This window comes from Chionomys nivalis, chromosome 3 (genome assembly GCF_950005125.1).
Source record: "Chionomys nivalis chromosome 3, mChiNiv1.1, whole genome shotgun sequence".
NCBI classification, from domain to species: Eukaryota; Metazoa; Chordata; class Mammalia; order Rodentia; family Cricetidae; genus Chionomys; species Chionomys nivalis.
The window spans coordinates 83,548,324-83,619,892 of NC_080088.1; the positions used below are offsets into that span (position 1 = coordinate 83,548,324).

Consider the following 71,569-nt stretch of genomic DNA (forward strand, 5'->3'; position numbering starts at 1 on the left):
AACAATCTACTTTATTTAACAATATAGCCACAGAACTACTATTACAATAGATGAGGAATGCGAAAACATTATGTGACATCACACATATCTCCCATGTGGCTTCCCAAATCCAGTATGCATTTTTACACTTACATACCTCTGCTCCGAGAAACTAAGCTGGCACAGTACTGAAGCGAAGCTCTCATGAGATCCAGGGATCTTGCAGGCGTCCACACTGAGAAAACCCAAGACTCCTTATAAGAATGAGATTTGCCAGGGCTCTGTCCCCAACCTACCAGCTCCTGTCTCTGAGTGGCACTGGAGTGTGCATTTTTAAACAACTTAATATAGCCGGCCTTGTGCTTGCTGTATCTGAACCATCTGTTATTGTTTGAATGTGATGTGTCCCACAGGCTCGTGTGTCTGAACACTTCGTCCCCAGCCAGTGACAGTGTTCTTGAAGTTTGTGGGAAATGTGGGATGAACCAAACCAAATGGAAGTAGGGAAAGACAGAGCTTAAGGATCTACGGTGGGCCTGTGATCCCTCCCTCTCGCTACCTCTGCATAGCAAAAGCCGTGGATGTGGCCAGCTGTCTCAGATTCCTGCCACCATACTTTACTCCCGTGAAGATGTTCTCCTTTCTCAAAAGGTGATAGAAAAAAACAAACCCCAAAAAACCTTTTTGTTCTTTAATTTGACTTTGTCAGGTATCTTGTCACAAGAAGGGGAACTATTACCCCAACTATCAGGCTTCTTGTCCCAAATATTCTTCTAAGCCCCTTAGCCCTCATTCACTGTGGCAGTTTGAATAGGAATGGCCCCCCTAGACTCATGTGTTTGAATGCTTGGCCTATAGAGAGTGAAATTATTAGGAGGCGTGGCCTTGTTGGAGGAAGTGTGTTGCTGTGGGGACGGGCTTTGAGGTCTCACATGTGCTCAAGTCCAGTGTGGTACACAATCTCCCTCTGATGCCTGTAGATCCAGATGTAGAACTCTCAGCGCCTTCTACAGCACTGCGTCTGTCTGCACGCTGTCATGCTTCCTACTATGGCGATAAGGGACTGAACCTCTGAACTGTAAGCCAGCCCCATAAATGTTTTCCTTTATAAGAGTTACAGTGGTCATGGTGCCTCTCCACAGCCATAGAAACCCTTGACCAAGGCACTGACCATCAGTCACCACAGCCTCCATCATATGATCACAGAGGTGAGTATACACAGTCATGTGACCCGGCCCATTCTTTCAGGCATCATTATTCATTGAGTATTGATTATGTGCCAGTCTAACAACGTGGGGAGAATTCCTGCCCTTTCAAAGCTTACACACTAAGTAATGGGCATTGGGTAAACACATGGTCTGACTTCAAGTGAAAGGGAGTCCAGAGAAGAAAGGTGAGAGGCAGTTGGGGGATGGGGTGGGGTTCCCTTATCTGCTGTGTGGCACTGGGGAAGGCCACCTGAGGAGGGTCCTGCTGGCAGATGATGAATCTGTGAGAAGAGCCAGAATTAGGTGGACCAGAGCATCATGCTGGGGTTCTGTGGGAGGAGCAACATGAAGACCAGTGTGGCTGAAGCCGAAACTAAATTGAGAGCATCTGTGGTGAAGAGTAAGACTGAAAGTGTAAAAAGTCTCCCCACAAAGAGGCCGGGGACTGGTTAGAGTGGCTGCCGGATTCTCCCACGCCTTTAGAGAAGAGCTGCCGCAAATACCTCTTAAAAATATTCCATAAAATAGAAAGGGAGCACACACTGCTCAACAGATTCTAGGAAAGTAGTTGTTACTCTAATGCCAAAACCAAATAAGCAACAACAACAAACAAAAACAAGTTATAGACCTATTCTGTTGAAAAACAAAGACACAAAAATACTTAGGAAGCCCTTGTAAACTGAGTTCAGGAGCACACTTAGAAGATTATACATGATAGCCAAACTGGTTTCCTTCCAGGAGTGCAAGGATGGTTCGACATAAATAAATGTCACACAAAGACAAATAGACTTAAGGGCAGAAAACACATGATCTTCTCAAGAGATGTAGAACAAGCCCTTGATAAAATTCATCACCTTTTCATAATAAAATCTTTGAAGCTATGAGTAGAAGAAACATATCTCAACATAAAAAAGACTATATATGATAAACCTTATATAGTCTTATACAGTCTTTTTTATGTTGAGATATGTTTCTTCTACTCTAAGTAGCCAAAGTCATCCTGAACAGAAAATAATGCAATTGGCATCATGATGCTTGATCCCAAACTATATTACAGCCATAAGGATGAAAACACGGCACTACAGCACACACACAGACACACACACACAGAGAGACATATATACACAGACACACACAGACAGACACACACACGCATGCATGCACACACACGACCAACGAGACAAGGCAGAGGACCAGATAGGAAGGTACACAATTACAACTCCTTCAGCTTTGACAAAGCTGTAGTTTGCTTTAGAAGAAAGAGCCTCTTCGACAAATGGGGCTGAGAGATAAGCAAAATAATGACACTAAGACCCACTAAAATCAAAAGCAAACTCCAAATGAACCAGAGTGCTATGAAAAAAAATACAAAAACACTAAAGACTCAGACATGGGCAAGGACTTTCTGAAAAGAATTCTAATAGTGCAGGAACTAATCACAAGAACTGACCAACGGGACTCTCGCAATTCCAGAGCTTCTCGCAGGGCCTGCAAGACAGCTCAGTGAGAGCTTTGGGCTGCTGCCCAAGCCGGAGGCCCCGAGCTCAGTCTTCAGAAGCCACGTAAAGTAGAAAGAAGTCTGACTCCACAGGTGTGCCATAGCGCACCCACATGCATGCACACTCACTCACACACACTCATAGTAATAACAATTAGTTAAAAGATCCACAGCCCAGAGAACAGGAGAGAAAAATCTGCTAACATATATATCTAATAGGATATCAATATCTGGAGTTCATAATGAAATCAAAATTAAACACACACACAAAACAATCAATAACTGGGTTGCCTAACAGCAGAAAAGACTGTTCTCAGAGGACTAAGAAGAAATGGCCAGGAGATAACTGAAGTGATGTTCAATATCCTTGCTCATCAGGGAAATACAAATTAAAACTGCCCTGAAGTCGGGTGTGGTGACCCACACCTTTAAAAACAAACAACTGTGGAGAGGCACCTCTCACCCTCTGCAAAAGGTCCAGCACTGAGAAAGAAAGAAAAGAAAAGGACAATGCTGGCAAGGATTTAGAGAAGAGGGAACCCCAGCTTTGTCTGGTGAGTGTATAAACCAGAGAGTGCACTATGGGAACCAGTAGGGAGGTTTCCTAAAAGCTAAAAGTAAAACTAGCACATGATCGGCAACACCGCTCCTGGGTTCATCTGCGAAGGACCCTCGGTCACCCTCCCACAGAGTACCTGCACACCCATGTTTATGGATGTGCTATTCCTGGTAATGAAGACACAGCCAGCTGTCCATCTACAGATGAGCAGATTGAGAAGATGCAGTTCCTATACATGGTGGAATTTTATTAAGGTTTAAAAGATGAAACTGTCGTATTTGAAGGAACGTGGATTCAACTGGAGCAAAATAAGCCAACTCTTATATAGCATGTGTTATCTCTGATACATGGGATATAGAGTGTGTGTGTGTGTGTGTGTGTGTGTGTGTGTGTGTGTGTAGTCGGATTTTTCTTTGGACAGTCAGTTCACAAATTACCACACGGAGACATTATTGATTATGGAAGTTCAGTCAATAGCTTAGACTTATTTCTAACTAATTCTTATAACTTAAATTAACCTGTTTCTATTTATTTACTTTCTGCCTTGTGGTTTTATTACCTCACCTCTGTATTGACCATCTCCTGGCATCTCTGCCTTCTTCCCAGCATCCCCCAAAATCCTGCATAGCTATTGGTCGTTCAGCTTTGTATTAAACCAATCAGAATGACACATATTCACAGTAAACAAAAAGTTTATTCCACAAGTGTGTGTGTGTGTGTTTGTGTGTGTGTGTGTGTGTGTGTGTGTGTAAGACAGAGAGAGAGAGAAATGAAAATATATGTGAGATTATGAGGGGCGAAGAGATCTAAAGGAAGGGCAAACAGTAAACAAGAGGGGACAATAGGATATATGTGACATGAAATCAGAAAGGAGACTTTTTGGGAGGGAGGAAGTTAGCAAGGACAAAGAAATGGCAGAGGATGGAGGTATGGGATTAAAACCAAAGTATGATGATATATATTTATGAAAATTCCACAAAGAAACCCATTTCTATGTAAGCTAACTGGGATACCTAGTTTTGGTTGTCATTGACTTGACTGGATCTGGAATCAACCAAGACACTATACATTCCTGTGAGGGCTTTTCTTGATTGGACCATTTGAAGTGGGAAGACCCACCCTAGATCAGGGCCATACCTTCTGGTGGCAGCCCACAATGAGGACAGGGAGGAAGGAAGCCTTTGCCTTTTGCCTGCGTGCCCTCACTCTTGCTGGTAAACTCATCTATCCCATCGCTGTGGCATCCCTTTGCTGGTATTAGGATCGCCTCCTTCAGGATCCCAGTGTAGATGAAAACCAGCGGTTCTCCAGGGATCCTCCGGGTTCTCAGTACCAGATTGCAACTACAACGCTATCCGACCTTGTGGATGTACTAAGATTCTAATGTGAGACAGCCTCCCAGACTGAATCTTGTAAATCCATCCAATAAATCTCCTGTACATATATTCTATCAATGCTGACTCCCTTACAAGAATTCTGACTAATATACTGACGAAAAAAGTTAAGTTATTTAGGGAAAAAGCAGACTGAGTTTCCCTTGCATGGCTCCGAGAGATGCATTTCCTCTTATCTGTCTTGGAAATCTGACTACATCTGTGTCTCCCAAGATTTCCTCTTTGTCCCAAAGGCACCTGGGTGACAGCAGCAGCTGGCTCACTCCAAACATGTCCAGAATAAAGGCTGTATTTCATTCAACATAGCCAGCGAGTGACTCATGAGTCTGTCGTGAATTTATTTATTCATTTGTTCAACTGACATTCAGTGGCACTTATGACGGGCCTGACATCATTTTCAATTCTTACAGCGCATTCTAAACTGCACGACATAGTGAAATGTTGGGCATGATGCAAGTGACCTAAGATGCCAACCTAATCCAAATATGAGGTAGGGGAAGATGCTTGATCAATAAAAGACTCTTAAAGACATCAGTGTCCATAATATGGATATTTTGATTTTAATTATCATCATGTAGGCTGAAGAAATACTCGTAGCAAATACAGAAATACCACCCCCAAACTGAGCCATCGCCAAAATCGCATCTATGCCCTTTATTGTCACACAAGACACCTTCAGAGAGCAGGATAAGCCAGGAGTAGTGCAGGATGGAGTGAGACAATAAATCCTGGGCCACTGCCATGTTCAAGGGGCGGAGCTGACACAAAATAATTTTCTTCCCGGAAAAGCAAGGTTAACTGATGCTGAGGAGCCCAGAACAGCACTAGATTTACAGCATTGTACAGCCGAGGAGCAGAACCCTTCACGGGGCTGAGTTATGGTGCCTCACTATTGATCAGGTGATCGCCCCACTCCGTATCCAGCAATCAGGGGATGAGAAGCAGCGGGGAGATGGTCGTGGTTACAGTTCTTATGTAGCTCGCAAAGTCACTTCCGAAGAAGAAGATGAGGTAATGGTTGAGCACTCCGGCAAGGGACATGAGAAACAGGAACAAGATGATCCGCTTGCCGAATATGTAGCCAGGGGTGCTGCAGAAGAAGGCAAAAAAGTGGTAGACCCAACACAAATGACCCCTATTTCACCCCCCAAATACAGCCACGGGGTTTAAATTATAACTCATTGGCTCAGTAATGCTCCATTTACCCCCTTCCTTCATAGCAACAGTAGAAGCGCCTTTGCTATTAACCCTCGAGCAGGTTTCAAAGCCAGGCCTAGGAGGAGCCTGTCATTGTTAGGGCTCAGTGGCACGAGCTTCTCTGAGTTCTTTTAGTGTCCTCAACTCCAGATCCCTGATGACAGGATGCTGACAGGTCCTAACAGCGGACAGACCATCTGACTGAGGCTTGGGAGCACCATAATTCGTTAACCGCCTCTGCCGGGTGGTCCCTGTCAGGAGTGCCTACAAGGCTCATGCTAGAGGCGGCATGGCATGGAGATTGTGTTAGGGGAGATGCTTTAAATAAACCAATGAAGGTCCTTCAACTTACCCTCCTGAGGCTGCCTGTGGAGAAATGAGGTTTGCACTAATGAGAGCTAAGCACCCAGTGATGGAAAAACAGTTCTTACATTCCAGGGGAGTGAGAGAAAGAAACATTTTACTTTCCTCCCCCTCCTCTCCACTCCCCTCTTTCCCGATCCACTCCTTGCCTCTCTTCTCCTTCCTAAACATCTTTGGCAGAGAATCAGCTAGGGATAGGAGGCAATTCCTCATGAGAAGTAGCTGTCTAATGGTATGTCCTCTGGCCCTGTCCGAGACCCTGGCTTGCCGTCTGAGTGGGGATGGCATATCTGGAAGACCGGTGAAATGGTTTGTTAAGATTGTCAGGAAAGAACCAGCCAAGGGCCTGGGACAATCAGCACGCAAGGCAGAGCAGAGTCAACTAACTCAGCGGGACAGGTGTGTCCCCGCTGCCACCAAGGGAGTGCAGTTCCATACCAGAAACTTCAGCTGAAAGGAACCCCAGAGCCTCTCAACAAGTGTTTGAAAGTTGCTCAGCAGTTGGGTACCAGCCTTTGCCACCCTGGGATTAAGAGCATCGGCATCTGCAGGGAGCTTGTGGAAAGCTGAACCTCCCCGGTCCTTCTCAAACCAGGATGCAGACCCTGCATTCCAACAAACTCTCTGTGCGACCCACAGACAACGGAAGTGAGAAGCTCAACTTGCTGGCTCTTACTACTTGGGTAGAACATGTCACTAAAGGCCCACGTGTGAAAGGGTCTCCAGTTGGTGGCACTATTAACAAATAATTGGAGTATGAGGGCACCTGCCTCATCAGTTCACAGCTGGATGGGCTTTGGGGAAGTGGCTTGCAATCAGAGGATGTAGGTCACTAGATCCCTCTCTTAAATTCTTCAGCGTTGATTGATTGGTGCGCATGCCACAGTACCCACGCTGTTAAGACAACTTGCAGGAGTCCTTTCTGCCCATCATGTGAATTCCAGGGAGGAATTGGGCAGTCGGGGCTTGGGAGTGACATGGCCAAAGGAAGGGAAGTGCTGAGGAGGGCTGGGTGTGAACAGCGCAAGGGCTGATCTGGAGCCTCAGACTTGCCTATCCCTACATCTGTGGTCCCACGGGGCCCCAGGTCTATTACTCAAGAGAAGTTGTGGGAAGGTGCAAACTTTAGGTCTCGTTCCTCTTGACAAATGATGAGATGTTTAACTCAAAAGAGGTCTGGGAAGTCAGACTTTAAAAGTCATTGCTGCCCCAGATTCCACCACAGAAAACAGCTGGTGTGCGGTTGCAAGCAATGCACAGCCCAGCATGCTAAAACACCCCTGTGAGCCGAGGCTGTGCAAAGGGAAATTGAATGGGGAAACTCAACAACTCCCCAGCTGTGTTTTCAGAGCCCTTAGAGCTGAGACGGGGGCACGCGTTCCCTAGCCTGTCCTCCCTGCGTCCACGGAGAGCCTGTTGAGCTTTCAGAGGCAGAGTGCTCTTTGGCAGTAATAGCCTCCTACTGGAAAAGCCCAGGCCAAGTTCTTCGGCACCCTGAGACCTACCTCTGAGTTCTTTCTCCCAGGTAGCCGACAAAGTACTTTTGCCTCACAAGCAAATACATCAGTCCCGCGAAGGCAGCCGGAACTAAAGTAGAAAAATGACAACACACATGTCAGTTTCGGCCTCCCAAACCATTGTTCAGACAGCAGGAACGGCAGCCAAGCAATTAGCGTTTGATCACAAAATCCATCAGAGGCCCCGGGTTCTGAAAGTAGAGGCTAGCACACTGGCTCTGTTTGGGTTTCTGTGGCTGTGCTAAAACATTCTAACCAAAAGCAACTTGGAGAAGAAAGGGTTTATTTCAGCGTACAGCTCCACATCACCGTCCATCATCGACAGAAGTCGGGGCAGAAACTCAAGGCAGAAACCTGGAGGCAGGGGCTGGTACATGGGCCATGAAGGACCAGTACTTACCGGCTTGCTCCTCATGGCTTGTTCAACCTACACACCAGGAGCACCTGCCTGGCTGGTGGCACCACTGTGTGGGATGGAGCCTCCTCCATCAATGGTTAACCAAGTTACTACTCCACGGGCTTGCATCCAGGCCAATCTTATGGAGACATTTTCTCATTTAAGTTCCTTCTTCCCAGATAGGTCTAGGTTTGTGTCAAGCTGACACAAAGCAGTCAGCATACACTTCAAATGCAGCCCAAGGGCTGGGTGCATGTCAGGCTCTGAAACGATTGATTACCTTGCACCAGCTCTATGGCAGGCTATACAAAGTCCTTGCTTAAGAACCATCTGACGTGGACATGTTTATCCCTAGATATGGGAAGCTGGACTCAGGCAGCCAGGGGGGCTTGCATAAGGCCGTCAGCTGGGCAGGAAGGCAGGGAAGGGTCACAGCGGAAACCAAAGCCCCAGCTCTGAGACTGGGTCCCTGGTGAGAATACTCTGTGCCTCTGGGGTTTCTGGCGCACAAAGCAGGTTTCTCTGGCCTCTAGGGGAGATTTCTTTGCATTCCCACATCTGGGGAAACAGCTGCAGACAGCACTCCTGTCAACCCCGTAAAATTCTAAATTTAGGGTTGGGAGCAGAGAACACCAGTTCCCTATGAGGAGGATGATCTAGAACAGGGGCTTAACGGGTCCTAGGTGACAGCTGTCCTGCTATGTGAGGACAAGGACTGGCCACAGCTGTCCTGCTATGTGTGGACAAGGACTGGCCACAGCTGTCCTACTGTGAGAGGACAAGGACTGGCCACAGCTGTCCTGCTATGTGAGGACAAGGACTGGCCACAGCTGTCCTACTGTGAGAGGACAAGGACTGGCCACAGCTGTCCTACTGTGTGAGGACAAGGACTGGCCACAGCTGTCCTACTGTGTGAGGACAAGGACTGGCCACAGCTGTCCTACTGTGTGAGGACAAGGACTGGTCACAGCTCTCCTACTGTGTTAGGACAAGGACTAGCCACAGCTGTCCTACTGTGTGAGGACAAGGACTGGCCACAGCTGTCCTACTGTGTGAGGACAAGGACTGGTCACAGCTCTCCTACTGTGTTAGGACAAGGACTAGCCACAGCTGTCCTACTGTGAGAGGACAAGGACTGGCCACAGCTGTTCTACTGTATGAGGACAAGGACTGGCCACAGCTGTCCTACTGTGTGAGGACAAGGACTGGCCACAGCTGTCCTACTCTGTGAGGACAAGGACTGGCCACAGCTGTCCTACTGTGAGAGGACAAGGACTGGTCACAGCTGTCCTGCTATGTGTGGACAAGGACTGGCCACAGCTGTCCTACTATGTGAGGACAAGGACTGGCCACAGCTGTCCTACTGTGTGAGGACAAGGACTGGTCACAGCTGTCCTACTGTGTGAGGACAAGGACTGGCCACAACCTTTCCATCTTTTAAGAAGAGTGTGGGAGTAAATGAGACTGTGTGAGGACACACACCCTGAAAGTCCCCCGGCACTATGCAAACACCAAAGTAGCTCCATTAATGAGAACCTCACTCGAGTCAGTGCCTCTGGCCCCAAGACCATCTGCTGGGTGAGAGAGCAGCAGAAGAGACCTAAGCAAAGACCGAAAGTTTACAAGGACACTCATTGTTCCCAGATCACCTCTGTCCTTGGTGAAGTGCCTGGAACATATAGGCTTTCAATAATGTTTATCAAATGAATGTTATATTGAAGTCCAGCAAGTGTCATGAGGTGACTCTGATTTCCAGGTCTTTCTGATTACAAAACCCTATCACTGCCCAGCAGCAGCGATAACACTTATAGAGCTTCTACTGTTACTTTTAACCATACAGAAGAAACGTTTTTGAAAGTTTTTTTAATATTTATTTTTATTACAAGTGCATGTTTTGCCTTCATGTGTGTATATGCACCATGTGCATGCAGTACCCACAGAGGCCAGAAGAGGGAGACAGATCCCCTGGGACTGAAGTTACAGATCATTGTGAACTGCCATGTGGATGCTAGGAGTTGAACTTGAGTCATACACAGAATTTAAAATAAAATTAACCATTTTTAAATGATCTAAAAATAAAGTGGGGGTGAGAAAAACAAACTTTGAGGCCTGTTTCTAATTTCTAAGTCAGAAGACTGTCACAATTAATTATGTCACAATTAATGATTTGCTTTGTATAAAGTTTTCTCATTTGGACAACTCTATTCTGACTTTTGTTGACCCATTTCTCCTCCAGTTGGAATTCACCTGGACATAAACTAATAGCCCACAGGTATGGGAAGGGTTCATATCTCCTGCCTTATGCAGAGAATAGCAAAGACCTTCCAAGGGGAACGTGGGCCATGTGAACCACAAAACAGGTACAAATCTAGGCTCTAAAACTATAAAATTAAATAAATGACTTGTCCATCTGGCTCTTGGGAGAATCTTCAGGCTGAGAGGTCTGGAACACAATAATCTCTGAGTTTCCTCTCAGCTGAACAATTTACATAATCTCTGTGCTCATAAGAAAATGGCAATGGTCAACTAGAGTTGACTGACGCACTTGAGACTGGGCAAGGTGGACGCTCATCATGAAGAGATACTCCAGACTCCCTTTGTATTCGCCTTGCGAAAGAGGCAGCAACAGATTTATCTAACATCATTCAGACCCAACAAGACTCATCGCTCCTCACATGGGCTTTCTTTGGCTTGGTTTTTCAATGCCAGATACATTTTCGCAATCTCACTGAGGGCAGCAAATGGAAAATAAATGATGAGCTGCTGAGAGCCTTCAAGGTGCTGAAGGAGATCACATAACGTCGCTTCGGCCGTAGGGGTGAGTCTCGCTCTTGGCGATAACATATCCACCCACCTATTTACTTTTTTAATTTCTAAAATGATTCATTTTTATTGCTGTTTTAATTGTACGTAGGTGTGTGTGTGTCTATGTGTGGGTATGTGTATGCAGTACCCTTGGAGGTCAGAAGAGAGCATCAGATACCCCTAGAGTCACAGGCATTTGTGAGCTGCCTAGAGTAGGTGCTGGGAACTGACCTCTGGTCCTCTGCACGAGCAGTAAATGCTCCTAATCTCCGAGCCACCTCTCCAGACCCCATTTAACTGTCCTTTTGCATATTATTAACTTGCATATATCCAGGACAAAGTTATCATTAAATAAATGTTGAAGTGTGTTTACAATATGAATTAGTACAGTAAAAGAATGCTTAGAGAAACTCCAGACGTTAGAAATAAAAGACCCAGGCTCTAATCCTGCCCATGAGGCTCACCAGCTAAAGAACCCTGAACTTTGGTCCCTAAAGTGTCCTTAAGGGTCACAGGGAAACTAATATCCACTGGATGTGCTTTTTAGAGCAGCAGAAGATGATAATAATCCAATGATTCTTCAAATGATTGCTTCTGAACTTTCTCCATGGGTCCTGCTGGACCACCGAAGCGGCTCCAACCGCACTGGGCCAACCACCAGGCAAATGCCAGTCTCCGCCAAGACCTTCTAGTGTTCGGTCTTCAAGGAGAACCAAGAGCATATGATTCTGGTTTTCATTGCGTTGCAGAGCACCTCAGGAAGTCAATCCGTCCTTCAGATTCGTTGAAATCGAGACTGTGTGCAGCTGATCACCCAGGTTCGGCTGGGACCCAGCCCAAGCTCTGTAGATGCATGCCCAAGGAAGGGCCAGCGTGCTGGGAGCTTATTAACAGAAGAGCCAGCAGTGGCAGTCCCAAAATAGATCCCTCTGGTGCTCTCATTTACAATGCCCTTGTATCTGAGCTAACACTGCTTACGGATTCTGAGTCACATTTAGCCTTAAGCCACCCTTGTCGGCGCTCTGCTCTCAGCCAGCCACCAGGGAGCAAGCATTAGCAATGCATTACCACGCCACACTGCGCCTGCACTGAGCATGCCCGAACACAACCTCCCCGGGCTCTCATCTCTCCAGGGCATCCTGGATAAGAGCTGTAGGTCCAGTCAAGGCTATTCAACAAAGTGCTTGCTCTCTGAACCTCTGAGAGCTGCACATTATAGAAAGAGAATTCACAAAGGGAAGTCACGGTTACCTTGGCTGCAAAGCAGTCCCGCAGTCCAGAGTACCACGAGGAAAGTGGGGTATGCATCAACGCAGTTCTGGCTGTAGGGCAAACAGGGCAGAAAGAAATCAGAAAACACGTGACTACAATGTGGTCTGAAAATAACCCGAAGACCCCAGTTCAAAATCACCACTGTGCCAGGGTCACTGGCCCCTCTCTTGTCTCACCCTGAGAGGGCAGCCAGCAGCACCACATAGATAGTGGTAACAAGCGAGCATGCTCAGAATTCATTAACTGTGCTCTTAGGTGAAGCAGATTAGATGCTGCCGCGTTCCTTTGGCAGGGCTCTGTGGTGGGTGGTGTCCATACACTTCTTGGAATAACAAGTGAGCAGTGCAGACACGGTGTGGTCACTGTCTGAATAGGAAAGGCAGCGCTCAATGCCGAGCAAGGGGAACCGTGTCCTATAGAAAGCAGCAGGCCAGGTGGGAAAACAGATCCTCAAATGATTAAAGAAACCAAGGTCCATTCACAAATGCCCATGAGAGACTTCCGACAGCCCCGGGGGATGCTGCCACTGTGTGCCAGGCACTGTGCTGACGTTTTGCCGCCCATCCTCTCCCTTGTAAGTGTCGCACATTCCTTGCACTGCACTAGATGATTCTGTGGGTTTGCTTTAGCTAGTGTGACACTCTGCCACCAATTTGGTGGCTTCAAATACCACAGATTCCTTGTGTCACCATGGCAGCGGTCAGAGTCCAGATGAACGTCCCCGAGCCACACATCAAGGTGTGGACAGATTTGCTTTCTCTCGGAAGCGCAAGGGGGCGGGGAACTATTGCCTTGACTCTCCAGACTCTGGGGATCCCCAATATTCCTCGGCTCATGGCCCCTTCCAAAGCCAAGGATGACCAATGAGCCTTTCTAATGGAAAGGGTGTCTCCTCATTTAAAAGATTCCATTTGTGGGGCTGGAGAGAAGATTCGGGAGCTAACAGTTCCTGATGCTCTTCTGAGCCCAACTCTAGGTCCTAGCATTTATCTGCACTGGCTCACAACCACTTGTAACTCCAGCTCCAAGGGATGAAACACATTCTTCTGGCATCTTTGCGCACCTGAACACACACACACGCACACACACACACACACATGCACAAACAAATCAAATAAGCCTGACTCACATAAGCCAGGAAAGTTTGTTTTTTTTTTTTTTTTTCAAAACTAACCTGCATTTCTCCACATAATGAAAAGTCAGCCTCGTAGGAATAGGATGCGTTAGGGGCCCGTTATCCTGCCTCCCACAACTACAGTCCAACTCAGAGGAGAAATTAAGGTCCAGAGCAGCTGACTAACTGGGGTTTCCCAGCCCAGGAGTGGGGGCTGAAGAACGCCATATCTCACACCTGGCCAGCTTGTCTCCAAACCCTGGAACTCTTTCACTATGTAAAGAGTAAGTATTCCTGGGTGCAGCTTGCAGTTTCTAAAATAGAGTTTAAAAAAAAAAAAATTTGCAGCTGGGTCGTGGTGGAGCACACCTTTAATCCCAGCACTTGGGAGGCAGAGACAGGTGGATCTCTGCAAGTTTGAGGCCAGCCTGGTCTAAAGAGTGAGTTCCAAGACAGGCTCCAAAGCTACACAGAAAAACCCTGTCTCGAAAAACAAGCAACAACAGCAACAAAATGCAATAAATATGGAAAAACAACATCACAAAGGTAGGAGAGGTATTCAGGGGGCAACACGGGTCGGCGGAAAGAAAAGCTAACCGGGACTCGGGCCTTGGAGGGACCCTAACCAGCTTCAGCATTGGCTATCTCTCTGGGTTCTGTTTCCTCACCCACAAAACAAAGAGTACGGCAGTAGCTCTGCCCTCTGAAGCTCTAAGTCAGAGGTGAGATGCAGAGGTTCTCGTGTGTGCCCCATCCAGAAACATCTGAGACACCTGAACATTTATTAGACCCACAAGTGTTTGCGCCACCTCAGACGTGTGGCACCGGAACTTGGGCGAGGTGCTCAGCAACCCATGCCTTAGCAGGCTTTCCAGGTTCTATACAATTCAAGAACAGCAGTCTGGCAGGGTTCAAGCAATACAAGTAAAAGCCGAAATGCAATGTTCAGACTTGTTTTATGTCTCAGAACCACCAAGAAGTCTGCTGGTCTCATCTGAGTATGGGTACAGTCTACCTACATATTACACAAATTACGTATTGCACGCTGGTCCCCACAATGCAGTGCTAAAGCTCTGCAGGAGATGGGCCTATGGGTGGTCACTGGAGATGCGCCCTGAAAGGGTTGGCTGTACTCTGTCTCCTCTCTCCCGCTCCTCCTCCATCCCTCTCCCGCTCCCCTCTTTTTCTGACTTAAACTATAAACCTGCAGACTAACACATTTCACTGTGGTCCTCACCATTGACCCGACCCTATGGGGTCACCTGATCTTGTACTCGAACCTCTAGAACCACAATCACTATAAACCCCTGACCTTCAGCTAGCCTGTGACAGCTTCTTTGTTATACGGTGCAAAGCTTGGTTTGCTTTCGCTTTCTATGACTGTGATGTAACATAACCAAAATCAGCTTGAGGATGAAAAGGGTTTTATTTCTTCACCTTACATAGAGTCCTTCATGAAGGGAAGTCAGGGTGAGAAGCTGGAGGCAGGAACTGAAGCAAAGGCCCTGGAGGAGGGCTGCTTACAGGCTTGTTTGACCTGCTTTCTTTCCTTTTTTCTTTCTTTTAGATAATTTATTCATCTATTCCATGTGCATTGCTGTTTTGCTTTCCCTGGTCCTCTGGTAGAGCAGTCCATGCTCTTAACCACCGAGCCATCTCTCCAGCCCCCTCAACCTGCCTTCTTATACTACCCAAGATTGCCTGCCTAAGAGTGGAACAGGTCCGTGGGCTGGGCCCTCCCACATCAATCATGAATTTAAAAACCGCCCCACAGGCTTGCCTAGGGATCAGTGTGATAGAGGCATTTTCTTATTTGAAGTTTCCCTTCCCAGATGACTACAGCTTGTGTCAAGGTGACAAAAAGTTAACCAGCACAGCTGGATAATACATCTGGATTAGTCACCCTTCATCTCTATGGTAGAGAGAGCCTAGTGATGTTGCGCTGTCCTTTCCCCACCGCAAGGACCTTCGCGTCCCTCTGCGGTCAAAAGAGCCTTTCACTAGGGAAGTTAACGAACGTCATAGGTGATGGGCCCACGTCTCCTCTCCTAGAGACACCCTCAAACCAGGCACAGCACACAGAGCAGAACCTGGACGGCCTCAATGGGGTGGGGTGATCTGGATCTGCACAAGTTCCACGGGTCTAACGGGCACAGAGCCCCAAAGGGCAGGAAGTCCGTGCGCATGCTCTGTTTGCAGGTTCTCGTTTACTACACAGCGAGGCCCACGGTTGAACTGCAACAGCCCCAGGGTGGCCACAGTCTTCCCATGCCCATTTATTAGTAGAGCCACAACCCTGCAGCCTCAGGATTGAAAACACGTGATCCATCTCCCAGCTCAAGAAAGGCAGAGAAAACCTCTTCCAGCTGGCTTACAGCGTACAGCGTCAAGCCGGCTGCACCGATTAGCAACAAGGATCGCTCCCTGCTTTGGCCTGATGCGCATACTTTGTTTCGAAAGAGTGGTTTGGGAGGCGATGCGCATGTAGGTGTGCGTGTGTGTGCACACGTGCATGTGAGCACCTGTGTGGGGGGAGGGCAGAGGTTGGCATCCTGGGTCTCTCATTGAATTTGGAGCTTGTGAGTTAGGCTGACCAGTGAGGTTCAGAAATCTCCGTCTCTGCCTCCCAGCATTGGGTTCCAAGCTTGTGCCACTACACCCAATCCTCTCTCTTTTCCTTCACACAGTTGCTGAGGCTCAAAACCCGGTCCTCAGGCTTGAGTCCTTTCCACAGCCCCTGAAGTAGTCATCTTGGCTAGGGAATAAAAGGAGCAGGCTCCCTAATGGCCAGGATTCTGTACCCTGGAGAAAACTCTGGATGACTGGAGCAGGTTTTCAACCGCTCCTGCCTGTGCTTCAGTTACCTTCTCCCTACTGAAACACGCCCTGTGTGGAATTGGTACCTGTGAGTGAAACTTTCCCCCCAATATTACTGTTACACTTCTTTTCTTTTGGAGGAGCTTTGTATCTTTGCTTTTTTTTTTTCAAAACAGAACTGGTAACCCCATCTTGACTCTCACCCTGAAGGCTGAACAGGGTCTGCTCAGCTGGTCTTGCAATTAATCACCAGGCTATAAAGTTGAAGCCCCACCCACAACCTGTTTCGTGGAGAGGCCCCGGGCTCTCTTTTCTTTCCTTCCCACCCCCACTTCTCTCGGAAGATAATAAACACTTTAAAATGCTGATGATTTGCTTGAATTACATTAAAATAAGGAAGTACCATGAATAAGAACTAATTGTACTATCTATGCCAGTCAGGCTCCTTGTAGATACAGTAGCTTTAAATTACTATCTGCTGCTTGAAAAATGAGCCCGCAGCAGACACCAAGGGATGCTGGGGTATGGTGACATTGGGGTGACATTTCTCAGAAGGTGTTCTGACAGAAAGTGAATGGAAAGGGGAATCTCTGTGGGTAATTACGACACCCCGTTGGTGAACTAGACTGTCTTTCGCTGCTTCTCCAACGTCACCATGGAGCACTTGTTCTTTGTGGTAACATTTGCTAATGATTCATGAACTTGGAATCATAGAACATGGTCCAGGAAATGACACATCTCTGGACACCAGCTCATCCCCCAGCTACGCTTACCTGCACTCCCAAGGAAGAACCCACAGCCAGATAACTAGGATTTCCACCCCCCCCAAAAAGGCAGACTTGGACACAGACTCTAACTGTGCTTATGCTCCAAGACCAGCGTCCTGTGCCCTGTGCGTGTGGAAGAGTCAAGTCTGGCCCCTTTTATCTAGAAAACTCTGGCTCAGCACTGCCCTAGTGGTCAGATGAGCTGTTAATCATGGGGTCTGACCTGATGGGCTCTACGATGCTGCCTGGGTCATCTGTTAACCCCCTGTCCCAGACTCTCCATCTGTCTATATCCCTCAGCAGTCATAGCTCATGCTAAAATAACATGTCTATCTATAAACATCATTTGTCTTTCAGTTTAGTTTTCTTTGTAGCCAAGCTCTTGAAATATTCATGATCCTACACTCATCGACAAAAATCCGGGTCTTATCAGGAGCATGGTGGTATATGCCAGGGGAGGCAGAGGCAGGCAGATCTTGTGAGTTTGAGACCATCCTGGTCTGCAGAGCGAGTTCCAGGACAGCCAAGGGCTACACAGAGAAACCCTGTCTCAAAAAGAAAAAAAAAAAAAATGGGTCTTACAGCTTATGACAGATATGTTTGTGTATAAGTTGTATACAGCTTATAGTATAATATACTGTATATAGAGATATATGTGTGTATGTGTGTATGCATATATGTATAGTGTACTGCTGTCATTCTGTGTATTAACAACAGGAACAGTTTCACATCCTAAATTTTAAATAGCAAGATTAAATGCATGTTCTTGGGAGAGAGAGATGGCTTAGGGGTTAAGAGCACTGGCTGTTATTGCAAAGGACCTAGGTTTGGTTCCCAGCACGCACAAGAAGCTTACAACCATCTGTATTTCCATTTCCAGTGATCTAACGCCCTCTCCTGGTCCCCATGGGCATTGCACACACATGGTGTACATACATACATGCAGGCAAAGCACTCACACACATAAAAATTACTGACTCTTTAAATACATCCTCTTTTGTTCTTCTACCTATTCTCAGTGCTTCTGGAGGGCCCTGGAGAAGAGGCTGCTGCTTGTGTGGCTGTTTATGTATCATCCTCTCCTTCCTGGCGGTCTCCTGGCACAGCCAAACAGCCAGGGTACCCCTATGCTTTGCAGGGTCCTGCTGAACAGACCTCCAGTCCCTTATGCAACCTACGCATGCCTGCACAAATACTTGTTGGCCAAGTGAGGAAGTGGCCTTTGTAACAGAACCACAACAGTGCCTGAGCAACCCCTACCTTCTAGAAAGTTCTCCTCCCCGATCTTTACTTCCTACCACTCCACACAACTTCCCTGTCTGGTTATTCTCCTCCACCTCTCAAGAAGGCTGAGTGGCAAAGCCCTGGATTTTGAAAACTAGGCTGCAGGGTCTTCATGGTTGGGTCCTCAAACAGCTATCACTCGATACTCCCCTTGCACATATTCTTATCTTTGGAGCCTCCATGCACCCACAGAACTTCTAAGCCACTCTCCCTTCACCATGCAGCTCAACTACCTGGGTACTTGTGCAACCTGGAAGCCAGCAGCTAGAGGCTCTGGGTGTGAGCCCACTGGACTCATAGAAAACAAAGCTATTTCTCTACCGGGGGAAGCGGCAGAAACGAGATGGCTAAAGCCCGGCATGATGGTACATGCCTGGAATCCCAGTACTGGGCAGGGCACAGGCAGGACGACCACGGATTACACATTCGAAGCTAGCCTTGGTTAGACAGCGAGATGTCTGTCAAAAATAAACAAACAGATAAAGAAAAGAATCAAGATTGCCCAGGATGCTCCATTCCTTGTGCATCGCCAGCATGGTGAGAACTTAACTTCCGAGGACGTGCAGGGCCACTCCACTGTGGCTTCTCACAGGAGGATTGAGGAGTCTGTAAAAACTCGGTGTCACTGTGAGACAGTAATTATCAGTGCAGAAAGAGACACAGCTCATCGCCACTGCTGGAGGCTGTGGTTTCCTTTGAGCAATTTTGCCTCCACCCCTGATGAGAGATACCTTTACATCACCTGTACGTTACATTTCTGGGGCCCTTTGGTGTTACCCCCACAGAAAATGGTGCAGAAACATTGATTCCAAGCTACATGTTCTCTCGGCTCTCCTTCAAGTGGGTCTGTAAAGCCTTTTAACCCGCGTCTTTTAATGCCTTAAAGTGACACTGAGGATTAACGAAGCCGAGGTCTAAATGGTAACAAAGAAATCTCCCTGTGGCTACTTGAGCAAAGGATTTCCTTGGGCTGGCAAGAATGTCTGCTGTGGAGGGATGGGAAGCAAGCATCTAAAAGAGCCTGATGGGGACTCCTGAAGTAAATATGAGCGCTCACAAGGCATGCACCAAGTCAGACACTTAAGGGCAAAGGGAGTCAGGACTGGGAAATAACAATGGAGACCCCCCCCACCCCGTTATTACACACACCCACCTATACCTCACAGAAAGACTGGATGATATCTACATGAGAGAAGATGCATTCGTTCCTGAGGTCTGTCTCATCCTCACCCCCGAAATCAGTTTAGCTCACAAGAAGCCAATGCTAGCTGAGTGGGAGCCCCCACCAAGCTGCTCACACAGGTCCAGCAGGGGCCCCTTATATAACCTCCTGACCTTCCTACAGAGTCCCTGGCTTTGACCCTACTGTTGGATGCTGTGAATTTCCCTTGAAAGTACCTTTGGAAGAATCAATGTCACCCCTAGGGTTGGAGCTGACACCACCCCAAAGTAGCCCAACATGAAAGCAGGGAGCCTGCCCTTCTGGCGCTAGCATGCCTGGCTGACCCTATTTAAATAGATTTTGCATAAAGGAAGATCATGTTTAAGTAATGTCTTCTCAAGTTTGTGAGCCAAATAGAACTCCACAAACATTTTGCCAGGGCCATTCAGGAGTCTCCCAACGGCTTTTCTAGTCAAAAAGCAAGGCAAGAGGGCAGGGGAAATGTATTACTCAGGACCTCCATCTTTCTGTCCTCATGGTGATTGCTCAAGGGGATCCCATGTTATGAAACTCACTGATGTCACCTCCAGACCGGCTCTGGACAAGGCCAGGGAGGTGCAAGGGAGGCACTTCTGGAGCTGTTGTGAGTTACAGCTGGTTTGATCTGAAGAATTTCAACACCCACAGGAAACTGGTCCCTGGGTGTTTCTGGATCATCGAGCTCATAGCTCCCCACCCCCTGCCCCACTTCCTTCCTCTAAGGCTGGTGCTCAGCAAGACAAGGAAGGGCACCTAGAAGTCTTCCAGGGGAAGGTCAGCCTTCCCAGAAGCCTGCCTCCTGGACACTCTGAAGGTTGACAGAGGCAGATGCGCCCGGAGGACAGTCTCATTCCTTCATGCCCATGTCCCCATTATTAGTCAGCACCATCAGAGTTTGAACTCACTTGGCAGTGTAGACCCGCTCAAAGGCCAGAGTCCCCGTCCTCTGGAAACTCCTCCCGTTCTGCGTCTTGCTTTCATGCTCCACCTTGTGGGCGAAGAATGCTGCCAGGGGAAAGATTGAGATTTGGTTCATAATCGGGCACATTCAGGAGTCTGTTCTTTAATTGTTGCCCAAAAACACAAAACGCTTCCTGGATTTGGTGTCCCAACAGGCCCCCATGTCCTCCCCACCACAAATGTCACTTAGCGAGAATGTCTTCCGCATTGGTCCCCACATCAAAGCATTGGTGCTGGGACAAGGCAGTAAGCAAGGCACAGCCTTATCTTAAACTCCCATCCGAAAGATATTAACAACCAAGAAACTCAAAAATGACTCTACAGAATGACTCGGAAGGGTCAAGTCCACTAGCTTAATTCATTGGCCAGGTCACAGAATGTCTAGAGAGAATGATACCTAAGATAAAATCTGAAGAACGGGCAGGAATTTGTCAAGAGGCTGCAGGGCACAGGGGATAGAAGAGGAATCAATCTTTTGCTCACGTGAAGATGCCTATGCAAAGGCTGGAGGCAAGAACCGTGTTTCTGTGGTTCAGTAGGTCCAGCTCAGGTTAGGGGATGGGGATCGGGACCCAGGAGAACTACAAATGAGCCTACAGAATGATTATTTTACAAAGGACCATTTCCCAATTATATAGGTTACTCTAATCGTTTATGTGTAGGATTTTCCCCTGCATGTTTGTATGTGCACCACATATGTGCCACATCCATGGAGCCAGAAGAGGGCATCTGATCCCCTGAAACTGAAGTTAGAGATGGTTGTGAGCCACTATGTAGGTCCTGGGAATTGAGCTGGGAGCCTCTACAATAGCAGCCAGTGCTCTTAAAACCACTGAGCCATCTCTCCAGCCCCAAAGAGTGATTATTTTAATGACTTATCTGGTGTCTGCTACCATGAACCAGATGGTTAGCTGAAACAAAACAGACTGAGATCCTTAGCCCAAGGAGCTCATGTTTTATAGACAATAGCAGAAGGGGAGCCAGAGAGCCAGTAACAAAACCTCTAGGCTACAAGTGTATGGTGTATAAAACTATGAACAAAAGAGATAGAAGTAGCTTGGGTGGGTACAGCCCAGTGGAAGAGCACTTGCCTACACCTGACAGTCTCTGGGTTCTACTCCAGCATGGGGATAAAAAAGGAGGCACTGAAGTTTAAGTTTGGTCAGTAGAGAGTTTGTCAAAGACCTGGGTTTCATCCCCGGCATCACATAAAACCAAGCATGGTGGCAGGCACCTCTAATCGTAGCACTCGGGAGGTAAAAGAAGGAACATTCGGGGTCTGGGGTCATCCTCAGTTATACAGTAAGTTTGAGGTCAGCCTGAGATACTGAGATACATGAGAAGGGTGGGGGGAGAGACTAGTAAAAGGCCACAGACATGCATAGCATAGGATGCCCAAAGTGAGGCTCAAGCTAAAAAGGCAGCTCTGGAGCCGAGACTCAGAGGAGTGAAGTATCTAAAAATGTCCATTGAGTTTGGAGAAACTGCTGGGTCCTGGTGTGTGAACGGAGGCTGCTTTTTCATTCCTGGCCGCCCAGGTCCGAATAATCATACAGAAACTATATTCATTACAACACTGCTTGGCCAATGACTCAGGCATATTTATAGCTAGCTCTTACATCCTACATCTTCAATTTCTATTAATTTCTGTTTCTATTAATCTGTGTATCACCACAAGGCTGTGGCCTATCGGGAAAGGTTCTGGGCATCTGTCTCCTTCAGCAGTTACATGGCGTGTCTCTGACTCCACCTACTTTCTCTTATATATCTCTTCCAGCCTGGCTATAGTCTGCCCTGCTATAGGCTGAAGCAGCTTCTCTATTAACCAATGGTAATAAAACATATTCAAAGCATACAGAGGAGAATCCCACATCACTGGTGAGAACTGTGTGATGAGAACAAGGAGTGACTTATGTGAGTTCGAGACCACCCTGGTCTACAAGAGCTAGTTCCAGGACAGGCTCCAAAGCTACAGAGAGATCAGCCCTCAGGAAGGCTTGGGTTGAGGCTGCTGAACTCCAGCTCAGCTGAGCCTCTCCTCCTTCTATTATTTAAGTATAAGTCTCTCTGCTCTGAGAGTCTCCACTGACAGAAAGCATAATAGAAAATTAGGTGTCTCCTTTCCAGGACCCAAGATGGCCTCTCTTGCCTCTGAACGGAGAAATGAGCCTGGTATCATGGAACACAAAGGCTCGTTCCTCAGTCAGCAGCAGAACTTGGCTTTGTATCTCTGTCTGCCTCGTCCGCTGAAAAGCAAAGCCTTCCTTTCCCCCAAGAAGAAACCTTTCCTCTGCTGTCAGGCCCACCCTTCCACCCCCTCACGCCTGTTTCTTCACCATGGTCCTTACTCCTTTACCTCTCAAGATGGACCTTTCACATCACCAAAGACACCCGCAAATGCGTCCAGACTTGAACAAGTTTTCTCAGTCCGCTGTCTGTGGATGTCAACTTCTCCATCCTCCTCCTCATTCTCCCTGAGCCCTTGTAACCCTCTGGTAAATTCCAGAAGCCACGCAGACAAAGACTATTAGTACCCCTTTTCCTGGCTTGTTGTTAATATTAAACCAATATTTGTGGGTGAGAAGTGCACACCCACAAATGGCCGCAAACAGTTCCTCAGCATTCACCAGAAGGGGGTACTGACAACCCCTAACGATCAGCTAAATACCCTCAACAACCACCCAGGCGGTTATCACCTACCGTACTTCTCAAGTGAGGAATGGATGGGCGGGGGATGGGGGGCACAGCAGGAAACTCAAATAAACTTCTTAGTGTCACACATAAAAGATCCTGAGATTTCAGCTCATCACCAAGAAAATGGGAGACGGCAAAGTAACAGCCGCAGGTCCGCAGAAAAAGAGCATGTATGAGGTTGTTTTAATGGAACTGACACCGGGGTTACCGGGAGCTGTTTTCTAAGGCAGTGGTTCTCAGCCTTCCCAATGCTGCAGCCCTTTCATGCAGTTCTTCCTGCTGTGGTGATCTCCCCCACCCCATCGCTGTATTTTTGCTACTGTTATAAGTTGTAATGTAAATACCCGATATGTAGGGTAGCTGATATCCACTTCCTTCAACTGGATAAAACTGATATCTCTGCATTCCTGGGGAAGAACCCCAGGGAGGGAGGAGGTGGCTCCGTGGTGGAGGGGACAGGAGGATGCGAACTCCTCCCACTTTTTCTCATCACTCTGTGGGCTGTGGGAACAACATTCCTGCCAAAAGGAGTCCTTTGTTTGCTGTCCCCAAGTCCGGGACAGCCCTCCTTCCCCCACCTGCTTCCCCCAATCTCCTGTATCATTTTTCCCAAATAGATTCTCCCCTACTTTGATGCACATGCTTTCCCAATCCACCCCAAGTTAGAAATTTTTTAAGTGAAAAATATATTTAATACACCCAACTGGCTCAATGTCACAGCTCAGTCTGGACCCCTTACATGCGCTCCAATATTTCCAGTTGTCTGGGGCTGGGCAGCGTCGTCAAATCCAAGCTCATCCTGCCATACTGTCACATAAGTCATTGTGACTCCTACTAAAAGTGAGAGGCGGAATGGTTCTGTAGACACTCTTCCTACAACTGGATAAAGCTGAAAAGTCAATAGCGAAAACATAGTAAATATCCTAATTTGGATTTCTGTTGCTGCAATGAAACACCATGACCAAAAAGCAAACTGGGGAGAAAAGGGCTTATCTGCCTTACTCTTCTATTTCACTGTTCATCATCAAAGGAAGTCAGGACGGGAGCTCAGACAGGGCAGGAACCCAGAGACAAGAACTGAGGCAAAGGCCGTGGAGGAGAATGCTGCTTACTGGTTACTCTATGTATGGCTTGCTCAGCCTGCTTCCTTATAGAACCCGGGACCGCCAGTCCAGGGGCGGCCCCACCCATCAATCTCTAACTAAGGAAATGCCCTACAGGGTTGCCCGCAGCCTGACCTTATGGAAGCATTTTCTCATTTCCCTCCTATCTGATGACCCCAGCTTGTGTTGAGTTGACATAAAACTAGCCAGCACAGTAAGTTAGAGGCAATATGCATTTGTTTTTTGTTTTGTTTTGTTTTTTTAGGTTTGCCTTGTGGCAAAACTGCTGGCCCCTTGGCAGGAGAGAGCCAAGGCATCTTGACAGCTTTGCTGGGAAAGCAACTGGACCTAGGTGATTCAGAACTAGGTTTCTCAGCTTGGCCTATCCTCCCAGTCGGCATTCTGCTGGCTCAAACTGGAAGCCAGCCTTAAGTTCAAACATTTTGATGACTAAAGAGTTTGCAGGCCGAGAGGGAAGTCTCTCCAGGCAGGCAGGCTGGGCACTGCCCATCCTCAGATAACCAGAGAATGCGAAATCAGCCTCTGCACCTCCTGCACCTAGTTATGGGGGGGAGGGGGGCAAGAATAGAGCGTTCAACACTTGGTCGCAAAGGTGGAAATTTTTTTTTGACTAACAGGAAGGCTTCCAAATGGTGTTTTGGCAAGGAGGATGAAAAGAGGAGGGTTTTTTTTTTTGCATATCTTTTTAGCTCTCTCTTGCGGTTTATAGATAAAGCCCAGTGTTCATTAGAATTGCAAAGAGAGGCTGAACTTAGGACTCAGTGTTGACCTAAGCTCACAGTTACTGGTCAACACCAGTGCTGTGTCTCAGCTTGTTTAAATAATTCTTGTCCCAAATGGGCATCTCCAGAGGTAACAGAAAGTCCTGGAAGATGACTTCAGTCTCACCTGGTCGCCCAGGCTCCTACCGCACAGAACACAGTTAATCCAAAGCCACTGTGTGGTAGTATCGTCCAGGGCAACAGCATTGCCCTTCCCTGAGCACAAGCAGGGTAGCTTGGTGCCAGCATTGGCACCATGATGCTCGGCTCCACCTTGTTCTGCTGGACTCCTGGGGGACGGGGGAAGGAGGAGCAGTGGTGTGGGGGCTGTGACAGCACCACCTGCTCATTTGCTTGCCTGACACGAAGGGTCTCCAGTCTAACCAGGAGTCTCTCGCAGCTTCCCCGATTCATTTCTGAACCAAGAGGACAATGGTGGAAATGAACTTGAACTTCCTGTTGAGCTCAGTTCCTATTGCATTGACAGGAGAGAGGACACGGTCGCCTGTGCACCAATCCCTATAAGGCACAGTGTGGGGTACAGAGAGAGATAGAGGGCTGAGCAAACACTGTCCCTGCCTCACTTAGCTGTCCTCATGACACTAGAGGAGCCTTGCTGTCACTGCTCCTGGAAGGCAGCCTTGTTTCCTGTCCTGCAGTCATACCCCCTGGACACGCCTAGCGCCATGCGTGGTTTCTGTAGGTGTCTGAGGTTGGCTGCTTATTCCTCCTGTCAATATACAGAGCCAAAAGCTCCCTGCATGACACAGCAGTGGTTTGAGGAAGTAGTGGCCTAAATAAGCCACTTGTTCCCTCTCCGAGTTGCAAGTTGATCAAGTTTGATGTCGCATGAAGACCATTGTGTCCGACCGCTCCACGCTGTTGCTGCATACAGAAAGCATGCTTATGGTGTGCCAAGCTGTGTCAGCCTCTCCACATTCAAGATGGGGACAGATATGACAACATCCCAAGGAGGATAGTCCTCGGTACTCCAAATCTCAGAGGGTGACAGGATGTGCTCACGAACAGTTACCATGAAGACTTGGCGGCTGCCAATAGTAACAACACTTTGATTTTCTCTTAAGAGACTATAAAACACAAAGCCCCTGGTATCCTGACCTTAAAAAATGAGCCTGAAGCCGGGCGGTGGTGGCGCAAAGCCGGGCGGTGGTGGCGCACACCTTTAATCCCAGCACTCGGGAGGCAGAGACAGGCGGATCTCTGTGAGTTTGAGACCAGCCTGGTCTACAAGAGCTAGTTCCAGGACAGACTTCAAAACCACAGAGAAACCCTGTCTCGAAACCCCCCCCCAAAAAAAAGAGCCTGAAACAGACTCAAAGCAGAACTTTGAGGCAACAGCTCTACATAGCTCTGCCCTACGCAGATCTGTGCCCTGTTAGGTCTTTAACTCTTAATGGGGTTAATGGCAATGCTAAGAAAAGGGACTGTTTCCCCAGACAGACAAATAAGAGGTGATAGACAGAAAGACATAATAGAAAGATTAGATAGATGATAGATAGATAGATAGATAGATAGATAGATAGATAGATAGATAGAGTGTGTGTGTGTGTGTGTGTGTGTGTGTGTGTGTGTGTGTGTGAGTGAAAAGCTGTACACTAAAGAGCTGGGAAGTAGATGAGGAATAGAGTAAATACCTACTTAGAATATAGAAGGCCCTGAGTTCTATCCCCTAGTGTCACACACACATACACACACACACACACACACACACACACAGAGTGTGTTTTTGGATATTTCTCCCAAAGAACTTTTCTAAGAACAGAAGTAAAATAATGACAAAGTGCTTTCCGGTCTATAGCTCTTAAATCAACCCCCATCCCCACCCACCCCCCGACATACACACAGATGACCTTCATTGCCCTGCAGATTAACTAGCTCAGCCTAGCATCCAAGTGAGCACACACCGCCTGCTTTCTCCCCAGGCCCCTTGCCCTCCACCCTTCTGCACCCGTACACTAACTGCAGACACTTGGGTCAAGTTTGTCACCAGCCCTTCAGGTTGCTATCTTTCCTCTGTAAACATGGCCTGTCATCAGCACTCAAGCAAAAGAAGGTCCAGGAGGAGGAAAGCCCAAACTCACACAGAAAGGCCTCCACCCCTGCACACACAGGTCCAGAGAAGCAAGGAGAGATAGATGCATAGTATGTGTGCACACAGCTGTGTGTGCCTGGCTCGCAGCACCCCTGTTGTCCCTTACCGTTCTGGACCACGCTGATGAGGGTGACAATGACCAAGAGCACAATGTTGCCCACAGTCTCTTGATCCATCCTTGCTTCAGGCTCTCTAGAGACAACTAGTCTGTCCCCAGCGCCTCAGCCCCACTGTGCAGAAAGGGGAAGTGCCAGCCTGGCTCTGCCTTTCACCAGCAGAGTTTCCAAAGGTCCCAGCACAGTCACTCACTGCCGCTGCTCCTCCCCTCCTCCTGTCTCCCCCTCTCCTTGCTCCTTCTCCTCTTCTTGCTCCTCCCTCTTCTCCTCTTGCTCCTCCCCTTCTCCTCTTTCTCCTCCTCCCCCTCCTCTTTTTCCTCTAGCTCTCCCTCCTTCCTTTTGCTCTTCTGCCTCCTCTTGCTCCTTCTCTTCCTCATTTTCCTCCCCCTCCTCCTTTTTTCTCTTGCTCTCCCTCCTCCCCTTGCTCCTCCTCCATCCTCTCTTTTTTCACTCTTTCTTTTCTAATTATTAGTCAACAAAGTGGCTGGACTAAGGATCAGTGTTATCTTGAAAGAATAGCAGAAGCAGAGGGAGGGTTGGGGGGGAGCAAGTGTGTGGCACTTTATCCAATATTGCTTATCATGAGCAGCCTCCCTGGGAGCCATTCAGCATGAGTTCTGGACCCTGACCAGCAGGAGGTCCCAGGAGCCACCATCATTTCTTGCGTTGGCAAAAAGAAAGAAAAAGGGAAGTGAGATTTTAAAAAATAAAATAAAATGAGTACAGCGCCAAAAAAAAACCTGTGTCCTGAGTATGTCCTTTCTTCTTGGAACTCCTAGTGGGAAATGCGATTTAACACATTGTTGGATGCAGAATGGCAGCCGCCTAGGCTGGGGTGAATGGATGGGTGGGTGGATGGATGGATGAGTAAATGAATGATAACGAAAGAGCTGGCGTCTCATTCCCTGCAATAAAAGGAAAATATGAGGCTCAGCAGCCAGCTCTGCTGGTAAAGTGATCACCATGCAAACAGGAGGGCCTGAGTCTCTCCTCAGCAGCACACAGGTCCAGTGTGGTAGAGCACTCACGACCCAACACTGGGAGAAGAGGGGCAGAAGACTCCGTGGGGCTCACTGGGCTGCTCTCTCAGCTCAGTGCTGAGTTCCAGGCAGGGAAAGGTCACGTCTCAAAAAATAAAATGAATGGCACTTGAGGAGCTATGGCCAGGGTTTCCCTCTGCACTCTACAGGCACGTATGTGTGAGTACACACACACAGACACACACACAGAGGAAGAAATGGATGATAGGAATTTATAAATTCAGCTAGAGATTAAAACTAAACCAAGGGACACATCAAGAGCCAGAAACAGGGTTACCAGACAGCCCCCAAGGAGGATGTCTGGACAGGACTGGCAAACACCTGGATTGGCTTTCCCTGAACTTATTTCCAGGCTAAGGGGGAGAGTGCAGTTCCCACTGTGACAGGAAGGGTGTGGGGGATTGTGTCCTCCATGACAGAGAAGCCGTACCCGTGGCACTAGCTGGCATGTCAACCTGCCTGGGAGAAATCTCACAAGACCCCACCTAGAGATGAATGCAGGCAATTAGTGAGCATGGGGGGAATTAAATCTTCCCTGGGGATGAGCCCCTAATTGGTCATCCAATACCAAGTGGTCAACCTTAATACATATACATACAAGCAACATTGAACGAACTCGGTAGGTTTGTGTATTTATATGCATGTGTGTTTATGTGTGTTATATGCATGTGTGTTTATGTGTGTTGGCATGTAACAGTCATAAATTACAGAAAGAGGCTATGGATTTGAGAAGTGGGTACCCAGGGGGAGTTATGGGGAGGGGGTAGGGAATGATGTAAAGACAGGCACTCGCATGTAAGTTCTATATGGATGGGTAGACCAGCTGGTGAATGATACGTAATGTCTTGCCACTCAACAGCACAGCTTTCAAGAATTAGACCCAAAAAGCAAGCTGCCGGCAACTTTTGTCCCAGACCCAAATGTTCAAGAGGTGTTTTGATGAAAAGCCCCCACCGGACAAGGCCACTGGTCACTGTCTCTGTCTGCAGCAGAGAGATACATCTGGGAGTGGGAGGGGTCAGCGTGGAGCTGAGACCACTGCCCTACACCTGCAACAGCAGCTCGTGTGTCCTCAGTTAACTCTGAGATGTGTTCACAGGGGTGCTGTGCAGGCTTGGGCACACAGGGGCCAGCGGTGAGTAGTTACAGTTACATGAGAGAAGATTAAATGTGGGGATCAGTTGGCACAGCAATCAAGGAACCCCCTGATCTGCCGTATGCCAGCTGCAGATCCAGGAAAGAAGAAGGCTTGCAACAGTCACAGCCCAAAGGCCTGACACCTGGGGATGCCAGTGGTACAAAGCCATGATTGAGTCTCAGAGCCAGAGAACCAGATTTCCCGTCCCCAGGGCAGAAGATGGATGTCCCAGCTCAGGAAAAGGATTCATTCTTTATACTATTTGTTCCATTTGGGCCTCAATAGATTGGATATTGCTCCCTTAAATACTGAAGGAAGATCTTCACCTAATCCAGTGATTCAGTGGGCTCTTCTAGAAACATACTCACCAGAAAACACTGTTTTTATCAGCTAGCTGGGCATTCCAAAGCCCAGAGAGCTGAAACACAAATTAGCAATTACAGAGCTGTGACACACTTGGTTATGGGTCAACACTAGCAAGATCTGTGTGCGCACCAGGGTGAGCTCTCAGAGGACAAATCTGAGCATCTGTAAAGATAAGGTGTCAGCCAAAGGCGGGAGAGGTGGCTCAGTGAATAGAGCACTTGCTGCTCTTCCTGAGGATCCAGGTTCAGTTCTCAGTACCCACGTGTCTCACTACTGTGACTCCAGTTCTGGGGAATCTGATGCCCTTTTCTGGCCTCCAGGGGTACTGCACACAAGTGGTGCACATGCACACACACAGACAAACACTCATACACATAAAAGAAAAATAAATAAGTCTTTTAAAAAAAGTTCTTCTAGCTGGCACAGCGACACATGCCTGAAAGCCTAGCACTTGGGAGGCTGAGGCAGGAGGACTTAGACTCTGAGGTCAGCCTGGGCTATAAAAATTGGGAAGGAAATTGAACTGTCTTAGTGATGACATATCAGATGTGAAAATCAGTTCTCCTCAAAGAATCTCCAGACACACAGGAGAGAAATAGCTCAAATTGACTGGTGGGAATGGGAAAATTTTAGCTCAAAGACTCTGATTAACTGAAAAACTGAAAGTCATAAAGAAGGGAAGTGGGGTTGGACCTCGGAGCTAGGGGATTCTCTCTCTCTCTCTCTCTCTCTCTCTCTCTCTCTCTCTCTCTCTCTCTCTCTCTGTGTGTGTGTGTCTGTCTGTCTGTCTGTCTCTCTCTCTCTCTCTACACACCACACACGCACACACACATACACACACTCAAATATTGCCTTCTCAAGTGAGCACGGCCCTCTCCACCAATCATTGACCCTTCAGCTTCCCTTGCATGTTGGGCTTTCTCCACACAGTGGAAGATGTTTTCGCCTACTACTGGGCTTGTTTGGTTGGTGGTTACGTGGCCGGTGAGACAAGGCTCACTATATAGCTCTGGCTGTCCTGGAACTCGCTATGTAAACTAGACTCAAATTCACAGAGATCCATCTGCCTCTGGGTCTCTAAGGCAGGGATCAAAGGTGTGCAGTATGGGTAATGCCTGGTCCAACTCGGGGCTTTTACCATCTTATAGGATCTGTCATCTGTCAAGTTTAGACTCTACTAATCTAAGCTCTGAGGACAATCTCAAGTTTTCAGGGTTTCTATTCCCAGGAGGTTAAACAAAGGTCAGGAAAAGGAAAGAGCCTGGTGGAGGGGAATGTTCCCTGGAAAATAAGACAATTGGAAGTCCTGATGGACTCACGTTGGGTTACAACTTCCCACCACTTACAAAAATTAAAGTTTCCAAACTTGGAGATTGGGGAAGGGGAAATCTGTTGGGGACATTGATCACTAGGGAGCCAGGATTGTTAAACACACAGGAGCCTCTTCTCAGCAGAGGAAATAAAATGCCTGCTTTCCTGCCCAGGAGGCTGGAAGTAGTTGTTGTTAATGACCTGGTGACCTTCCTGCTCTCATCCACCTTTTGTTATAGAGGTGGGCCTCTCCCAAATTCCCCAGAAAGTGTATCCCAGACTCTCCCTCCCTAGACCTTTATCTATAGCTCCCAGTCAATAGAGCCCATCCATAGGGAGGCCGGATGTCACACGTCCTTTATGGCCTGCTGACTCTATGCTATGAAAATCACCCTCATGGTCACCTGTACTATGTAAAGGAGTCTCTTAGTAATCACACCATAAGCTTTACTGGGCACCTGGAATTGGACTGATTGTTGGCTGGGAACCTTTTCCCCAATTGTACTGTGTTAGACGCTCTCAGGTCTGATCCAGGTTGATGGTGTCAGTCTCTTCCCTGCCTGGATACCTGAGGGACCCCCTCAGAAATGCACCTGCAGAAGCCAGAAGAGAACCTCAGGTGTTATTCCTCAGGCACTGTCAACCTTGAATTTTTTGGTTTGGTTTGGTTTTCTAAGATTTGTTTTGTTTTGTTTTTTCTGGCCTTGTCTCTAGTGGCCTCAGGCTGCTCTACTGAGGTCTGCTTTACCCCTCCATTCTGGCTTCCCTGAGCTCTGGATAGGCAAAGTTTGAGGGGACGATTTATTTCACTTTTAATCTTGTGTAAACCTGTATGTCTGTAAGTGTATGCCACATAGATGAGGTGCCTACTGAGACCAGAGGTGTGGGATCCCGATCGCAAACTGCCTGACATGCAGGCTAAGAATTGAACCTGGGTCCTCTTAGAAACCTCTGAGCCATCTCTCCAGTCCTGCCCACAAGTCTTACCTTTTATTTTGTAGCATAATCTCCCACCTAGAACTCAGCAGCTAGAGTAAACACACACAGGACATTTTCTGTTATGAGAATCAAACTCAGGTCGTGGGGGTTATGTGGCAAGGACATTACCCACTGAACTCTCCAGTCCCCAAATTGCCAGGATTTTTAAATTATATGTATGGTGTTTTGACCACATGTGTGTCTGTGAACTGCCTGCATGCCCGGTGCCCACAAGAACAGAAGAAAATATCAGATGCCCTGGAACTGGAGCTAAAGATGGGTGGGAGCTGGCATGTGAGTGTTGGGAATAGAACCCAGGTCCTGACAAGAGCATCCAGTGCTCTTGACCACTGAACTATCTATACCTCCCTTCCAGGTCTTTTGGGTCTTTTAATTCTCTCTTTGTCTCAGTCTTTGTCTCTCTGCTTTTCTCTGTCTCTGTCTGTCTCTTTCTCTATGTGCTTGTGTATGTGTGTGTGTTGTGTTTACCCATCGATCGATCCCCTTAGAGCTGGAGTTCAGGCAGTTGTGAGCCACAAGATGTGGGCTCTGCCCACCCAACCTCCATCCTCTCTGACTGCTAAGCAATCTCCCCAGCTCACCAATTTTCACTTTTTAAATGTGTCTGTACCCTACACTTGTCTTAAAGCTCACCTCCATCTCTTTCCGGCTCTAGTGATTGTGTTCGTGATGTTTATAGGAGTACTCAGGGTGCCTGCATGAGGAATAGTATTCCCTGGGACTCTTCCTGGCTTCGTAGGAGACAGGACGGGGGAGACCCTTGCTCGCTTCCTAAACCTTCCAGACCCCCACTCAGGGAACAGAGTGTGCAGCCAGTTGCAATGTAGCATCTAAGAAGACCTTTGATAAGTGGTTCAGGGACGCTCCCCCGCCTCCCCGCCCCAGTGGAGAGCCTGTGGTGGAGACGCAAGTCCACTCCACCCAAGAAGAGTGTGTTAATAGCCAGCCTACATGGCCATTAAATCACCACAGAGCACACATTAAGATTCTGGCTGAGGCAGCAGAGGAGCACTTATCGGAGGTGAAGCTTCTGGAAATGCCATTTATCTCAATGGAGAGCTGCTGAGACAGAACAAAAAGGCAGGGATGTGGCACGAGGAGGGGAGGCTGGGTGGGGTGGGATTCCTGGCAGGGCCACCTGCAGCACGCCACACCCCCACAGTCACATCGCTGCTGCACCTGCGCTGTCGGAACTGAACCACCTGCATCCCAAGGCACTGAATAGCTGTGTCCTGGGACTTGGTTTGGGCCAGGCTCTGTGCCAAAAGTCTCCACTGCCATCCTTCCGTGCAGCCCTCCAGGGGACAAATTATCCCTACCAGGGTCTGGAAAGATGACTTTTGCAGACGACCTGAGTTTGACTCCCAGCATCCATGTCTGATGCTTGAACTTCTGCATGCACGCACACACACACACACACACAGAGAGAGAGAGAGAGAGAGAGAGAGAGAGAGAGAGAGAGAGAGAGAGAGAGAGAGAGATCACACAATTAAAAATAAAATAAACCTGTAAAAAAGTTGTCCCTACCATTACCAGAAACATGGCCGATAGTCAAGGGGAGACACAGAAGAGACAGAGAGAAACAGCGACAGCTCACTGCAGAGCTGGAGTCCAACCAATCTGAGTTCTGCTGTGGAATCATTTGAGGATCTTGGGAATTCCTAGTCTTTCTGTACCTACCCTTTAGCAAACCTCCCAGGGGCTAACCCATCCAGCCATGCCTCTCTGCTTCTGAAGAGAGATTCTTTTAAAAGAAAAACATACGTTTGTTCCTGGAAATAATGTGTCCCCAAGACACCTGTCTTTTGGTCCAGGCGGTTTCACCAGAAGTACCCCACAGCTCCAAGGTTATGAAGTCACTGCCTCATGCCCAGACCTTGCCCCAAGACCTTCAGGACTCAATACTCGCTGCGTCACTGTGTGTGACAGGTCACTTAGACGAACGTCCTGGGAGTTATGAAGGATAATTAGCGCATCCATTCATTAGCATGCTATTAGTGGTTTGCCTGTGAAGGACAGCCATTTGTCAACAGAGAGCAAGACAGCTGGGGCCAAGCAGTGACTTGAGAGAGAGCAATCCAGGCGCGGCAGTGGCACTGACCAGCTGCTATTTAAAAATGTGGGGGTCGCTCAGACATTTAGCATCAATGCTCTTCCGTCACCATGGCAACGTGGGACCACTATGCCTAGCTGCCAGGGAGCAGCATTCACGTGTCCTCCACATGTACCTCGGAGTTCAAGCTGCCATCTCATGGCATCTCTCCCCTTCACTTCTCTTGCCAGGCTGTCCCGTGTTCATTAAAGGAGAGTTAACTGGTACGTGATGGTGAGGGGCAGGGCACAGGAGACAGGGCCAGTCCTAGGAAGTTATGAAGGTACAGGCTTGCTCTACAGGTACAAATTAGATATCCTTACAAAATAACTTGGTTTTGCTTCAGCTGCTCAAAAGAATATTCAGAGCAATGTTGATCTGGAGGATAAACGAGACAAACAAAGAAACCAGACATATCTTACTCTGAATGTCACATATCAGTAGTTAAAAGACAAAAAAAATGCCATTTCACATCTCAACTGTAGTTACCTGCATAAGACTACACAAGATTGCTGGGCATTGGTGGCATGCGCCTTCAATCCCAGCACTCGGGAGGCGAGGCGGGTGGATCTCTGTGAGTTCAAGGCTAGCATGGTCTACTTAGCTAGTTCTAGGGCAGCCAGAGCTGTTACACAGAGAAGCCTTGTCTTGGGGGGAAAAAAGACTACACAAGATCAAGACATACTCCTGGGTAGATGGCCTTCAAGCCAACCTTGTACAGAGGACCTATTGGCTGTGACAGTCCCTTGAGAAGAAGAAGATTCATTCTTTGTTGAGGATGTGCCACTGCCTGGCTTCCCACGCTCATGTACATGTGGTCAGCACTGTCTGGATTTAGTGGGTTAGAAAGACAAAAAGGACATGACGCAGGGAGAGGGCGTGTCGGTGAGTCTATGGGGGAGGTGGAAGAGGGCAGTGTGGGTAGATATGGTCATATTTCCTAGTATTTGTCTACAAAATTGCCAGAAATGCTGCTGTATGGACTGTGTGAACCCAAGCTTCCGTCCTGTGTCAGATGACACTGAGTAACAGAAACTCGGGTTCAGAAGCCGACACAATGAACGGCCATGGTGATGTGATGAATGCTTATTATTGGCAGTCACCAGTAGACCAACTTTCTCCAGAGACCTCCAGTCATCACCAGAGCGTGGCATGGCTTTGGTTTCAAGTCCTCAGGGGCCAGACTGATGTTCTCTGCAGTTGTCTTCCCAACACTCCAAGAAGATCCCTTGTCTTTGCCTGGCATTTCAAGTTGCTCTTGAAGGCCCAAATAGTGCAGCAATGCACATGGCAGCCTGACCTTGTGTTACGGTTTAATAAAAATGCTGTACTGTCCCTGAGTGGGCAGCAGGCCATGAGGCCATGCTGTAGGTCCCAGAGCGGTGGGCACCCGGTCTTGAGACCATGGCAGGCCATGGAAGGCAGCCAGTCTCGGGCAGGGAGCCACATGGTGGGTGAGAGACTGAGATAGATAGACCATGCTGCAGGTCTCTGAGACGTGGTGAGAGACCACACCTCAGGTGAGAAACAGAGACCTATCAGGCATGCCATGCAGAGAAAGTGGGTATTTATTTAGTGGGTTATGGAGGGGAAACAGGGAAAGGGGAGAAGGGAAAAGAGCAGAGAGAGAGACAGAGAGAATGGGGGGGCGGGAAGAAGTGGGGAGAAGGGAGAGAGGCAGAAGCTGCCACTTAGGAAAAGAGACAGAAAGGAAAGAGCTCAGACTGGAACCTGAGCAAGATCCCCCTGCCTCGGTGGTGGACTAGGAGAGGGGAGTGGGTGGGACTTGTCTCTTAAAGGGACATGTCAACCATGACGCCTTGTGCATGGTACCCTGGCCTTACACGTGGCAGTGTGACTTTATATGTAGAGACCTTATTGCTCTGGGGTGTCACTCAAATCCTGGCCACTTTTTAGATTACCTGCTAATTGAATTGTCATGCCATGGCCAAATAAGTTATGTACTGCTCCTCAAACCTAGGAATTACGTCTTTTCCTCTGCAGTAAGAGGAACTAGATATAAAGCCTGTTTTTTACCTCAGGAGGAACAGGCCTAGGACTACTGGATTCCTGAAAATTTTCATAATACAAGCACACCTAAGAAATTTTATGTAATATAAATCCATCCTGTGTCCACACACGGACCCATACTGTGTTCGCAGTGGCTTTCAAAATAGCTCAAACTGGAAATAGCTCCAACATCTGTGAGTAAATGAATAAGTAAATTGTGGTGTATTCTTACTGTGGGATCATTCAGTAATAAAACAGAGCAAGCCAACCACTCTCCCAGCATAGATGAAATGAACCACAAAACCATTACGCTGATCCAAAGAAGACAGACACAGAACACAGGGCTGTGTGGTTCCTTGTGCTGGCTGCTCTTCAGAAGAGAAAAATAGTCTGCAGAGATAGAAAGTACTTCTCAGCTTCAGGATAGGGACAGGGGAGACAGAAAGCGTGCTGTGGGACTCTGGAGCCGGGCCCATCTCGGTGAGACTCTGTGGTGACTGGGAGCAGGAGCTGGGCTCACACACATTTGTTAAAATACAGCATATTGCGTACCTGAAATTGGGTTTCTTGTGTTCCCGCCCTAACTTCCCTCAGTGACGGACTCTCATCTAGAAGCTTAAGTAGAAATAAACCCTTTCCTCTGAAAACTGGAATTAGAGGCACCGGTCCATGTGATTGACTGGTAAAAACCCCTGCAACTAAGAACAGCATGGGACCAGCTGATCTAATAGGCTAAACGCTATTCCTTGCCCTCCTCTGTATCAGATTTAATATCAAAATAAACATTAAAAACAAACTTTGGAATATATTAACTTAACAAAACCCTCTTTTCCACCAGGGGCTAAGAATGCTGTCAGCTACATCTGCGGCCAGTAGCTGAGATCCACCTGTCTGCTTTAACTGCCACTTAAGGTTTCCGTAAATGTATTTTAAAGAATAATTTGATCTATAACTTCCTTTGTTCTTTTTCTATAAGAACTCCACGAAGCTGCTTACACATTCAAATGTTGTATTTGGACAGCTAGATCCCCAAATTTGGCCCCAGAATAAACTGTCTCTTATTCCATTTGAGGTAACGTGTGTGTACTTCTTCTCAAGGCTTTTGGTCAAGGTTCTTCTCATAGCAACAGAAAAAGCAGACGGGAACACAGGCTCAAGCCCTCGAGTGGAGACTTCTCCCAGACACTTGCTGGACATCTCACTCACAGGACTATGAGCACTGCTTAGACGGGTGCGCCTTACTTTCTGTGTTTCTGTCATCTGGTTTCACCTTGCCAGCTGCAATCCAGTCGGGTTCCCCTGAAGACACCACCTTGGTTAATTAAATTCCTTATCAACCCTCTGAAATAAAGACTTCAATAAAACTTAAATAAGAACACACTGGGTTGTGTAGTACCTGTCAAGATGCTAAAGTCCAAGTCTGTCCTAGAGAAGCCCGGCCCCTGTCTCAGGTACGGCTTTCTGTCTTCACTTGACCAACCCTTCTCCTAACACGTATGCTTAAAAATCTATATTTAAAATGACTTTTAGCAAACTCTAACTTTGTTTTCATACTGGCTCATCCTGAAATTCTTTCCTGGGGTGAATCCAAGGATTGAGTTTTCTATCCGAATGGAGGTCCCCAAAGGAACTCCCTGGGCTGCTGCTATAGACAATATGATTCTGTGTCTCTGCCTGTGCCAACAGTCCAGCCATCCCAAGGTCAGCTCAGGGGCTTTCTCTCTCCCGTTCTTCCATCATAGACTGTCGCTTCCACATTCCCTGCACCCTGATGACTTAGATGATTGCTGGAACATTCACCCTCCATTACATCTTTAGGGAATAGGAACGACAGAAGAGGGACTTACTTGCCCTTTGAAAGAGCTCCACTGGAAGCCCTGCCCACCCGCAGGCTTTCTCACTGCGCCTCCTGCCTTAGTGGCCAGAATGTTGGGGTAGAGGATAGCTGCTGCAGCTGCAGAGAAGACTAGAACCCTATAAGCCTCTCCACCAGGCGCAGTACAGTCCCCAGTAAGGTTCGCAGTGCATGGCGACAGGATAACAGGTAAGCGATTGTCCCAGTAAGGTTTGCAGTGCACAGCGTCTAGATAATAACAGGTAAGCGATTGTCCCAGTAAGGTTTGCAGTGCACAGCGACTAGATAATAACAGGTAAGCGATTGTCCCGGCCTCTTCTACAGAGGCTATAAAGGCAAATGTACCAGGGAGTTGGGAGAGGGTGGGGTGTCAGAAAAGAGAAAATGACATATTCAAACATCCTCAGTAAAAGAACATCATGATAATGCTGTGGAACTGGAAAGAATTTCCACATAGCTGGAAACCAAACTGCAAGCACATGGTGGGAGGGTAGTAGGGAACGATAGCAGGGGTTTCTCAATGTCCTTGGTGGCAAGGAGAGGACGCATGGGGACAGAGAAGGTGCCTATTATCTGACGACAGTGTGGAGTGTGTATAAGGGCACGGGATGGAAACTGGGTGGTGTTGATGGGAGGATGAGTCACTGGAGTGAGTTCTATCAACTATGTCTTGGCGAGTCCATGGCTTTGCGGATTGTTTGCTAATGGAACCTTCAGAGCTTAGTGGGGGATGGGAAATAAGGGAGAATTGCTAGGTAGCTGCACAGGCATCGGGAGCCTCGGCAGTCACTGAGGAGGGGCTCCCACGCCAACAAGCGAACCACGAGGATCAGCTTCGGATTACAGGAAAATCGGAATATCACTACTGCTTAATACCCGAATACAGTCCATTTTCTTGAGAAGCCCACACTCAACGCTTTTTTTTTTTTTCGGTGTTTTGAGACAGGGTTTCTCTGTAGCTTTGGAGCCTGTCCTGGAACTCCCTTTGTAGACCAGGCTGGCCTCGAACTCACAGAGATCCGCCTACCTCTGCCTCCCGAGTATTGGGATTAAAGGCGTGCGCCACCACCGCCCGGCTCAGAAATATTTCTTAAAGTCTATATTATACTTAATCTTTATTAAAACTGTTAGGTTCAAAGTCCCCCAAAATGGCAGTGTTGATGATAATGTCCTTAACAGAAAGCCTTTGACCAGGTAAACAAAAGACCATATGTGACTGGCTGCTTTGGAGGCTCCTTCCTCTGCTTACTGGCCCGTTTCCACTTTGGGGAGTGCTTTGTTCAGTTTTTATTTGAGGCAGGGTTTCTCTATGTAGCCCTGGCTGTCCTGGAACTCACTTTGCAGATCAGGCTGGCCTTGAACCCACAGAGATCCACCTGCTTCTGCCTCCCGAGTACTGGGATTAAAAGCGTACACCACTGCCTGGCATTTTGTCCATTCTTAACAGTCTGTTTCTATTCCACGCCTGATTTAAGAAGCATGCTTCTGTCCATCTCCTCCAGGCAGACACAGGATTTCCATTCAACCTGTACTTTGCTTTTCTCTTAGCCGCTAATAAAACTATCCTGGAACCTCCTTTTGAGACCATTTATAAATCCTTCTTGTATTGAGAGTAAGAACCCCAAAAGGGCCCTTCAGTTTCCCCAGTGACAATACCAGGAGTTGAACCCAGAGCTTGGCACACGGTAAACAAACATTGTGCCACTGAACTATCCCTAGGCCTCCTTTTACCCTTAGATTTAAGATACTACCTCACTAAATTGTTCTGGCTCACCTTGAACTTGTGACTCTCCTGCCTCCGCTTACTGAGCAGCTAGACTTATGGGTTTGAGCCAGTAGGCTCTGGTTAGATAGATGTATATTAAAAACGGCTGTCTGCTGGGGTAGGGTGTTCAGACCTGTAACCCCAGCACTCAGAAGCTCAGGCAGGCGGATGGCAAGTTTGAGACCAACTTGGATCACAGTGAATGGGAGACTGGTCTGCCCTACAAAGCAAGACCTTATCTCAAAAAGCAAAAGAACTCCTGTCTCTGAGGCCTTTTTAGAGGGAAGGATGAGAGGGGCTGCTGGCAAGCAGGAAGAAAAAAAAAGATGCAGGGAGTGGAATCCGGAGCTGGTGCAGAGCTCTCAGCTACAAATTAGAGACGCAGCGCACTTGGCTCATCTCGGGACCAAGCTATATCTCTTGTGTGCCCATAGAAGAGGGAGGAGGGACGCTAGCAATGTACGTGTGCTTTCAGGGGACAGACTATACCACGATGTAGTCTTTGGATGAGACCAAAGGGCACAAAGGCTCTTCCATTTGTAGTTAGGTCTTTCTCTCATTAACAGACTGACACAATGTTCAAGGGGAGAGAATACTTAGATCAAACGACTAGGCATTTAAATATTCAAAAGTTAAGTTTCTTTCCTCAACAAATTAACTGGACCAGGCTGCAGAGATGGCTCAGCTCTTAAGGGCACTGGCTCTTCTTCCGGAGGACCCGGGTTTAATTCCCAGCACCCATATGGTAGCTCACAATACCATGTAACATCCATGGCGGGGGAGATTACACCTTCTTCTGGCTTCCTCAGCTACTGCACAAACATGGTGTACATGCGTGCCTGCTTGTAAAACACTCAGCCACAGAAAACAAAAATAAATTAATCGTTAAAAACAGCCTGACCACATGAATAGAATACATATAACATTCAAACATTTCTTGTTCCTGTTTTCTTTCTGAATAGACTAGCTGAAGACATCACTGTTTGTGGTGGCAAATGGATTTCATAACTAATTCAGGATGTGGCTAAATTCATAGCACTGAAATCATTTATTTGAACTTCCTGGTTCCTACATGCTTAATTGTCAATTTTTAACACTGCATTAAACATGAGGTCTCTGTGTTTTTAATGGGAAACATTTACATTCTTTTGTGCCTGTGATTATATTTTGTTGATTATTCCTCGATGTTGGGTTAAGTCTATTTAAAGTGTATCTCATGAGACCGTTACGTGTTCACTGCATTAGAAGGGGGGAAAAAAATCAGATACTCTCACATATCTGTAGCGCGCCACGGCGCTCTGCGCACCACGGCGCTGTCAGCTGTCAGCTGTCAGCTGTCAGCTGTCAGCTGTCATGTTCCGATGTAGCGCGCCACGGCGCTCTGTGCGCCAGGCGCTTTGCGCACCTCGGAGCTGTCAGCTGTCATGTTCACAGGGTCTGGCACTAAGCCCGTTACCGCCATTTGCTAGTGTCCCTAGTAGTAAACAACTTCTGCGCACGCTCGCTACCGGCCCAAGAGTGGTTTGAATCCACCTATCAATTGCTCACACGTCTTGCTCACGCAATTGCATCAGTGTGGGCCGAGCCAATCAAGCAATGACACATCATAGGCGGACCAGGCACTGTATATATTCCCCGCGCGGTCGGGCTCGGGGTCTTTTCGCCTCCATCTTAACTTCAGTCTTCTGCGCTCCAATAAAGTACGTTCCAAGAAGAATCCTGTTGTGGTCGTCTTCTCTGCTGGCAGAGTTGCGCGCCGCACATATCTTGAGAGATGGTGCAGTTTTATTGTATCTGAAGCTTGTTAGGTACTACGTAAGCACAGACGAGGTACTGGGGAGGGCAGGGTGTCAGTGAACTGCAACCCCCTGCAGTACATAACATTGCAGAATTGAACGAAAATGCCGGGCACGACTCCAAATGCAAGCACATACACCAAAGTGTTTTTCAAATGCCAGGAGAGGTGGTGTGTGTTTGTAATTCCAGCACTCAGGAAGCAGGGGCAGGAGGATTGCTGCAAGTTTGTAGCCAGTCTGGCCTACGTCATGAATGGCCGCCAGAACGTTGCACCAAGACCCTGTCTACACTAGGGACCCTTGGCAGTCATCTCAACTGCTTCAAATTTACCCATCCCATCTTTGCTCTAGAGCAGTGTTCCCAACCTTCCTGAGGCCGTGAGCCTCCAATACAGCTCTTCATGCTGGTGACGACCCCTTCAACCATAAAAGTATTTTCATTGCTCCTTCATAGCTGTGACTTTGCTACTGTTAGGAGTTGTAATGTAACTATCCAATGTGTAGGATATGTGATATGCAGCCCCTGTGAAAGGGTTGTTTAACCCCCAAAGGGGATGCAACCCACAGATTGAGAACCACTAATCTACAAGGCAACGAGCTATGTCCTAGCAAAAGACAACCATGCGCTTGCCTGCTTTCTTGTTTGCTTTAATTATGTTTATTCATTTTATTTTGTGTGTGAGTGTTCTCCCCGCATGGATATCTGTGTGCCACATTCATGCTTGATGCCTGCAAGGTCAGAAGAAGGCATTCGATCCCCTGGAATGAGAGTTATGGAGGGTTATGAGCCAACATTTAAGTGCTGGGAATTGAACCCTGAGTTCCAAAGTCCATTTAAAAGATAGTAGTCAATAAGCAATATTTGGCTCTTGGTACTGCCCTGAAGAACCCCATCGTTGTATAAAAGACTAGAAAATTCGAGATCCATACCTGTAGCAGAAGACAAGGCAGAAAGCAGGAAAAATAAAAACAAGCAGAAGGGAGGCTGGAGAGATGGCTTTGCAGTTCAGAGCACATCTTGCTCTCGTAGAGGACCTGAGCTCGGTTTCCAGCACCCACATCAATGCTTCACAGACCCCTAACTCCAAGGACATCAGACGCCTCTAGCTTCCACATGCACCGGCACTCATGTGCACAGAACACACATGTGCCTACGTAATTAAAACTAAGATGCAAATGGACTGGAAAACTAAGGTATTTACATAAAGATAAAGAGTGAGTGAAGAACATTGACTCTAAAATAAATTAAAGTGAAAAGAAAAGCTCAAAGCATAAACACATGGGAACATCCATGGAATACAGCTAAATGCAGTCGATTTCACACATGTTGCTTCAATATTGGCAACAACCTCGTGGGAGGCTATTAGTGGCCCTACATTATAGATGAGGATGCTGACATCCTAGAGGGACGTCATCACTGCTATCCATAGAATATTTCTGCGTGTACCACACACTGAGCAGTTGATATTCATTTTACTTTTTATAATGTGACTTTATTCTTCAGGTCCCATTACTGTCACCGCACTGTAGACGAGTACCCAGGCGCTGGGAACTTGCGGTATCTAACTGCAGAAACGGAACTCGGACCCTGTTCGCTGCAGACTGTGGGTTGCTTATGAGATTACACTGCACAGGAGGTGGGGGTCAGGGTTGGTTGTTTCTGGGTTCTTTGCATTTTATTCAAGAATGAAATAAAAACCACCCAAATTTGCAAGAGTAGCAAGGAAACTGGATTCAAAACAAAGCAGTAGGAAAGATCAGAATCCACTGCCAGAAGCAACAGGTTACAAAACTGGATATCCGGGAATCCCAACTACAGTTTGGGACTTTCTGCTATGGGATGTAAGAGAAGGAGGAGGTGGCACTAAGCGGCACGGAGAAGATAGCTCTTGTTGCAGATGTTAGATTGGGCTATATATATATGTTTGTTTTTCTGTCACTCATGTTCCTTCCCTAACACATCTGGTTTCATGCATAGACAAGTGATGGTAGAGAGGAGATTCTCCTTCAAGATCAGCTTGAAGACACAATTTTACCTTACTGTGCACACACCCCAAATCAGTTCCTCTTGGTTCAGCCTTTCCTGTTCTTTGTACCCAAATGCATGGGTGAGATGTTTGAGCGGAAAGTCCCTAAGGTTGATTGTCGTCGGGGTGGGAGGTGTGGGGTTACTCGGGCTTTATTCTGCCCGCGTACAATGTAGCATCCTACAGGGAGCAGGCTCTTACTCAGGAGGTCGTATGAGGCCATGACCTGACTTTTTGATTACTTTCTGTTACTGCTCTACAGGGGCTGTGTGCTGGGAATGGCTCTTCTCACACATCAGGAGACATTAAAATCACCCAGAGGGCTTAAAAAAAAAACCCTCCTGCCCAGTTACATGTCATATGTATCCAATAAGTCTAAGGGTGGGAGATGGGCATCTTTCTTCTTTAACATTGCTCAGGAGACTCTGCTGTGCAGATGTGCAGGTAACTTCAAGAACCACTATCTATGGACGCCTGAGCCTAACAGATCCAAGACAAAAGGTCTGCCATTCATGTCACGGGGCTGTGTTCCTTTAACAGGTTAGTAAACCGAAGTCTGGGTGTGGGCAGTGGCTATATCTGGGGAGCACATTGACCAACATAAATCCATGTTCTTGATTAAAAACCCAAGCAAGAAACAGGTTGCCTTGACGGGTTCAAGGCTGTCTGAAAAGACTGGGAAAACAAATCAATTTCTCTGATTTGCGTGGTGGGCTTGGTAGGCAGACGTCACCCCAAACCCAGCGCTGTGGTGACGTCCTATCAGGCACTCAAGAACACATGCCCTCACTTTTCTATAAATATATTTCTTTTCTTTTCACTGTGAAAGCTGGATTTGGAGGTCAAGGAGGGGTCACTCTGGGTTTCCAAGGGACACTGCTTGAATGTAAACCCTTGAAAAAGACCCTAAGGTCTCAAGAGGATTGTGGAAGGAAATTAAATGGAGAGCTTTCCCGGAGGTTCTAGACATCTGAACGCATCACAATGGGAGGACCCTTCCTAACCTTCATACGGTGGCCTCCACAGTGGTTCGGTGTTAATGGAACCACAGCCTCCAGCCCACCTGTAGGTCTCAGGTTTCTACCGCCCTTCCTGCACTTAGTGGTGCTTACAGAGAATCATCCATGCTCAGGAGCAAGTAAGAATGAGAGCGAGATATTCTTGGCCCCCCAAAGTCCCCGATGATGTCCACTACCTTCATCTTCACTCTGACCATTTAATGGGATGTAATTATGCTCTCAGAGTTCTAGAACATCCATTAGAATAATAATAAAATTAGCAATCGCCAAGCACTGTTACCTAGTACTTTATATCCAGCGTCTCATCTGATATGAACAAAACTCCAGGAAGACAGGTTCTGTTATTCGCCCTCTGTGGTGGTTTGAAAGAAAACGGGCCCCCAAAGACAGTGGCACTATTGGGAGGTGTGACTTTGTTGGAGTAGGTATGGTCTTGTTGGAGGAAGTGTGTCACCGTGGAGGTGGGCTCTGAGGTCTCATATATGCTCAGATCATGACCAGTATCTCAGACCACTTCCTATTGCCTGCAAATCAAGATGTAGGACACTTGGCTTCTTCTCTAGCCCCATGTCTGCCTGTACACCGCCATATCACCCATGATGACAACGGACTAAACTTCTGAAAACGTAAGCCACCCCAACTAATTGTTTTCCTTTATAAACATTGCCATTGTCATGGGACCTGCTCAGCAGCAATGGAAATCCAAACTAAGACAGTATAAACAAATAAGGATGGTGGGGCTCACACAGTCCCTGTGACTTGTGAACAGTCACAATCAGCTTTCGAAAAACACAGTTCACAACATCAGATCTGTCAAACTTTAGAGTAGGTGAGGGTCGAGCAATTGATCCAATGCCGCATATCAACCTAGAGAAAGATAAACAGGAAAGACCAAGAAGCCCTCCTCAATCATAGCCACACACCAGAGCCAATCACAAGAGAGTCCAGCAAGTATTGCCCTCCCCCAGTAGAGAATGATATCTTTTGACCATGACAAGAGTCCAAATGGAGATGATAGCACAAAAAAAAACAATGAGTGGTAAATAAGATGCCGCCAATGGGGGTCCCATGAAGTCAAATGAGCAGCTTGGTAAGCCCTGAATGTCCCAATAGGAACCAGGGACCATAAGCTTCAGGGAGACATTGCACCAAAACCCAGGGCATGAAGGCAAGCTCAGAGGCAATAAGTGGTCATCTTAAAAACGACAAGAACCACCTGTCGATGTTTCCGAGTCCAGAATCTTCTCCCATCTGAAGCATCATGAGAGCCATCTGTGAGCTGAACACTGCCGGTGGGTCCCATGAGTGTCCCTGAGGCTGGTTGGTATCTGGAAGCCTGGCAGGCAGGAACTCCAGGCAGACAGTCACCTTTTGAGCAGGAACCAGAGGCAGATAGGGAGATGGTAAAGAATGAATACCGCCTCTAAAAGTAGACTACCTGCCGGGGATGAGCAGACGCTGCCCTCCACTTACCCGTCTAGATCTCCACCCCCTCAACCTTGTACTAGAAAAGCCCCTCTGTGAGGAGAGAAAGACACAGTATTCCTTGCCTATGTGTCTTTTTCAGGAAAGAGCAGAAAGAGTTGCCTGGTTTTTCCCTCCACACATAGGGAGAGATGCTCTAAAGTTGCCATTGTTCTGAATGCCCTGTCAAAGGGATTTCCCTGCAGCTTAGCACATCCGTCACATCTGCTCCAAGTTACCCAGCTGTATGCTCTGCAGAGTCAGGGAGTTTCCACCACAGGGGCTATTTCCGTGAGATCAGTCAGCTCACTAGGGATCTGACCCCATAATTCCGAAACGTGGCTCAGATGTAGATAGAGGTGGAGATGGCTTTGTTACCATTCCAGCTGCCAAAAACTGCTGCTCAGAGCCCCTCCCCTTAGAACTGTTGTATGAGGCCTTCTAGCTGGGACATGTCAGAGGTGTGATAGGCTATGTGCACCCATGTATAATCACAACGCACACAATTCTTGCACAGAAAACAGACACACTCAGGCAACATCTCTACACACACACACAACCATACACTCATCTCTGTAATGATGGCTTATGCATCCACACAGCTCCTTGGTGTACGAAGATTTTGCCAGTTACAAGTTTCTAGTTGGGCATGGTGGTGTGTGCTTATAATTCCAGCATTCTGAAGGCCAAAGCAGGAGAATCATGAGTTGGAAGCGTGGACGATAGAGAGACTCTATCTCAAAAAAAAAAAAAAAAAAAAAAGGAGATGTAGCCTGGGATGAGTCAACTATGCTCAGTGGAAGGCCACACAGCCAAGAATTTTTGGCCAGTACAAATTGCTCTTCATGGGGGGAGGGGTGCAAAGTTGAGTGAGAAGGGAAGGGGGTGGGCTGGACAGAGCTGAGAGGGTGAATGTGATCAAAATGCATTGACTGAAATTCTCAAAGAATTAATCCAAAAAAAAATAGGCAGAGGAGGATGGAGAGGAACAGAAAGAAAGAAAGGGAGATAAGGAGGAGGAAGAGGAAGAAGAAAAACACAGGAACAAGAAGTCATGATGGTGGTGGTGATGGAAATGGTAGGGGCGGAGGGTGGTGATGGTGGTGATGGTGGGTGGTGGTGATGGTGGTGATAGTGGTGATGGTGATGGTGGTGGTGGTGGAGGTGGTGGTGGTGGGTGTGCTGGTACTGGTGCCGGTGGTGCTGGTGCTGGTAGACTCTCAAGCTGTGTGACCCAAGGGACATTACAGTTAAATGGGAGTGTTTTTGTTGCTGTTGACCCGGAGGTCTACAATGCCCTGGTTTAAGCAAGCCCTACATAGTTGTTGCAGGATTATTCATTGCTTCTTTCTACAGGACTCTGGCGTAGGAGGAGAGGGTGAAGTGGGGAGCTACAGAACTACTCCATACCTGGAACCCTTGCTCCCACAACATGATCTGTCCGGAACTGTACCACGTGTCTCTTCTGTGCCCAGAGGACAGCAACAATGCCTGTCATTCCTGAGTACACTGTGTCTCACTGGCCTTCCCCTCACCACTACCCAGGGTAGGGGTGGGTAGAATTAGCTACCTGCAGAATCAGGGGCAGAGCAGTGGGGGAAGGCCAGGAGTTTCAACGTTGCCTCACTTCCGTGTACCAAACAGGAGGAAGCCCTGTTGTCAGGTCTGTCGGACAGTGCCCTGTGTGGACACTTCCTCTTTCCCAATGCCTATGTCGCTCCCCAGTTTGTCTCCTATTACAACCCCCTCCTTCGAGTCCCTGGGGCCTATGATCCTCTTCCCTTCTCTCTCTTTAGAAAATGAACCCCTTCCACCACCCCATCCTCAGAATATGTCACTTTCGGCATCATGAGAAATCGTCTCAGGCTCTGCTCAAAGGCATGTGCAGCCTCCTGATATTTGACATTCGCTGGAGAAGCAGGATGAGAGGAAGTTCTGTGGGCTGATGCGATCGCAGCTGGAGGGAAACTGGTGTCAGGCATCCCAGAACCAGGTCCCAAATGCCTCTGCCCAAAGCTCTATACCTCTGTGGGAGGACTATTTCCCTCTGCCTGGAGCTGAGTGTGGGGCGAGCTTGATGGGGGGGAGGGGGACTGTGAGCCAGATAGACTGCATCACTATGGGCATCCTCCCTTATTAGCTGGCTAAGAAGCCCTCAGTCTAGCTTGACAAGAAATGAGTAATTTCTCCTTATCACAACACTTAAAGACCTTAAAATAATCCTGGTGTCTTGGTCCTGGCTCCTTACAAACCTAACACATGCCCCATGGGTTGTTATTAGTTCAATTGTGTCCCCAAAATTTAGACAGAGAACCTCAGAATACGACCTTACTTGTAACCAAGGTCATTGCTGATATACTTCATCATACCAGGGCTGAGGAGATGATTGACGCAATCACTGTGATAGCTCAGCAGATAAGAGCACTGGCTGCTCTAGCAGGGGTCCCGGGTTTGGTTCCCAGCAACCACACGGTGACATACAACCATCTGTAACTCCAGTTCTGTGGGGTCTAGGTCCTCTTCTGCCCTCTGTGCACCAGGCACATGCATGGTGCACAGAGATATATACAGACAAGACACATGCATATATAAAGCAAATAGGTCATACTAGAATATAACGATCCTTCAGCCAATAAGAAAAACGAGTCTAAGGGGATGCTGAAGTCGTCACACTGGAGGGAAATGGCACTTATTATTGGAGTCAAGACAGGAGCCATGTGTCTGCAAGTTCAAGACTGGCAGCTCCAGAAGCTGAGGAAAAACAAGGAACACCTTCCCCTCAGAGCTCTCGGAGAGCATAGCCCTGCCTACTCCTTGACACTGGTCTCCAGTCTCTGTGCAAATCTTTCCAGTGTGTCGTATGTAGGTGTACAAACTGTAAACCCAGATAATAATCCACATGAGTGTTCCCGGCTCAGCGTGACTCCCTATGTGCCTCCCCTCCCAGTGGGAGGTGCCTGTATTTCAACCCATCCCACTGACATAGAAAGTTGTTCTTGGCTCTAATGTGTTATGTTCTAGCCTGGTTCCTGTCGTAGGGAAATGTAGTAGAGCAGTGGTATTGGGATATCCTGACTTCTCGGAAAGTCAGGATACCTAGAGCTGCAATAGGACAGCTCTGAAGGTTGGAGCTCAGCCCTGGAGAAAAGGTGTTCTGACTATGGGGAAGCCAGCATACCCGAAGCTGGGCTGCTGGGCTGCAGTGGGGGAAGCCGCTCCCCTGCAGAAATGTAGCAATCTCTTCTGGCTCCCGCAAAAAGTTGTTACTTTTGCTCACTAGCCTTGCTCAGCCCCCCCTTAAGAGGTGTCCTCGCAAGGTTCTGCTCTGCTCCACCTTGCTGAGGCCCCCTAGGGAGCATCTCAGCAAGGTTTTCCAGCTCAGTCCCCTAAGGGACCTCCCAGCCGGGTTCTTCTGCTCTGCTCTTGGGTGAAGGTCGTCACCCAAGACTCTTTTGAGAAAAAGATTTATTTGGTAAGAAGTCCAGGAGAGGCCTCTGCCACTTAACTGAAGGGGGGGCGGGGAAGGGAAGAGGCTTATATAGGGCTTCTTGGAGTGGGGGCATGGAGTTTTCCCAGGGAGTCAGGGGATTGGTTAATTTTTTTTCCCTGCTCAGGGATTGGTCAGTTTAGCTGGTCAGGAACAGAGATGGGTCTGACTTCATGGCCAAACTGTGTTTCTTTCACTGGTCCTTTTCAGCTTTTTGACTCTACTCTTAGGACCAGGGCATATTTCTTTCACCAGCTCTAATTCTAGGGACAAAGTGTGTTTCTTTGACACTGGTTTCTGAGCCAGGGCACATGTCTTTAGTCCTGGGTTCAGGGATAAAGATGATTCTTTCCCTGGCCCAGGTCTCAGATCCAGGGTGTGTCTCTTTCTCTGACTCTGGGTTCAGAGTCAGGGTGCTCAGTGATTGGTCGGTTCCTGCTCCAGTTGTCCCTTTTGCCCTACGACTGTCACACATCACAATATCTTCCAGAAACAAAGACGGAATACCACCGAAGAAAGACAAACAGCAACGGCAAGAGTGTACGGGGATTGACAAATACTGCAAGCAAGCAATGACGTAATTCCCTGACTCGGAACTTGAGCAAACGCTTGCTGGAAGACACAGCAAGATCCCCACACCAGTCAACCTACACATTCTTCACACTGGTGTTAAGTAATGAAGGGCCAGGCTCGGAACCGTGTGCTGTGCTCACAGACATCAGTGGGACCCGATGTCTGTCAACATGTCTTCTCTGGCTTTGACACTGATTTATTGAAGGTGTTAAAGAGATGAGTATCTAAGTGGTCCTTGTAAAGATACTTTGTGTTTTAACAGATAAAGTTTGCTAGAGGAAGTTTGCCACTGGGGGTGGACTCTGAAAACTTGAATCCTCACCTACTTCTTGATGCTCATGGTTTAAAATGCGAGTTCCAGCTCCCGCTGCCCTGCCTGCCTCCCTCCTTGATATCCCTCAGAAACTATAAACCAAAATAAACTCTCTCTTCTATAAGTTGTTTCGGTCATGGTGTTTTATTACAGCCACAGAAAAATATTTTTTTTAAAACCTAATACAGAGGGCAATGAGTTATTAATCCAACAGACAGACAACAGCATGGCAGAGGCTCTGAAGAGAGGAAGTCGGGGATGACAGGGAGGAAGTGGGAATCTCTTCTACTTCTCTGGGGTTGGGAGTGGCTTCACAGCATAAACCTGCAGCCAGACTCACTGGTTCCCAGGCAGGAAGCAGAAGAGCTGGTGTGAAGCAGGAGATGAAAGCTGGTGTGAAGCAGAAGGACTGGTGTGAAGCAGGAGAGGGGAGCCGGTGTGAAGCAGGAGAGGAGAGCTGGTGTGAAGCAGGAGAGGGGGGGCTGGTCTGAAGCAGAAGGGCTGATGTGAAGCAGAAGGGCTGGTGTGAAACAGGAGATGAGAGCTGGTGTGAAGCAGGAGAGGAGGGCTGGCGTGAAGTAGGAGAGGACGGCTGGTGTGAAGCAAGAGAGGAGAGCTGGTGTGAAGCAGGAGAGGAGAGCTGGTGTGAAGCAGAAGGGCTGGTGTGAAGCAGGAGAGGAGATCTGGTGTGAAGCAGGAGAGGAGATCTGGTGTGAAGCAGAAGGGCTGGTGTGAAGTAGGAGAGGAGGGCTGGTGTGAGGCAGAAGAGGAGAGCTGGTGTGAAGGAGAGGAGAGCTGGTATGAAGCAAGAGAGGAGAGCTGGTGTGAAGCAGAAGAGGAGGGCAGGTGTGAAGCAGGAGAGCCGATGTAAAGCAGGGCTTGTAGCCACTGACACTCACTTTGATGCCAAGTCCCTGGCACCTGGGAGTCTGTTAACTAGCAGTTCACAGCCATGTCTTAGTAGGTGCCTGTTGGTTCCGGCAAATGGAAAAAGGCTGCTGCAGGTTTGGTGGCCTGGGCAGCAGTTGGATGCTGAAATCACATTCTTACACTCTTAACCTGGACTCTCGGAGTTAAAAGGAGAGAAATCAGAAGTGAGCCGTGGAGACTCCAGCTGCTTCCCCACTCCCCAACGTTTGGACGATGACTTGACTGAGCCAACTCGGAACTGTGGGAGACAAGAATACTGACCATGTACAGTCCAGCCCTTTCTCCAGCCCGTGGTCAGGTCGACTTGTTCTTGGCTGTTTTATCTCACCAGCCTTCTCCTCCAGGTGGCAAGATGCAAAATAGCATGCAAAGCTTCAAAACCACCGAATTCCAGGTACCATATCATTTCAGAGCGATGGATGCTACCATGTGTGCTAACCTCTAATCCCCCACCAACCCCAGAGGGGTCATTGATGACCCCGGCATTCCTGTTTGAACTGCCTGCCTGCTATGTCCTTTCTTCTGATAAAGCCATTCTCTCCAGGAATGAGATGACCGGCTGCTATCATGAAGCAGGAGATTGCAATGGAAACCTCCAGAATACATTGGCCTGCAGCATACGCTAACCCTGTTGTAAGCCTGCTGCACAAAAGCAGACAAACATGTCTGTGTCTTTCCCTGATGTCAGAATGTATTGAATAACAAGAAGGCCACGAGGTGTATCAGTTATAGTTTGCCAAGTGGTTCCCATTTCCCTTGATGCTGGCTATTGGCAAGCATGAGTTCTTTTCTACCAATCTTCAATACTAACTCTCAGATCACACATTACACACCACACAGTATATAAAGTATACTTTATATGACCGCATATGTAGATATAGCTGGAGTGCCTGCAGAGAGGTTAAAGAGGCCACAGCAGCTGTTGCCAAGGAGTTTAAAGAGGGCTCCCTGGCAGCAAAGGCACAGCTGGATGCTAATGGTACATCCACTTAAACTGGGCAGATACAGGGAGAGTCATTAGAGAAGATGCTCAGACAAGATATTAGCAAATCCAGATCCACTCCTTATCCCAGCACTCAGGAGGAAGGGACATGTGGATGTCTATGAGTTCCAGGACAGCCAGGGCTACACGGTGAGACCTAGAGCCAGGCTTGAAAATGTTTGGAGTTGGGCCAGGCTTCGAGATTGAGTGAATCAAGAGGCAATGATAAAGACTGGGTTCAGATGAATGGATGGATGGATGGATGGATGGATGGTTGGATGAATGGTTGGGTGGGTGGGTGGTCGAGTGGGTGGATAGATGGATGGACAGATGGATGAATAGATGTGTGGGTAGGTGAATAGATGGGTGGATTGTTGGATGGAGGATGGATGGATGGATGGATGGATGGATGGATGGATGGATAGGTGGGTGGATGGGTAGGTGGGTGGATAGATGGGTAGGTGGGTGGATGGATGGATGGGTAGGTGGATGGATGGATGGATGGATGGATGGATGGATGGATGGATGGGTAGGTGGGTGGATGGATGGGTAGGTGGATGGATGGATGGATGGATGGATGGATGGATGGATGGATGGATTGGTGGGTGGGTAGATGGGGGATGGATGGGAGATGGATAGATGAATGGGTTCAGATGAATGGGTGGATAAATGAATCGGTAGGTGAGTGGATGGATGCATGGATGGATGGATGGATGGATGGATGTGTGGGTAGATGGGTGGGTAGATGAATGGAAGGGTGGGTGGGTAGATGGGTAGTTGGATGGATGGATAGATGGATGAATGGATGGATGAATGGAAAGCCATTCGACTTGAGATCAGTGGTGACTGATATCAACCAAAACCTTGAGCATTCTCTACCTGTGTGTCCCTTGATGGCACACTGTGTGTCAGATAACATGACAGGAGGGCCATCACTTTTACGTATTAGATGCCTTCCTCTCTATGGGGTCCAGGCCAGGGTGCTGATCCTAGGGCCATCTGGTGGTTTCAAGTTCTCCAACCTAGTTTTTATGACATGATTTTAATATGCTCACAAAGTCATATAATCCAAATATATTTGGATAAGTTTATAGGGCAACACTGTTACCATTTTTAGCCTATAACTCCAAAGACAGATTTAATAAGTAAACCAATTAAAAGAGCCAAATTAACTGTGAAAACAGAAAGGGGAGATTTATTCAATGTGGCCACACTAAGAAGAGGGGTAATACAGAGATCCAGTGACCCCCAAGTCCATCTTTAGGACGATTAAGTAGAGGGCCAAGGTTATGAGTATCTAAGTGGTCCTTGTAAAGATACTTTGTGTTTTAACAGATAAAGTTTGCCTGAAGATCAGAGTGCAAAGCTAAGCCACTAGAGGCCAGGCAGTGGTGGCACACATCTTTAATCCCAGAACTTGGGAGACAGAGGCAGAAGGATCTCTGTTAGTTCAAGGCCACCCTGGGCTACACAAAACTGAATCTGTCTAAAAAAGAAACAGAGCTCATACAAAGGTGATTCCAGCACTAGGGAGGTGGAGGCAGGAGTGATATGGCTGGGCGGAGAGGGGAATATAAAGCAGGAGGAGACAAGAGTTCAGTGCAGTCTAAGGTTTGGTGGAGACAGTTGCAGTCTGAGAACTCCCCTGCAGTCTGAGGATGCAATCGGAGACAGTCTGAGGACAGGAGCGCCTCTTTGTTCCGAGCATTGGCAGAGGTAAAAGGTCTCTCTGGTGGCTGGCCACACTACTTCTCTGATATTTCACTCTCACCCCCATCTGACTCTGGGTTTGATTTATTAAGACCAACTAGAATTTGTGTTACAGTCCTGGTCAAGGTGTGGTCCTGCCTGCCTATCACTGACCCCTCACTGTCTCTCCTGGGGTGGTCTATCTGTAAACTTCTTTCAGTAGAAAAAAAATCCCCTGTGACTGGCCCAGACTCTAGGCTTTCCGTTCTCCCAGCATGAGGTTTCTGAGGGCATTCTATCTTCTTTGGGGTCCATTGCTTCAATGGACTGAGAGGCCAAGTGAGGGACAGCAAGTGTCCCTTTTGACTATCTTCATCCCTACCAGCCCGGACAAAGGACATTTTACTTACAGGAATATGTTATATATAAGCCCGTACTTCTTGATTGGTACTAACCAGGTAATGTTGTCTACATGGCAACGAAACACAAAAGGCAATCAACCTCTATACTTAGCTTGAAGTAGAGCCAAGTGCTGCTTGTAAAATGGAAATCACAACAGTCAGGGAACAAAGAAAGGAGGGCATGGTCCCAAACATCCCAAAGGTCTGTCCCGACAGACCTGACTTCCTCTGCTAAGCCCCATCTCCTAGAGGCTCTCACCTCCCAGTGGAACTTCAGGCTGTCAGTCAAGTCTTTGGCCACCGTTACTATACCAGGTCCGCGCTAGCAAGATAGTATTTCCAGAGAGTAGCAGGTACAATTGCTTTAATGTTTGATTATCATTAAAAGGAAAACATTATTTAAAACTTCTTGCATTGACCTCGGCCAAGCGGCCCGGTTTGTTTTCCCAGCCACGGCAGGACCTGATTAAGAAGCTCTTCATTCTTTCTCCATCTTCCTTCCATCTTCCCTGGCTGTGTCCCAAGTCAGACTTCATCTGGCGCAACAGAGCATGAGGTGCGTCCCGAAGGGTTTGGCTTGGGGCCTGTTCTAAGATCAGTTAAAGCGATGTTTACATTCCGCGCGCTTTTCTCTTCCTGTGTCACCTGGACAGGTATTCCCCTCAGGCTGTCTGTAACTGTCACAGAAGGCGAATCCACGAGAGCCTTTTTTCCACTTGGGATTTCTGTGCGGAGGGGTTGTTGCTAGCGTCTGAACTGAGGGGGAGTCGGTAGGCGGTCTGACTTCACCCCGCTCAACAGATTGGCAGCCAAGCAGACTCCCGCCTGTCAGACCCACCTGAAGTGCCCTCTTTCGAGCAGTGCCAGCTGTCAGCGGGAGGACCGGGAGGTGGATGTTGTTCCTCGGGCTCCAAAAGACCATATGCTAAAAATATTGATGGCAGAGACTGACACCCGAAGAGCCCTTGGCAGTGAGGAAACTGTGCTGTGGGGCGGAGCCTATCCTTCAGGGAAGCTCTCCCGACAGCTCAGTATAAACAAACACAGTGCCCCCTTCCAGCTCCGCGCCCCCCCCCCCAAGTGAGCTCTAAGAACAGGGGCTTCCCACCAGGAGGAAACAGGGGATCCCTCTTCTTTCTTACCTCATGCTCCCTGCTTCCTCAGTAAGGACTCATGGAAATCTCCCCTTTGGGTACATGAGATCTTGATATCCCATAGTTGTGGGTTGAGTATCCCCACACCCCCACCCCAATCAATGTGTTAGAACTGAAATTCCTCAGTGGGGGAGCACTGGGAAGCAGGGCCTAGTTGAGGGTGAGGTGGAGGGGTCTGGTCACAGGAAGAGGCTTCAGGAGTGAATTACTGTCTTTCTTGTGTGTCTGGGGTCGATCTCATGGAAGTGAGTGAGTTCTCCCTCCCGTGGAGCTGAACTGGATACTTGCTTCAAATTTGGCTCAAGTTTCGAGAAAGATAGCCTGCCTCCTCTTTCACCTCTTCTGCAGACACCAGCAGCCTCCTCCAGTTTTTCCCCCTGAGTTGAAACCGCGTGCAGTCTTCAACAACCCGATATGGCTGCCCAGTCTTGGCTTTCTTAGGCTCCAGAACCTTTGACCAAGATAAACAAATGGCTTTGTCTCAGGTAGTCTGTTTGGTGACAGAAAAGTGAAGGGTCCCAAGTGAGCAGATTGTCCTTTCAGATATCTCTGAGTGTGTGTGTGAGCGTGTGAACCCCACTTGCCCAAGGACAGATAACTTCGGAATGCCGGGGCTGTGGCTCTTGGGAGATACCAAGCCACATGTTTTCACTCCCATAAACAAGTTTGCCCCACGCGCTTGATTGGATGGGGGCGGGCGGGTACATAAGCAGGAAATAACATCCGAATTTAATCCTTATCCTTACCCCTGATTGGACCTGATGAGAAATACGGTGGCCTTGCTGTTTTGCCTTTTTAAACCACTGCAAAACATGACTGGTCGCCATTTTCTGGGAACCCCAATGGACTATAATCCATCGTCCTCCTGGCCGGTATTTAATTAAAGCTTACTTCAAATTTGGCTCAAAATTGTGGAGCTGGCTTTCCTCTCGAGATTCTCAGGTTTAGCAGGTGCACACAGTATCTAAAAGAGGGTGTCAGGTCCACCAGAGCTGGTACAGGCAGTTGTCTGCTTCTGGGAATGAAACTTGGTACCATACACTAATAGATTTTCTGTAACCACAATAATTGGTTTCTCTGGCAACGCAGTAAGCCAGGTCAAGCTGAACTGAAAAAGAAAAGAACAAGTATATTTGAGCAGAGGAACTCCCAGGTAAGGCCTCCGTCCCCAAAGATAGGGCCAGAGAAGTCACTCCAGGATTAAAGCAGGGAGCTTTCTTAGCCTGTGGGTGAGGGATGATGCCGTGGCCTCCACAAGCTGGGTTTGTGCCCAAGTGTTGTCAAAAGCTGAGCACTTTAGGCGGGGTCTCGGGCTGCTGGCTACTTCAGGGGAGGAGCTGTTGCTGCTGCCAAGAAGGCAGTACTGTGCTTTTTAGAGCTTTTTCTTTGTTGGAGATTCTGAGAGGGTGAGAGGGTGGTTTTGGAGAGAGAGAGAGAGAGAGAGAGAGAGAGAGAGAGAGAGAGAGAGAGAGAGAGAGCGCTAGCGAACAAGCGCAGGAGTGAGCTGTAGGTTCCATGCTCTTAAGTGCTGGTCATCTCTGAGGCCATCTTCCTATAGCTCTCAGAGGAAGGTTGTCTCACAGCCCCATCCTGCAATCAGGCTGTCTCTGATTCCCTGGTGGCAGGGAGAGAAGAGGAAATTCCAGAGGATGTGGAGAAAGTAAGGAGGGGGACCCATCTAGTTGAGGTGCTCCCATTGTGTGAATGGTGGCATGTCACCACCAGTAAGTAGCCTTTTGATGCCCCAGGTAGTCAGTTTAAGAATTCATAGTCAGAGCCGGCGGTGGTGGCGCACGCCTTTAATCCCAGCACTTGGGAGGCAGAGGCAGGCGGATCTCTGTGAGTTTGAGGCCAGCCTGGTCTACAAGAGCTAGTTCCAGGACAGGAACCAAAAGCTACGGAGAAACCCTGTCTCGAAAAAATCCAAAAAAAAAAAAAAAAAAAAAAAAGAATTCATAGTCAGGCTCTTGGTAGGTGTCTCTCCCTGTGGCAGTAGGAATACCAGAATCAGCTCTGAGGGTGGAGGACTGTAGATGGTGCAGTCTGAGCAGCTGTAGGTCTGCACTCCTTACATATGCAGCCTTTTTATTTATGCAAAAATTAAACGGGAATAATTATTCTGGAAAGGGAAGGTAGAGGAAGGAATGGGGGATAATGGATATCGTCATCTCAAGTTTGAGCTTCTTCTAAGCTGAGTGTGGGGTGTTACAGTGTTAGGGAAAGGCCTCCTATCTAGGGTAAGAAGTCAGGTGTTGACCTGTGGGACAAGAATGTTGTCAGATACACAGGAAGGTAATAGATGGGCTTTTAAAAGGGCTAAAATAGCCCAAGATTATCTTAGCTGTGGGCCCATAACATCCTAACTCTCCATACCCACAGACATTATGGTTGGAGTTTGATCAACACAGGGGAAACAAAAATCAGCTAAAACTACTTTTCTTGGACTTGAAACCTAACAAGCACCTTTCACTGGTCCTTCAGATTGCCTGCCCCACCTCATCCCTGAGGTATCTCCTTCCATTTTCACCAAAAAGGCTTTCCATGGTCTTTGCCTGCACTATTACAGGGATTCTACAGCCATGCCCACAACTAAGCCTTCCTCTTGACAATGCAGGCATGCGCAGAATTCACACTAGCCTCGGCTTTGCAATTTTTAGAAAACATTACCCCATTGTCCACAAAACAGAGAATAACACCTCCACAACTGTATTAGTCATTCATTGCTATGTAACAAATTCCTCCCCAAAGTTATTATAACAATAAATGTTATCTCTCCAGCTGGAGAAACAGCTCAGCAGTTAAGAGCACTTATTGATCCTGCAGAGGACCTAGATTTGGTTCCCAGCACCCACATTGATGGCTCACAATCCTCTTCTGCTTCTGTGGGCACCAGACACACATGTGGCATACATACATAAATACGTACTCACGATATACAAGTCAGTAAATCTAAAGATTAAAACTAAACACGCCTTTAATCCCAGCACTTGGGAGGCAGAGGCAGGAGATCTCTGTGAGTTCGAGGTCAGCCTGCTCTACAAGAGCTAGTTCCAGGACAGGCTCCAAAGCTACAGAGTAATCCTGTCTCGGGAAAAAAGAAAAAAAAAAAACAAAAAAAAAAACGCACAAAAAACCCTAAATAAATAAAAATTTTAAAAAGAAAACAAACAACAATAAAACATTATCTCAGAACTCCAGAGATATCTTAGCTGAATTTTCTGGCTCAGGGTCTCTGTGGGGTTCGGTCATATGTGGTTTTGGCCATAGCTATCCTAAGCCTTGATTTGTTCTGGAAGAATCACTACTAAAATGGCTCGTTCACGCATAGAGCAAAGTTGCAGCTGGCGTTTGGCAGGAGACTACTTCCTCCTCCATGTGAGTTTCTCTCGAGACCTTCTGTATCCTCATGACAAGGCAGCTGGCTTCCCCCCGCAAGCAGAAAGGAAGGAAAAGGCTAGGTCGTCTACGGCCTGATCCTAGAAATGCAAGAGCATCCTTTCTTCCACATGCACTTGCCCCGTCGGTCTCCAGCGATTAACAAGACATTTGCAGCGGGATGAAGGACACGAACAGGTTCGTAAATGAATGCAGGACAGCAGCAGGCACTTGGAGAGGGCCAGGAGAACGGCACAGACTCCAGCGGTGATGCCAAGGTGACTTCTTCTGGTCAGGACCTTACCTCTGCTGCAGCCATACGTGACAACCGCACCGACACCACAAAGACACCAGGGATGTGCGCTAAGGTGCATTCATTTTGCCTAGCAAGATTTGGGCACTATCTTCTGACCCCCCAAAGTAAACAGCTTTGCCCACACCACCTCTTTCCACGTAGGGAAATTCAAAGAAGACAATAAAGAGAACGGAAAAGAGGATGCTTCAGCATTTGCTACGGGAAAGGTCCTTGGCATGTGAGACCTTTCTCGTGCACTGGGCAGCCATCCTAGAGAGCACAGGAACACGGGTGGGACAGTTGTCACGACTCCATGGGAACAATGATGTGAGGACCTTAGAAGAACGGAAAAGCCAGGCATGGCAGCAAATTCGGGAGCAGGAAGATTAGGAGCTTGAGGGTAACCTGAGCTACACAGAAACTTCCAGGTCAGCCTCAGAACATGGCAAGACAGGACTGGGGGCATAGTTTATCTGTAGAGCACTTGCCTAGCATGCCCCAGGACCTTTGTTCAAGCCCCAGCACCAGGGGGAAGAGACAGGAAAACACGCTCTGTAGCCCACAGGCCACCAACACTAGCCCTGTGGTAGCCACATCAGTTTTGAACCATGACTCAGGACACAGGTGCAGCCCGCTGTTTGACACAGAGGTTCAATAATGGGATGGGAGGTTTGACTTTATCTCTGTTTTGGATTCCTGACATAGCCCCCGTGCATGCTCATTTATTTTTAATGTATTTCCATGCACAGTAATATACATCGCATGCGTAAAAAGTATGTGTAAGATCTATGTGCTTTTGAAAAGCTAATCAAAGGAACACCCATGTATTTACTACCTGCTTGAGAAATATATTTATTATTATACAAACTCCTAGTATTTTCTAGGTATTTATGACGTGCCAATCCTGTTGCAAATATTTTACATATATTATCTGCAGGGTTTTCCCAGCCCCCTGTGAATTAGGTATCATCTAACAAACAGAAAGGAGAATCTCAATAGCTACAGCAGGGCCTTTAACGAAAGAGTCATGGAGCCCAAAGTACCAGAAAAAGTGTTCTTAAGCCTGCCCAGCATCCCAAAGGGACATAGAAAGGAAAACTGGCTTAAGATGAGCAGACCCAGGTTAACCTCAGGGTGATTCCATCATAAGGGCTGCAGTGTGTGTGTGTGTGTGTGTGTGTGTGTGTGTGTGTGTGTGACAGAGAGAGAAAGAGACAGAGACAGAGAGACAGAGAGGGGGGAGAGGAGGGGAGGGGAGGGGAGAGGAGAGGAGGGGAGGGAAGGAAAAGTACAGCATCCCTCAGCCAGGTCACTGACCCTGTCCCTCTGAAGAAGTGTTAGGTCTCCATCCAGGGGATTCTGGATGGAGATTCTGTCCTTGGGACCGGAAGCTTCTCCTTAATGAGCCTTTATTGCCATGTTAGTATTGCGTTCTCCAGGAGTGTTTCCTGCACAGGTGGCACCCATCTATACTGCAAGGGAACCCCGAGGGATCTTAATAAACAAGGAACAATATCTTAAAGACTCTGGTCCTACCCCTCCTGCAACTTAAAAAATAAAAACCAAACCACAGGGGTCTGGACAGATGGATCAGTGGTTAAAAACACCGGCTGCTCTCGCAGAGGACCCAAGCTCAGTTCTCAGCAACCACGTGGCAGCTCAGATTCATAACACCAGTTCTGTGGGACCCAATGCCCTCTTCTGAGCTCTGCAGGTTCCTGAATGCAGGACTACTGACTGCATTTGCTAAAGAGAATAAATGAGTCTACAGGGAAGGATGCTCTCCAGGCTTCGATAGAACCATTGCTTGAGAAATGGGCCTCTATTGCTGTTTGCTTGTAGTACTGGGAATCAAAGCTACGCGCTTGCCTAGGCTCTGCAAGAGCTGTTCTACCACGGAGCTCAACGCCAATCAAAACAGACCTCTCGAGATAAGCTCAGAAGAGCTGGCTCCACAGCCAAGAACATTTGCTCTTGTAGAGTACCTGGGTTCAGTCCCCTGAATGCCTGTGATTACTCCTAATGGCCTTACAGCCTCCCTGGGGACCAACCATGCACATGGTACACAGACACACAAACAGGCAAAACACCCATGCACATAATGTAAAAATAAATGATTAGCCGGGCGGTGGTGGCACAGGGCTTTAATCCCAGCACTCAGGAGGCAGAGGCAGGCGGATCTCTGTGAGTTCAAGGCCATCCTGATCTACAAGAGCTAGTTCCAGGACAGCTAAGGCTGTTACACAGAGAAACCCTGTCTCAAAAAACAAACAAACAAACAAACAACTAAAACAAAACAGAACAGACAGCTTTGCCTCAATGGCCCAAGGCTACACAGTGGCTCAGCCCCTGGCCCCAGCCACAAGTGTCTCCTAACCCTCTGCTCCTCATCCCAAGACCTTGTTTTGAAGTCACCAGCAGTCAAAACTCCAGATGTCTCTCCAGCCTGCACTGGTTCTTTTTGTTAAAAAATGTTGGTTGATTATAGAAGCAAAAACACACCGTAGGACTTTGCGTTTATTGGGAGAGTAAATCAGCAGAAACGCTGCCCCCAAAGCAATTAAAGAAATGCAATTGTTCTTTTTTAAATGGAAGATACATTTATGGGTGTATTAAATTAAGAAAAATCAATAAAAATGATAAAATGCCATGCCGGGATGGTTCTAGGAGGAGCAGTCTGCTTACACAGCATGGCGAAAGGAAACCGCTGCTGGAATAGAGACCCTCACGGGAACGAGAGGTGGGGGCCTTCCTGTCCTCAATCTACAACATGTGCTATCCACCGAGAGTTTCTTCCTTCCCCTGTCAAAAATCTTAAAATGTGTCTGTCCTTCATCCCCTTATCTATTACCCACCAGGTACAGGATAAGGCCAACGACAAACTGACCGCTGGTCTGTATCTTAGGCCAGGAGGAAATGTGATCCGCACACCATCCTCAGGACAACAGACCTCAGCCCACTCCGCCAGCCTCTTCTTCTCTGTTGCTGGCTAACCCGAGTCTGAATCTCCCACAGTCTACAAGGGACCTTTTATAGCAACCCTTTTCGTTCCTGGTTAAAACTTCTACCTGAGCTCATATTGTGGTCTTGGTTTCTACGTCTGTAACCATGGTCAATGGTGTTTATGCTGGCTCCTGCTGTCTTTTGGAGCACCACCCAGGGACACAGGATAGGATTGTGTCTTGGATGTTGTACTTGGCATCTTTTTGGAGCCTGTCCTGGAACTAGCTCTTGTAGACCAGGCTGGCTTCGAACTCACAGAGATCTGCCTGCCTCTGCCTCCCGGGTGCTGGGATTAAAGGTGTGTGCCACCACCGCCTGGTAAGCGTCTAGGTGTTCTTACAGCCAGTCCTGCTCCCTTCCCACTCTCCTGCTTCTTCTCCCTTGGTTCCCGGGCCTCCCTTTGCAGCATGGACAGAGCTCAATGTCCCTGTCCTACCTCACCTCGCTCTGCAGGAGGAACCTTCCAGAGTATTGGTTACAGTTCTCACGACTGTGATAAAGTACCTGACAAGGCTTCTTAGGGAGGAAGGTTTGACTTTGGTTCACAGTCTGGGGACTCACAATCCATCACGGTGAGGGAGGCCTGGTGGCCCAAGTGCTGGGCGCAGGCCACATTGCAGGCACAGTCAGGAAGCAGAGGGAAAGGAAGGCTGGCGCTCTGCTTGTGTTCTCCTTTGTCTTCAGCCTAGCAGCCCCGGTCCATGGGATGGCGGCTCTCGTATTCTCAGGTCTGCTCAGTTAACCCTCTCTGGAAACACCTTCACATACATGCCAGAAATGTCCTTGCAGGTGATTCTTGAAGAGACTCTGAGCAGCTTGAGCAGAGAGAGCATGGCTCAGGCCATTTCCTCTGCTAAAAACCCCTAGATTGCATTCCTAAAGCTAGCCACCAAAGTCCATTCCCTTATCTGGCCATTTCCTCCTCCTGAGGCTGACTACCAGGGTCCAACTATCAAAGAATTGAAGTCCAGCAATCAAAAGCCCCCTCTAGCTCACCTAATTAACATGCCCAATTAAAACAAAACCTCATCCTCACACAATTTCCCTTCTTACCTTTATAAACCATCAGTTTCCTATGTGCCACATCTGTCGCCTCTCTATCCAGAGGCAGTCATTGTCCCTCCAGGGTAAATATCCCTGCCCCCTCTCCCTTATTCCCTTCCCCCTCTCTCATCCTCCCTCTCCTGTCTTTGTCCCTTATCCCTGCCCTCTGTCCCTCTGGGGCAAAGAAATCTCCTTTGTGCTGAGACCTTGGTGTTGGGTGTCTTGAGCCGACTTTGAGGTTCCCTACAATTCTGATTTCATCAAGTTGGCTATCAACATTAACTTATAGGGGCTGGAGAGGTGGCTCAGTGGTTAGGAGCTCTTGCTGTTCTTCCAGGGGACCTGGGTTCAGCTCCCGTGTCAGACAGTTTACAACTGCTTCTAGCTGTACCTTTCTTCTGGATTCCATGGGTTCTGACACCCAGTCACAGAGATACATAAGGTTTCTTTTTTTTTCACAGAAATCTTTAATAATACAAAGATTACACTTACACTCCCTAAGCTGGGCTTGGGACGTCCGTTCCCTGAGCACCATCCTTGCTGTCACATAAATTCTGCTCTTGTTCACACGTGTTCCCCCATCAGGTAGAGACACCGAGCTCCCCGGGATAGACCCGAATGTCAACAGCCACTGTCCAGCCCAGCAGCCACTCTCCTCACCAGAACCGTGGGGAGCAAACTCTAACAGCAGACTCCGAGACTACGCTAGATCCCATGTGCCAAGCCTGGGTAGTGTGAGCCAAGGAGGGCAGCCTTGGGTATTTGGAAGGGCATGGGCTTGGGAGGCAGAAAGATTTGTGCTCAACATTTTTAATTAAGTCTTTTACGGTTGTAGTCTCCTGTTAACAGAATTGTATGTCTATTATGGTAAAATTAGAAAGCAGATACACACAAACACATTTGGTCATGTCTGCCATGACTCCCCTACTCTGGTAGTAACACGCGAGGTCTATGTACATGTGTGACTGGGCCAGACTCAGAGGGCGTGCCTAAAAATGAGCTTTCCATCTCTCCCTACTCTGTATCCTTTCTTTTCTCCACTGAAGCGTTAATTCATGCTATGATCTTTTGAATGCTTTGTGTGTATATGTGTATATGTGTGTGTACCGGTGCACACACATGAGGGATGTGTGTGTGTGTGTGTGTGTGCACATGCAGGCCAGAGGACAACTTCAGGTGCAAGTTCTCAGATACCGTACACATCATTGGTTTTTTTGTTTGTCTGTCTAGGCAGGCTTTCTCACCATCCTGGACTTTGATGAATGGATAAGGCTGGCGGCCCAGGGAGCCCCAGAGATCCACCTGTTTCCACTTCCTCGGTGCTGAAATTAGAAACACTGGGATGGCAAGCACATGCCACCCTGCCTGGATGCTCACTTATCCATTGACTGATGATTGATTGATTGGGTTCTGGGGATCCATTCAAGCCCTCAGGTGGGCACTTTATAGACGGAGCTCTCTCCCCAGCCCCTTTCAAAACAGCAGCAGACAACCCCCCTTGTAGGCATTAGAAACCCCAGGACAATCTAAAGTAAGAATTCTACCTTCCCTTCACGGCTTAGCTTTCCCCATTTTCCTAGCTCAACCCGGAACCAGGGACAGAAGGAAGGGTGGGGGAGGGCGGGAGGGACAGACAAATTTTTCCTTAATTAACTTTAAGGTAGCTCTTACAACCATAATTAGGAAAACGTTATTTCCCCATTTCAAGGGAAAGACAACTGGTTCCATTTCACACACACCCGTCACAGTTCCACCTACACACACACTTCTGAGGAACCAAAATAAAGACAGTTGTCTCCAAACATCACCCAACACATGCACCTGGCTGCTGAGGTGGAGACTGAGATAGCTCCTCTCTCCTTTGGACAGGCCCAGCCTGGCAAAGCCCTTCTCTCCTCGCCCTCCCTCCATTTTTATTTTACATGTCTGTGCACTAGGTGTATGCAGTGCTCACAGAGACCAGAAGAGGGCGTCAGATCCCCTGGAACTGAAATTACAGGTGGTTGTGAGCTGTTGTGTGGGTCCCAGTCTTCTGGAAGAGGAGCCAATGTTCCTAACCACCGGGCCATCTCTCCAGCCCCTGCTCTTCTCTTTTTACATCACGTGCTGAACCCCAGGAGCCCAGCCACCTCCTCGCTGAAGCAGAGCTAGCTGTCACTGGGTGGAAGCACTGAATTAAAAAACAGTTCTATGATTCAAAAGCAGCGCCCAGAAAAGCCACGTTAAGAGTAGGGGAATGTGAAACACATTTATTAGGATAGTTACCAACTCTTTTTTTTTGTTTGTTTGTTTTTTGTTTTTGTTGTTGTTGTTTTTGAGACAGGGTTTCTCTGTAGCTTTGGAGCCTGTCCTGGAACTCCCCTTTGTAGACCAGGCTGGCCTCGAACTCACAGAGATCCGCCTGCCTCTGCCTCCCGAGTGCTGGGATTAAAGGCGTGCGCCACCACCGCCCTGCAACCAACTCTTAAAATGCAGAGAAATTGGATGCTTGTGAGTTCTTGGTAAGAATAAACCATCGGACAGATCCAGAAATTCCACTTCTCGATGTGTTCCCCAGGGACTCAAATAGATGTCAGTACGGAGAAGTCAGTACGGAGAGCTGAACAAAAGACAAAGTGTGGTGCAGATGAACTGGGGGTCAGTATTCAGGCGAGAAGAGGGAATCAGGGTTAGTGTTACCGTAGGAGTAAATCATGAGGACGTCACGCTGAGACCAGCCGGTCACAAACACTCAAAGACTGGATAATCCCACGCGGGTGAGGCATTTAAGAATAGTTCAAATAGCTGGGAGGTGGTAGCGCACTCCGGAGGCAGAGGCAGGTAGATTTCTGTGAATTCGAGGCCAGCCTGATCTATAGCCTGAGTTCCAGGATAGCCAGGACTACACAGAGAAGCAGTCTTGAAAAACCAAAAAGAAAAAAGTTCAAGTAATAAAGCTGTCTCTTATACTGTCTTTACTATTATCCTAATAGAGATCGGAGACAGCTGGGCAGTGGAGGCTCACGCCTTTAATCTTTGATCTGACGCCCTCTTTGGTCTCTGAGGGCACTACACGCATACCATCACCCAGATACATAATTAAAATATGGTTCAAATGATACGAAAAGATCAGTATTAAGTGGGAAGAGCGAAGCAGAGGATGAGGAGGAAGAGGAGGAGGAGAAAGGATATGGAAGCTTGAAGAGCATGACCTGGCATAGATGGAGCCCCCCAGTCTGTCGAGTGATGGATGCGGGGACGAAGAGGTCCTAAGGGTGGGCACAGTCTACCTATGTCAACCTTCCCCGGACAGCCCGCTCTCAGTGGGTTAAATTCAGAAGCCAGGGGAAGGAAGGCCTAGCCTTCGGTGACTATTTAAAGGAGCATTGTAATTGCCACAAATCTCTTTCTGCTGTCTCCTAAACCAGCGTGCTCATAGGAGGCTCCACTCCCCTAAGGGGGTGTACATTTGTTCTCAGGACGTGCCAAAACAAACAAACAAACAAACAAACAAACAAACAAACTAACTAACTAACTAACTAACTAACTAACTAAACATCAACAACAACAAAAAAAAAACCTTTCTTTTTTTCAACCGTATAAAGTGCAAAATACCTATGACCGCACACAGATCCACACTTTATCAGCCTCGTGAAATGTTTTTTTGCTTGCTTGTTTGCTTGGAAAGTGGGAGGTGATGAGAACACTCAAAAGGCAGGAGCGTTCACGACCGCGAACAAGGGCAGAGCTCTAAACTTTGGAGCCTCCCGTGGAGGCTGGGAGTCTGCCTGGCCCAGCGCCGCCCGGCTCTCGGGAGGATTTGAGCGGCGGCTCCGCCTCTCCCCGCCCTCGCGCAGCCTCAGCCCACAGGGCTCTGCAGGCTCCGACGCCTCCCGGGAGTCCGGAGCGCCAACTCCCAGGCCGGCCGCAGAAATGTGTACACAACTCACGGCCATCAAAGTAGCTGCGTCTCTGTGGCGCAATCGGTTAGCGCGTTCGGCTGTTAACCGAAAGGTTGGTGGTTCGAGCCCACCCAGGGACGGCAGTGCTTCTTTTAACCAAAACATTTTAGAAATGTTCTCACCGTTCTTGGATAAATAGCAGCGCTGCCTAAGGCTCTCACTGCGACAGCCCTGGGTTCCCCAACCTTTTTCTTTTCTTTTCTTTTTTTTTTTTTTTTAAAGATTTATTTATTATGTATACAACATTCTGCCTCCATGTATGCCCGCACGCCAGAAGAGGGCGCCAGATCTCATTACAGATGGCTGTGAGCCACCATGTGGTTGCTGGGAATTGAACTCAGGACTCTGGAAGAGCAGCCAGTGCTCTTAACCTCTGAGCCATCTCTCCAGCCCCCTCCCCAACCTTTTTCAACAGGGTACGGAAGTGCCTTACTGGAGTTGGTTCACATCTGCACACAAACTAGCAACACAGACCTCCCAGGAACAGTGAACATATAACACCTCTCGTGTAGCTCAGAAAAAGAAAAGAAAAACCCCTCGAAACCGAATAGCAAATGCGGTCTGCTCTGTACAGTAGCTAGCTACTACTGTACTCCCAAACGGAGGACCAGGAGGCGGCTGTGTGGCTGCAGTCTGGAAGGGCATGCCATACGATGCCACATTTAGCTTTTGAACGATGGGTTTGGCTCTAGGAAAACACGTTACATTCAACCTTAGGCTGCTGGCAAATTTTCACCTCAAACTTTAACAGAAATTGTACGAGTTTGTGTTAAAAAGTTTTAAAAGACAGCCAAACATGCCTTTAATCCCAGCCCTCGAGAGGGAGATGCAGGCGGATCTCTGTGAGTTCGAGGCCATCCTGGTCTACAAGAGCTAGTTCCAGGACAGGTCCAAAGCTACAGAGAAACCCTGTCTAAAAAAAGAAAAAAAGAAAAAAAAAAGAGGACAGCCAGGTATGGTGACAATCCCAGCACTTGGGCAGCAGCACGCAGGTGGATCTCTATGTGTGGGTTTGAGACCAGCTTGGTCTACAGAACGAGTTCCAGGACAGCCAGGGCTAATACAGGGTCCTCATCTCAAAATAATTTTAAAAGCTCTACACGGGACATTTTCACCGTTAGGGTCACAGAGGACGTTGTATGGTTTTTCACTGAAGACTTTCCATAAAGACAAGAAATCAGCTACTATGCTAGCAAACTTTTCTTCCAAGACTGAGGTAGTAAAGCAAGGGCTTTGTGTCTGGACTCGACATCTTCACCAACAGAGTTAAGAGAGTTAGAGTCCAGAACAGTGGTTCTCAACCTGTGGGTCGCAGCTCCTTTAGGAGTTGTATTTCAGCTATTTAACAATCCATAACAGTAGCAGAATTACAGTTATGAAGTAGCAACGAAATAATTTTGTGGTGTGGGGGGGGTCACCACCACATGAAGAATTGTATTAAAGGGCTGTGGCATTAGGAGGGTTAAGGACTACTGCTCTAGAAGGGACAGTTACCTGAGTCCCCGAGGTGTTTCTTAGCAGGTGTTTCCACCAAATACCTGTTGACTTAAAAGTCCTCAAGGAGCCAGGCACTGGTGGCACACGCCTTTGATCCTAGCACTCGGGAGGTAGAGACAGGCGGGTCTCTGTGAGTTGCACACCTGTCTTTGGAAAAATCCGAAAGGAGATTGGGTTGCTAGGTAAAGTAGCAGGTGATTTCCTAAAACAGTCTTAGGCTCAAGTCTTCCTGAAGTACTCAAAATACAAAGAATGAAGATTCCACACCACCCACAGTATATGCCTTATAACAGAGGCAACAGGGTGAAAGCGAGTTGGTCGAATGATCATGTCTACACTAGAAATCTTTTTTAGTTGGTTGGTTGGCTTATTGAGACATGGTTTCTCTGTGGACCCTGGCTGTCCTGGAACATGCTCTGTAGACCAGACTGATCTCGAATTCACAGAGATCTGCCTGTCTCTGCCTCGAAAGTCACCACCACCCAGTGTACACTGTAAATCTTATCTAGTGAACATCAGTGATTACTAGTTTTAGGTGGGTTGAGAGAGTCTGGCTTCCATGGTGGCTCAGGCCTTTAACCCCAGCACTCAGGAGGGGGTTATATACACGGGGTATGGGCTCTTTCTAGCAGGGTTCTGCTGCCTCTCGGCCCCCAGGATCCTTTCCCTGATGTGTTCTCCCCACCTTGACTCCATTTGCCTCCATTTAACAGCTGAGCCATCTCTTTCTAAGAAGAGCAACGCCACCCTGAAACCAGCAAGCTGCTTGTGGCTAGCCCTGGACTATGAAGTCACCGAGGGAACACATCAAAAGCTTCATTCCCATCATCGCCCATGGAACGCAGGCCTGTCACATGGCACACGATCGGTACGGAAGGAATCCTGCTTTCTGTTTGGGTAATGGAGAGAGAGAACTGCACGTGATTGGTGGCGAGCATGAGGCCCACAGGAGAATACTTCCAGGCTGCTGAGAACGCAGTCAACATGGCTGGAGCTGTGTCTTCCTGATGCATGTGAAACAGGTCTCCAAGATCACATAGGGGGAGCATTTAAGAAGGGAAGACTCAAGGCAAGCGAGCAGGTGGGGGATGAGTACAAGCCCTTCTCTCAGCTTGTAGGACAGGCCCTGGAGACCCCGCATAAGGCTACACTTTACTGAGTGAAGTCAGGGCCTAACTGCCAGAGGTTCCTGAGGTCAAACTGAGGTCACGGGGCTCACCTGGCAATAATGCCAAGAAACAAGAGGTCAGGGAATGGCTGAGAGGCAATGATATGCCGAGGGTGAGGCAAGGTCAGGTGGCTCAGGACTCAGGACTTTTTTAAAAAATGGATGTGGTTCTAGGAAGACTGGGTAAGTAGGCCTGACACAGGAAGGAATGAAGGGCCAAGGTAGGGCCTGCATTACAGTGTTCATAGGTGGATGCAGACATTCGTGGGAGACATTCAGAATTTGGAGCAGAGTGCAGCTGGAGGGGAGGAATGTTCATTTGTCTGAGACTGGGTTTCAAGATGTTGCTCTGGTTGCCCTCATACCCAGGACTGCAGTGGTCTCCCCAAGTCTGGTTGCCCTCATACCCCGGACTGCAGTGGTCTCCCCAAGTCTCAGAGAAAGCTAGACACATGGAAGATTGTTAAGCTGTCCATTCTCAGTTTACTTCAGCTGTGTCTGATTTTCCATTATGGAGTTCTCTTTTATTCCAGCACACGAAAGGCAGAGGCAGGCAATCTCTGAGGTCGACCAGAGTGAGTTCCAGGACAGCCAGAGCTACAGGGAAACTGTGACTCAGAAACAAACAAAAACAGGCTAAATTTTGAACTCACTCTGTAACTGAAGATCTTGATCCTCCTGCCTCCTCTTCCTGAGTCAGCACTGGGGTTACAACTGTGTACCACAAAACTTGATTCAAAACGTCTTTTTTTTTTTTTTTTTGATGTTGTTTTCGTTTTTTCAAGACTGGGTTTCTCTGTGTAACAGCCCTAGCTATCCTGGAACTAGTTCTGTAGACCAGGATAGCCTCACAGAGATCCACCTGCCTCTGCCTCACGAGTGCTGGGATTAAAGGTGTGTGCCACCACCACACAGCGTCTTTTTTTTTAATTTATGTGCATTGATGTGAAGGTGAGATCCCCTGGAAATGGAGTTAGTTATGAGGTGTTATGTGGGAGCTGAGAATTGAACCTGGGTCCTCTGGAGAAGCAGCCAGTGCTCTTAACCACTGAGCCATCCCTCCAGACCTCCTTTTTAAAAGACATTTTAAACGCAAGAGTTGAGAGTAAGAGAGACATTTGGAAAGAAAGTAAGACATACTGAAGCATGGGTGTATCTCAAAATCTCACTTCATTCCTCGTTCTTCTGGGACGGTGCCTCCTGTTCCCAGGATTGAACCCAGGCTTGTATTCATGCTAGGCAGCCATTCTACCAATTGAGCTACACTCCTCAGTCCTGCTCCCTTTTCAAGTTAATTTTCCTCTTAAATTTAAGTTAAACTAGCCGGGCGGTGGTGGCGCACGCCTTTAATCCCAGCACTTGGGAGGCAGAGGCAGGCGGATCTCTGTGAGTTCGAGACCAGCCAGGTCTACAAGAGCTAGTTCCAGGACAGGCTCCAAAACCGCAGAGAAACCCTGTCTCGAAAAAACAAAAACAACAACAACAAAAAAAATTTAAGTTAAACTATGAAAGTCAAACTTCCTGAAAGACTACCATTTGTGGAGCCCTGAGAAAATCCCAGGAAGCTATGGGCTTTCCTCAAACACACTGTGACGGAATTTTGTTCTGATGTCCAAGGGACCCATAGGCTTCTGAAACATACTTGACCTCCAAAGCTTGAGACTTGGCTTTTACTTATTGAATTTGTATTTGGAG

General features: G+C 47.9%; 1 protein-coding gene and 1 non-coding gene across 3 annotated transcripts; one reads left to right on the plus strand and one right to left on the minus strand.

Moving 5' to 3' along the window:
• Nucleotides 1–4,972: 4,972 nt before the first annotated feature.
• On the minus strand, nucleotides 4,973–27,337 carry Alox5ap (arachidonate 5-lipoxygenase activating protein). 2 transcript variants are annotated; one of them, XM_057765231.1, is made up of 5 exons: nucleotides 27,131–27,337; nucleotides 20,278–20,377; nucleotides 12,169–12,239; nucleotides 7,704–7,785; nucleotides 4,973–5,728 (listed from the first exon to the last, which is right to left on the minus strand). In XM_057765231.1, exons 1-5 carry the CDS (start codon nucleotides 27,198–27,200, stop codon nucleotides 5,566–5,568), a joined length of 486 nt encoding a protein of 161 aa, XP_057621214.1. In that variant the 5' UTR covers nucleotides 27,201–27,337; the 3' UTR covers nucleotides 4,973–5,565. The 2 variants fall into 2 exon arrangements, with proteins under 2 accessions (XP_057621214.1, XP_057621215.1); XM_057765232.1 differs by lacking the exon at nucleotides 12,169–12,239 and having other exon boundaries at nucleotides 5,627–5,728.
• Nucleotides 27,338–67,215: 39,878 nt separating this feature from the next.
• On the plus strand, nucleotides 67,216–67,289 carry Trnan-guu (transfer RNA asparagine (anticodon GUU)). The gene has a single exon. It is a non-coding gene; the product is annotated as a tRNA-Asn (tRNA).
• The last annotated feature ends 4,280 nt before the right edge of the window (nucleotides 67,290–71,569 follow it).

Bases quoted from the DNA above. Each gene is read 5' to 3' on its own strand.
- Alox5ap (XM_057765231.1), bottom strand. From the start codon at position 27,200: ATGGATCAAGAGACTGTGGGCAACATTGTGCTCTTGGTCATTGTCACC. The intron at 12,240-20,277 runs GTGAGTTCAAAC...TTTGCCCTACAG, and splicing joins GAGCGGGTCTACACTGCCAA to CCAGAACTGCGTTGATGCAT. The intron at 7,786-12,168 runs GTAACCGTGACT...TTTCTACTTTAG, and splicing joins GGGACTGCTTTGCAGCCAAG to TTCCGGCTGCCTTCGCGGGA.